At 38.5% G+C, this 72,089-nt stretch overlaps 3 protein-coding genes, 1 long non-coding RNA gene and 1 pseudogene across 6 annotated transcripts; 3 read left to right on the forward strand and 2 right to left on the reverse strand.

The window, feature by feature from the left end:
- Positions 1-25,950: 25,950 nt before the first annotated feature.
- LOC138895481 (uncharacterized) lies at positions 25,951-26,742 on the reverse strand. The gene is made up of 2 exons (XM_070180170.1): positions 26,642-26,742; positions 25,951-26,443 (listed from the first exon to the last, which is right to left on the reverse strand). Exons 1-2 carry the CDS (start codon positions 26,740-26,742, stop codon positions 25,951-25,953), a joined length of 594 nt encoding a protein of 197 aa, XP_070036271.1.
- A 529-nt stretch (positions 26,743-27,271) lies between these two features.
- On the forward strand, positions 27,272-28,996 carry LOC117275701 (uncharacterized). Its single transcript, XR_004505902.2, has 3 exons — positions 27,272-27,453; positions 27,707-27,814; positions 28,403-28,996. It is a non-coding gene; the product is annotated as an uncharacterized lncRNA (long non-coding RNA).
- A 1,314-nt stretch (positions 28,997-30,310) lies between these two features.
- LOC104091930 (bidirectional sugar transporter SWEET2-like) lies at positions 30,311-48,898 on the forward strand (annotated as a pseudogene).
- A 13,625-nt stretch (positions 48,899-62,523) lies between these two features.
- On the forward strand, positions 62,524-65,429 carry LOC104120074 (bidirectional sugar transporter SWEET2-like). 3 transcript variants are annotated; one of them, XM_009631757.4, is made up of 7 exons: positions 62,524-62,681; positions 63,660-63,696; positions 63,773-63,989; positions 64,102-64,260; positions 64,362-64,481; positions 64,657-64,828; positions 64,988-65,429. In XM_009631757.4, exons 1-6 carry the CDS (start codon positions 62,621-62,623, stop codon positions 64,768-64,770), a joined length of 708 nt encoding a protein of 235 aa, XP_009630052.1. In that variant the 5' UTR covers positions 62,524-62,620; the 3' UTR covers positions 64,771-64,828; positions 64,988-65,429. The 3 variants fall into 3 exon arrangements, with proteins under 3 accessions (XP_009630052.1, XP_070037552.1, XP_070037551.1); XM_070181451.1 differs by having other exon boundaries at positions 64,376-64,481; XM_070181450.1 differs by having other exon boundaries at positions 63,785-63,989.
- Positions 65,430-65,638: 209 nt separating this feature from the next.
- Positions 65,639-66,085, reverse strand: LOC138895482 (uncharacterized). The gene has a single exon (XM_070180171.1). The coding sequence runs from the start codon at positions 66,083-66,085 to the stop codon at positions 65,639-65,641; it is 447 nt and encodes a 148-aa protein (XP_070036272.1).
- Between the last annotated feature and the right edge of the window lie 6,004 nt (positions 66,086-72,089).

Below are 72,089 nucleotides of genomic sequence, written 5' to 3' on the forward strand. Positions count from 1 at the left end.
GCCTAGATATGATTTCTACCATGGATCACATCTCAATTACTCTAGCATATAGAGATTTCATGGATACAAATAACGTAGGTGACTACACAGTACCAGAGAAATAACCGAGTCACAGTTCACACGGTGCACGCCCACACGCCCGTCACCTAGCATGTGCATCACCTCAACACCAAATACATATCACGTATATTCGGGGTTCATATCCTCAGCACCAAGTTTAGAAGTGTTACTTACCTCGAACAAGCCAAATCCAACACCGAGCAAGCCAAACGATGCTCTAAAAATGCCATCACGCGTGTACCGACCTCCAAACGGCTCGAAACTAGCCAAAACCAACTCAAATTCGTCAAATAAAGCCTAAGGAAACAATTCCAATTGATAAAGGTCGAATCTTTACTCAAAAGCCCAAAATCAACCAAAAAGTCCAACCCGGGCCCGCGTCTCGAAACTCGACGAAACTTATAAAATCTGATAACCCATTCTATTACGAGTCCAACCATACTAGTTTCACTCAAATCCGACTCCAAATCGATGATCAAAACTCAAAAATTCACTTTATAAAATTTTAGACAAAACCCCCCCAAATTTCACTTTTGAAATCATCAACCAATTGCCAAAAACAAAGATAAATTCATGAAATATAATAAAAAAAAATGAGTAGAGAACACTTACCCTAATCCATGTGGTGAAAATTACTTCAAAAACCGTCCAAATCCGAGCTCCCCAACTCAAAATATGACCAAATGAACAAACCCTTGATTTATATGCTTCCACCCAGCTGTTCTGCCTCGTTTATCATGCCAAACGATCCTGAAACTCACTTTTGATGCCTCCAATGGATTCCTTGTAAAATTACAGCCAAGTTAAGCTTTTAAATCGCTCCATTTGACCTTATAATGAAGGATATATGTTGGTTTCAATATTTGCAAATAGTGTAGAGTTTTAAATACGAATTCGATGGCAATTTCGTAATTAATCTGAAAAATCTGGCAACCTAATTCTTAGTAATATGACCATAAATTCATCATACGATGTCGAAACTTGATGATTCCAATTTTTATACTTCCAAAATTACGATACGGATCTAATGATTCAATCAAAACAAAAATTGGAACTTATTTGCTTAATGTGGTACCATTTATTCTTGAAGAAACGACATCGAAACATTAAAAAAACAAACGCAACACAACCCAAACCTATCTGAAACTCACCCAAGCCCCTCGGGACCCCGTCCGAACATACCAACAAGTCCCATAATATAACATGGACTTACTCGAGGCCTCAAATCACACATAACAAAATCAAAACGATGAATCGCGACTCAATTCGAACTTAACTGAACTTTGGACTTTTAACTTTCAAAACTCGCACCGAAACATATCAAATCAATCCGGAATGAACCCAAATTTAGCATACAAGTCCCATATGACATAACGAAGCTATTCCAATTCCCGGAATCACAATTCGAATCCGATATCATCAAAGTCAACTCTCGATCAAACCTATAAACTTTCCAAACCTTCAAATTTCCAACTTTCGCCAATTTGCGCCAAAACCTTCTAGAAATATGCAAATGCAAATCCGTCCATATGCCCGAGTCCAAAATCATCATCCGGATCTAACTGGACCATCAAAACTCCAATCCATGGTCAAATACTAAAAAAGTCAAACTTGATTAACTCTTCTAACCTAAAGCTTCAATCATGAAATTCATTCTTCCAAATCGATTCCGAATAACCTGAAAACCAAAACCGACGATTCACACAAGTCATAATACATCATACAGAGCTACTCATGCCCTCAAACTACCGAGCGAAGTGCAAATGCTCAAAACGACTGGTCGGGTCGTTACATCCTCCCCCACTTAAATTTACGTTCGTCCTCGAACGTGCCCAGAGTTGTTCCAAAGCCCTCAAATTGCCGTGTAACCTTACCATGCACATACGCAAGGGTGATTCCACGTCACCCTATTCCATATAGGCCCGACAACACAACATGACTGAAGATCATTACTTCAACCTCAGCCCGTAAACAATAAAATCCAATTTCCAGCACCTGGAATTTCTTACAAGACCTGAATCTCGCTTCCACACACTGTATGAGTCTGAACAAGCTGTATCAAGCCATAACCATAACCTAAGATGTAATCCCATGACATAACACATGACTCGCATACTCGTAGCAACATTTCCGATCACAGTAGTTGCTCAAAACAACCCAATACCGGTAATAAACCTCGTATCAAACAAAACCTCGCTTTAAATCCTTCGTACACTAACCGATGATGAACGAAACTCACAGAAATTCCTAACCACTCATCAGATCAACAAGCCATGGAGCTCCCTCTTCTTCGACAAGAACTATAGCCAATTTCTAAGCCGATCAGCGACATTGTCCTTTCAAATATACCGCAATCAAATTCGATAGCACCCATTCTAGGTCCGAGACCTCCTCTTATCAAATACAAGCTACTCTACTTACACGCCACACCAATACTACATAGATCCATAAACCTTGCAATCCGTGCACCAATACGCAACAATTCAAATATACTCAATTATGGAAAATGACTCAAATGAGAGAACCGTCCCGCAAGTTCAACAAACACCACCACAACCGCAATGCCATGAGTCCATCATACATAGTAGAACCACGACACACGAATTTGACACAAAGGATCATGTCTCAACATAACTCTATTGCAATGCATGACCCCGTCCAAACACTGTCCATATGGAATACCTCAAGCCACCATGCCCAAAATTAACATCCACGCGCAATATGACCTCAAGTACCCAAGGTGCGTGATCATAACCACAGAGGAACCAATAACACAATACCACAGTCCGGAAAGAACATAACCAAATGTGAAATCAATCATTCAACACCCTAATATCCATATCGCTCAAATTTTGCTATAAGGCCCAAATAGGACCGCACTATGTGTGCCTATAACCAACGGATCCCAACCCCTCGTAGCATAGAAGGGTAACTCGTAGAACATCTCAGAACATGAATAAGCTCAAATCTAACCGAATGGCACATCCCTCAACAATAGCAGTACGGAGTCAACCAATCCGACCCGTTGTAGAATACACATCCTCATTGGGCCTACAAATGGACCCCAAATCCACTCTGGTCACCCACAAATAGATACATAACCCTCCGAAAGTCCACAACGATTGAACCATAACACATACTATCACCTGGATAGCTTTGCCCACATCTTCACATTCCACAACCACGAAATGATCTATTTCTGAGAACTTCTGGTCTCCAAGTCCATAGAACATATGAATCACCATATCCGATCCTAACCCCACCGCCCGAATGTCTACACATCTCTCATACACGATCTATAATTCTTCTGTGCCACATAGCAAAATCTGAATATCAGCAGTCGATCAACCAGGCGAGTACCATAATACCAATAAAGCATCCACAAGTCTAAACACAGTGCACCTTCTAAAATGCGCACCCTTCCCAGGAATTACCAAATAGTTATAGCATTCATCTAAACTTCGAAAACCGTCCATACTGTCTAAGAATTTATGATCTAACATCTAAACTTCGAAAACCGTCCATATTGTCTAAGAATTTATGAACTTCCCTTCAAAACGGACTCGTGACCTTGCACATGCAAATCTCAATCCCACATAACATGCCATCATAGGAAATGTACGAAAATCTCATAATCAACTCTGAGTCGCAAGCAAACTACATACTCAATTGGCCAGGAACTTTTCATTTGATCTAATCCAGGAGAAAATCATAATACGCAACATGTTCCTCACGACGGTAGGAAATATACACCTCTAACCATGCTAGAAATCCTCGAGAGTATTTTGAAATCCATTTGCACACAATCAAGCTGTCAGAACTGAATATCTCTAACGCAACCAAGCCATGCGAGTTGCCAAACCTAAAAGTAGTGCTACAAAACACCTTTAGAGACTCACCACATCATGTGAACCAAAATAATCGAGCATACCATTACCCTATTGATCCAACCTACTACAAGACTGCCCTATTTCTCCGAGTTCCTTCCGAATTACCCTCAAGTTGACACTCCTCCTTGCCATAATACCATGATCCTCAACCAAGAATCACCCCAAAAGATCCTAGAATAAAATTACACTGCCCTAAAGCCCATACGCCGCTATATTCTCTCTTAAACACCCCAAAAGTACCACAATCGAGACGCCCACTCTGAAGAGACCTTCTGTGAATCATACACGTTTTCCTTCACCTTCCTGATGTTGAAATGTAGAATCCATAATGATATAGAATTGCCACAAATCTCGACACCATCCAATGAAAAATCTCATATCCTAGCCATATACAAATCCGAAAAAATTCACAATTGCTACATAAAAATCTTGAATCCATTAGAACTTTATCGAGATTCATCCACTCTGCTCAAATCTCAATTGCACCTCCCCAAACGGGTCGAACGAATTGTGCCCCATTAGCACGACAACACCCACGGAAGTAACCCCGCCTTAACGCAACCGAGGAAAGTCCTACTCCATGCATACTACATCCTTCACGAATAACACCTCAATCATTCCATGATTTCCATATACCCATAAACTGTAACATAATCCGTATCCAGAAATTCCTTTACTCGAGCCATCCTCGATCTCAATCTCTGCAAGTCAAAACCGATTCACAAGTATGCCTAAAACAGAAAACAGTATAACACACAACCACGCAATCAAATCTTTGATAGCAGACTCCCCCACTTGGCTCAAAGCCATAGGATAAAACACTCGATAACTTATAATACCCTTCCATAATCCCGCACCGAAATTCAACTCAATCCCTCATAAGCTCATGTAACACAAGCCCTCTAATACCTCAAATCATCTGCAACCTCGCATTCATTCTCGTGACTATCAGGTCAGCTATTACCACCGATCCAAACTCAAATCGCACAATTATAACCCACTTGGTAGAAAAGAAATCCTCCACACAACATCATAAAAATCACACATTCGTAGATTACCTCGCAGGTTATAACCCACATACTTAGCCTCAAACTGACATCTCTTTATAACCTTTCACAGCCACGGCTACTATGCAATCACTTAATCTTCCTGGGTCTGAACTCAACAATAAGGAATGAGAACCCAATTCGTTCCTCCGTTAAACAACATGAAAGATCCTCCAATACTCTCATAACTCGAGACTATACGTCACATCAAGACAGAAATCAAGCACCCAATAGTCCTTTTTACATCTCAAGCAAACTCTTCTCGTCACATTCAATCCATATAAACACATCCTGCAATCACATTATACTCATCATATAGCCATCCAACCATTCATCGAGCCACAAATTCCACTATAAGTCCAAAAGCACGTGCTCACACAGGCGAAATCCCCGTGCTCAAGCTACAGTCAAAATTCGACCTCAAGTCCTCCAGACTGGCCTATCATCAGCACGCCAAAATCACATCTCGCACCTCATTTATGGAATCACAAGCCATCGATGCACAACCGATACCGAGCGCTCACATGCGTATACGAATGCGTGGAAGGAATTCAAAGAGTTATATTTCAAGATGAATCAATTTTGCACGATAAGGAAAGAAAGATGAGAAATTATCCTAGACGCCTTGTAGCCTCTCGAAGATAGGTATGAACATCATCATACCGATCCGCAAGACTCTACTAGACACTTGCTCATGACTCGTAGAACCTATAAACCTAGAGCTCTGATACCAATTTGTCACGACTCAAAATCCAACTAGTCGTGATGGAACCTAACCCAACCCGCTAGGTAAGCCAATTAACAATAAACCAATTCCACTGAAATTTAATGAGACAAATAAATAAAAGAAAATATCTGAATCTTATACATTTCCCAAGGACTGGTAATACAAATCATGAGCTTCTAAGATTTAGAGTTTACAAAGCTAGTGTAAAATAAATACATCATCTGTCCGAATTATACATAAACAGATTTTTCATAAGTCTAGAGCTACCATGAATAAGAGGCATCTATTACCGGAATGCATGTACGTCTTCAATGCTAACTCTCGTCATACATAGCAACGTCAGCATCCAATTCTGCATGCAAGGTGCAGAAGTGTAGTATGAGTACAACCAACCTCATGTACTTAATAAGTAACAAACCTAACCTTAGGTTGAAAGTAGTGACGAGCTGGGATAAGGGTCAGAGTCCAACTCTAATAATCAGCAACAGTGCATAAAAATATAATAAAAAAAATGGTACACGAAGTAACTCAGAGATATGATGCTCGGCTTATTCACAGTCAAGAAAAAATAGGCATGTTTTTCAAGTGTAACAGTAAATCCCAAATCTTTCACCAAAAACACCAAAAGTATGAGTAAGTTTGAAAACTGTAATTTTTTCCAAAGCTTTCAACATGTAAATGTTTCATTTTCAAATGGCATGAGGAAAATACATCTCTATGCCTACATGTTAATATGTATGAGAAGTCATGAATGACGTGATACCGTACAACATGAGAAAAATGCATTTTTATGCATGTATATCAAGTGTGCATGTCGAATACGATGCAACTCAGTGATAAAACCATATGCATACTTTCAGATTATCAATTCACGCAGTCCTCCTAGTCACTCATTCCTCACAGTCACCCAGTCCTCACAGCCACTTAGTCCTCGCAGTCACTTAATCCTCCCAATCACTCGGCACTTGCACTCAGTAGGTACCTGAGCTCACTGGGGGTGTGTACAGACTCCGGAGGGGCTCCTTCAGCCCAAGCGCTATAATAAGCCAATCATGGCGTAAATTGAAATAACATATTGCGGTGTGTAGCCCGCTCCCATAAATATCACTCACAAACAGGCCATCGGCCTTACTTAGTCATCAATTTCTCCAGTCTCTTGGGCTCACAATGTCATAAAAGATCAGCCCAAAAATAATGATGTGTTACTTACCTAGTACAAGTTTAGAAGTGTTACTTACCTCGAACAAGCCAAATCCAATACCGAGCAAGCCAAACGATGCTCCACAAATTCCATCCCGCGCGTACCGACCTCCAAATGGCTCGAAACTAGCCAAAAGCAACTCAAATACGTCAAATAAAGCATAAGGAAACAATTCCAATTGATAAAGGTCGAATCTTTACTCAAAAACTAAAATTCAACCAAAAGGTCCAACCCGGGCTCGCACCTCGGAACTCGACGAAACTTATAAAATCTGATAACCCATTCTATTACGAGTCCAATCATACTAGTTTCACTCAAATCTGACTCCAAATCGATATTCAAAACTCAAAAATTCACTTTATGAAATTTTAGACAACCTCTCCCCCCCCCCCCCCCCCCCCCCCAAAAAAAATTTCACTTTTGAAATCATCAATCAATTATCAAAAATGAAGATAAATTCATGAAATATAATCAAAAATGAGTATAGAACACTTACCCTAATCCATGTGGTGAAAATCACTTAAAAATCTGAGCTCTCCAACTCAAAATATGACCAAATGAACAAATCCTTGATTTATATGTTTCTGTCCAGTTGTTCTGCCTCATTTATCATGTCAAAAGATCCCGAAACTCACTTTTGATGCTTCCAATGGATTCCTTGTGAAATTTCAGTAAAGTTAGGCTTTTGAATCACTCTATTTGACCTTACAATGAAGGAGATATGTCAGTTTTAATATTTGCAAATAGTGCAGATTTTTAAATACGAATTCAGTGGCAATGCCATAATTAATCTGAAAGATCTGGCAACTCAATTCTTAGCAAAATGACCATAAATTCCTCATACGATATCGAAACTTGATGATTCCAGTTGCTATACTTCCAAAATTACGATACGGATCTAATGCTTCAATCAAAACAAAAATTGGAGCTTATTTTCTTAATGTGGTACCATTTATGCTTGAAGAAACGACGTCGAAACATAAAATAAATAAGCGCAATATAACCCAAACCTATCCGAAACTCACCCGAGCCCCTAGGGACCCCATTCGAATATACCAACAAGTCCCATAATATAACATAGACTTACTCGAGATCTCAAATCACACATAACAACATCGAAACAATGAATCACACCTCAATTCGTACTTAACTGAACTTTGAACTTTCAACTTCCAAAACTCGCGCCGAAACATATCAAATCAATCCGGAATGAACCCAAATTTTGCATACAAGTCCCAAATAACATAAAGAAACTATTCCAATTCCCGAAACCACAATTCGAATCTGATATCATCAAAGTCAACTCTCGATCAAACTTATGAACTTTCCAAATCTTCAAATTTCTAACTTTCGCCAATTTGCGCCGAAACCTTCTAGAAATATCCAAATGCAAATTTGGGCATACGCCCGAGTCCAAAATTACCATCCGGTCCTAACTAAAATGTCAAAACTCCAATTCAAGGTCAAATACTAAAAAAGTCAAACTTTGTCAACTCTTCTAACTTAAAGCTTCAATCATGAAATTCATTCTTCCAAATCGATTCTGAATAATCTGAAAACCCAAACCGAAGATTCACACAAGTCATAATACATCATGCGAAGCTACTCATGCCCTCAAACTACTGAGCGAAGTGCAAATGCTCAAAACGACCGGTCGGGTCGTTTCATAAAAGTTAGTGTCTTGTGAGAACCTTCAGCAGCTACCTTGAGGACCTAGTTCTTAGCACACTTCAAAAGCCACCTTGAGGACCTGGTTCTTAGCACACTTTCACTGGACATGCTTTGTTAATCATCAAAACCCCAATTCTCAACATACTGCTCAAAACGACCGGTCGGGTAGTTAAATAAAAGTTAGTGTCTTATAAGAACCTTCAGCAGCTACCTTGAGGACCTAGTTCTTAGCACACTTCAACAGCCACCTTAAGGACCTGGTTTTTAGCACACTTTCACTGGACATGCTTTGTTAATCATCAAAACCCCAATTCTCAACATACTGGTTAATATGTATACATATTTATACATCGTTCGAACCCGTAGTTAATAATCTAGCTCCACCTTTGAATACATGACATATATTTAAATATACACTTCTTTCACTTAACCACGCATGAATAAGTTTTTACCCTTTGCCTCCCTACGTCCTATTAACTATGTGAAAATAGTTTACGTGCTTGATGTCGGATGTTCTCTTGGCTAAGGATTTGCGCCGCTATCATGGGGACAGCCGGACAAGGTGATATTGATGAGAAGAATTAACCTAAAGGCCATCCACTCAATTGCTTAAACTAAATATACCGTCCAATGAACATATATGATGGAATATGATTTTCATATTTAATATTTCAAGCAACATTATAAGATTTTTTCACTTTTGAATAACACATGCAAATTCTGTTAATCCAGTAAGACTTGTAAATAATTTAATAAGATAGAAAAATGAACATTGCACCAAAATTACGACCCGCAATCATAAATCGTGAATAATTGAGCACACATACAAGTTCTGCTAATCCAACAAAACAAGTGATAGACTTGATTGTTGAAAAAGGAAATAAAGCGACCCTCCGCCAGTTATCACAAGGGTTGCCATTGAAAATTTGAAATACATGTCACAATCTGGCCCCTCTGACATTGAAAATGACAATATGACCAAAAAATGACTAATCTTACCTATTTCCATTTCCCTCAATTTGATTACCTCTATAATAGTACAAGAATTATTTATGGGTGCCTAAGGGAAAGAAAGACAGACAAAGAGTAAAAGAAAAACGTGGAGATATTAATGAATAACGCCATTCTCTTCTGTCCTAACTAGGAACCTCAATTGTCCTTCACTAAAATGAATATCGTACATATACCATTAGGGGAGGTAATAAAATAGACGAGATTTCATTTATTCTTAACCAGAACTTGAATATGAACTCTCAAAATATCAAAAATTCCGATAAGAAGTATTTTCCTTTTAAATGAGCTATTTATGCAATGTAAATTTGAGTTATTATATTAGTGAGTTCTAAATATTAAATAGGTAAATTATAACAAAAGAATATCTTACATGTAAGCTTAACTTGAAATGTGTAAAGACTTTATTAAATAGGAAAAGGGAGAACATAACCAATATATTGGGAATTGTATTATTTAAACCTCTTTGATAAAAGAAAAAAAAGAAGAAAATATTTTTATGGAAATTCAATTTTCAAAGGCTCTTTTTCTTGTCTTAAAAGAGAAGGTCATTGCTTGAAGATGAATAACCATTGGATGAGCTATTCATGTTCTTAACGATATTCTCGGCTCTTATTACGCATCTACTATTACAAAATATTACTCCTATTACTTTGTTTGCGAAAATAGAGTTGCAGATTAATGCATGTAAATTAGTATATATATATATATATATATATATATATATATATATATATATATATATATATATATATATATATATATTATAAATCAGGGAATGGCAAAAATAATGTGGCATGTCTCTAATGCAATTTTCTCCTTATTATTTATATACAACTCAATTCAATTTAAGTTTAAAAAATCAGAAGTTACAATCTAATTGTTCCCGTTACCAAAAGTCACATATTTAAAAACCATACCCATTAATTAGGAACACCAAAAGCCCCATCAATTTTGTAACGGTGCATACAAACATCAGCTTTACTTTAGAGATTGATCCAATCAGGGGCGAATTTATAGGCAACATTATGTGAAGAAAAGCAATTCTTAGCTCATGGCTCACAATCTCCGTGAGCCCTAAACACATGCAGAACGAGAGGCGATAGTTTCAGAGAAAGAAAATGAAACAATGAGTTGTGCACTAAGTTTTAAAAAATTAACTAATTGATTATCTTTGTATCTGTACATGGTTTTATACACTTGCTATAGTCAAAATAATTAACCGACTTTCTTAACCACTTCCTAATTATAGTTATAACTAAACAACTAACTTTGTTAATACTTCTAACTAAATTTACAATGCCTTAGTCACTTACCTTACCCAATCCCACTCTCAATACTCCTCCTCAAGTTGGTAGGTGCAAACATATTGTGCACTCCAGCTTGGACATCAAGTACTCATGTTGTGGTCTTCCTAGAGCTTTTGTGAGGATATCTGCTAGTTGATTCTTTATAACTGACATAAACTGTCTTCAACATCCCTTGTTGAATCTTCTCTCGAATAAAGTGGTAATTTATCTCGATATGCTTTGTCATTTCATGATACACTCGATTTGCAGCTATCTGTAGAGCTGCCTTGCTATCACAGTGCAATTCAACATGCATTTCAATTTAAGCTCCAAGTTCTTTGAATAATCCAATCACCCAAACTAATTCTGATACAGTAGAAGCCATGCTTCTATACTCGGACTCTGCTGAGCTTTTTGACACAATGTTTTGTTTCTTTAATTTCCAAGAAATGAGTGAATCATCATGCTTTACTATGAATCACATGACTGATTTTTCTGGTGTTTGGACATGATGCCCAGTCTGCATCACAATATGCAGCAACTTTGTTGCATTTCCTACTAATCATCAGAATTCCCATTCTTGGCTCCCTTTTATGCATCTTACAATTCTTAGTGTTGCCTCCCAATGAGATCTTTTAGGTTGCTACATAAACTGGCTGAGTGTTTGCACATCAAAAGCAATATCAAGTCTGATAAGTGTCAAATATAGCAGTTTACCAATCAGTCTTTGGTACTGCTCTCTATCTCCAAACAGCTCATCAGTGTTCTCTCCTACAATATCATCTCATTGTTTGTTGGTGAACTTTGGATTGATGTCAAGAGGTGTGTTGACTGCTTTGGAAGCACTCAATCCTACATATGAGATGAGTTCTAAAGATTATTTTCTTTGATTCATCAAAATTCCTCCTTGTGATCTACAGAATTCAATCCCCAAGAAATATTTTAATTCACCTAGGTCCTTTATTTCGAAGGCTTCTTGTAAGTCACTTTTTGTGGCCTAAATTAGCCCCAGATTGTTTCATATTAATAACATGTCATCTACATACACTAGAATAATCACTATGTTGCTTCCTTGTTTTCTAGTGAACATAGAATAGTCTAAATTACTCTACACAAATCCTTGCTTTATTAATGTTTCTGTTAACTTCACATTCCATTATCTACTAGCTTGCTTGAGCCTATATAAGGATTTGACAAGCCTGCGCACTGCTTCTTTATTCTCCCATGGCTTGCAAAGCCTTCTTGAAGCTACATGTAAACCTCTTCATAGAGGTCACCTTGTAAAAAGGTATTGTAGACATCCATTTGGTGGAGATGCCATCCTTCAGCAGCTGGCATGGAAATCACTGCTCTAACAGTCACTATTGTCACGACCCCAATTTTCCTCCGTAGGATGTAGTGATGACACCTAGTCTCTAAGACTAGGTAAGCCTAATAATTTGCGGAATAACTAAATAATAAACTGAACTCCAAATTCAACACATGATACATATAAATACAAACTGCGATTTAATAATTACAACTCCCAAAATCCGGTAGAAATAAGTCACAAGCTTCTAATAGAAAGTACTAAGTGTCTCTATACATCAAAGTCTAAAGAGAATAAGGCAAATAACATAATAAGGATAGAGGGGGACTCAGAGGTCTGCGGACGCTGGTAGATATACCTTGAAGTCTCCATGCATGGTCCAGCTCACTGATATCTGGGCTGGTAATAAGAACTTGGATCTGCATAAAAAGATGTGCAGAAGTGTAATATGAGTACACCACAACGGAACCCAGTAAGTGTCAAGCCTAACCTCGGTAGAGTAGTTACGAGGTCAAGTCAGGGCCCTACTGGTTTAAAAGGAAAGTAAGGCAGAAGATATAATAACATTTTGAAATGACTCAGAATTTAAAAAATACGAAGTTTCAGAAAATATCAGCACAGTAAATAGAGGTAATCAACAGGGGCACTCCCGAGGTACCGCCTCGTAATCCCGAGGAATCGCCTCGTAGTCCCAAAGTAAATATGCAACAGATAACCGAAGGAACAACGAGTTTACAACAAGAATCTTACAGTTAAAGATTTAATTCAAATCAAGGGAAGCAGAAAATTCAATTAAGCATGCTGCATAAATTGCAAGTAAGAGTTGAGGCACGTAGACATACGATACTAGGCTAAACATGATTACTACATATGCTAAGGCAACTCAGTTAAGGAATCTAAAAGAAGACAACTCAGTAAGAACCGAAATTTCAAAAATTATCCTGTGTACGCACTTGTCACCTCGCATACACGGTGCTCACGTATCACATATTGTTACAACAGCATCAAATCCAAAGAGGATTTCTCCCACACAAGGTTAGACAAGTTACTTACCTCAAATCTCGCTCAATCAATCGATAAGGATGTCTTTCTCTCGATTTTCCGACTCCGAATGGCCCAAATCTAGCCAAAAGCAATTACATAATATGAATACAACTACAAGAAACTAATTTAAATCATAAATCTACGACTTTAGCAAAGAATCGCAAAATCGCCCCAAAAGTCGACCCGGACCCACGTCTCGGAATCGGGTATATGTCACAAAATACAAACACCCATTCGATATCGAGTTCACCCATACCAAAATTACCAAAATTCGACACCAAGTCGCCACTCAAATCCCTAAATTTAGCTCTCCAAATCCCTAGAATCAAACTCCCAAAATCCACCTTAAATACACACTAACTAGGTGGAAAAATAAATGGAGAAACAAGGTTATTGATCAAAAATAAGTACAAGAGACTTACCTCAAGAAACCCCTCGAAAATGCTCTCAAGAATCGCCAAAACACGAGCCCAAAATGTTGAAATTAGGCTAAATCACGAACCCTTACATTAATAGAGTCCGCCCAGCACTTCTGCTTATGCGAAAACTTAACCGCATTTGCGGTCTCACAGATGTGAGGTCCTCCCCGCTTCTACAGCTTATAACTCTTATACGGATAGGAGGTCCATTTTTGCGGCCTCGCTTCTGCGGTCGCTTCTTCGCTTCTGCGACCCTGGCTGCCCCTCCTTCACTCCGCATCTGCGGAGCCTTGTTCGCACCTGCGGTCTAGCAGATGTGGAAGCCTTCACGAACCTGCGACACAGCCCCAGCACAAGCCCCAAATCCACTTCTGCGCCTCGCCAACCGCACCTGTGGTTACGCACCTGCGGTTACGCACCTGCGAGGATAGTTCCGCAGGTGCGATTACACCAGAAGGCAGAAAATCCCAGCTTTTTTCTTAAGTCCAAATTTGATATGTTAACCATTTGGAATCCACCTGAGGCCCCAGGGACCTGAATTAAACATACCAACAAGTCCTAAAACATCACACGAACTTAGTTGAGCCTTTAAATTACATCAAACAACGCTAAAACATGAATTGCACATCGATTCAAGCCTAATGAACTTTAAAACTTTAAACTTCTACATTCGGCGCTAAACCTATCAAATCAAGTCCGATTGACCTCAAATTTTGCACACAAGTAATAATTGACATTACGGACCTGCTCCAACTTTCGGAATCTGAATCTGACCCCGATATCAAAAAGTCCACTCCCGGTCAAACTTCCAAAAATCATCAAATTTCCAACTTTCACCAGTTGACGTTAAAATGACCTATGGCCCTCCAATTCAACATCCGAACACGCTCCTAAGACCAAAATCACCCTACAGAGCTATAGGAACCGTCAAAACTCCATTCCGGAGTTGTCTTCACACAATTCAAACTATGATCGATTCCTATGACTTAAACTTCTATTTCTGGGACTATGTGTCCTATTTCACTCAGAAACCAAAAATAAATCCTCACGGTAAGTTACATAACCACAAAATAAAGTAGAGGAAGCAATAAATAGAGGTTCGGGGTTACTACTCTCAAAACGACCGGCCGGGTTGTTACATCCTCCCCCTCTTAAAACAAATATTCGTCCCCATACGAGTATAGAGACATACCTGAAGTGGTGAAAAGATGAGGGTAACTGCTGCGCATATCATGCTCGGTCTCCCAAGTCGCCTCCTCGACCGGATGACCCCTCCACTAAACCTTTATAGAAGCGATGTTCTTTGACCTCAACTTTTGAACCTGCCTATCTAAAATGTCCACTAGCTCCTCAACATAAGATAGATCCTTGTCCAACTGAACTGAGCAGAAGTCTAACACATGAGACGGATCGTCGTGACACTTCCGGAGCATGGAAACATGGAATACAAGATGAACTGCAGAGAGACTAGGTGGTAGTGGAAGTCTGTAAGCCACCTCTCCAACCCTCTCAAGAATCTCAAAAGGCTCGATATACCTAGAGCTTAACTTTTCCTTCTTTTCGAACCTCATAACACCCTTCATGGGCGAATCTCGGAGTAAGACCCGCTCCCCAACCATGAATGCAACATCACGAACCTTCCGATCCGCATAACCCTTATGTCTAGATTGGGTTGTATGAAGTCGATCCTGAATAAATTTAACCTTTTCCAGAGCATCATGAACCAAGTCTGTACCCAATAGCCTAGCCTCACCCGACTCGAACCAACCCACTGGAGACCGGTACCTTCTACCATACAAAGCCTTACGGGGCCATATGAATGCTCGCTTGATAATTGTTGTTGTAGGCAAACTCCGCAAGTGGCAACAACTGATCCCAAGCACCACCCCCCCCCCCAAAAAAAAAAATTAATAACACACGCACGAAGCATATCATATCTGAATAGTGCGCTCGGACTGTTCGTCCGTCTGAGGGTGAAATGTTGTACTCAACTCCACACAAGTATCCAACTCACATTGTACGGCTCTCCAGAATCGTGATATAAACTGCGTAACCCGGTCATAGATGATAGATACCGGTACTCCATAAAGCCTGACAATCTCGCAGATATAAACCTGAGCCAGCTGCTCTGAAGAATAAGTAGTAACCACAGGAATGAAATGAGTTGACTTGGTCAATATATCCCAATTACCCAAACTACATCGAACTTATTCTGAAACTGTGGGAGCCCAACAACGAAATCCATAGTGATCCGCTCCCACTTCCACTATGGAATCTCCAACTTCTGAAATAATCCGGCAGGTCATTGATGCTCATACTTCACCTGTTGACAATTTACGCACCGAGCCACATATTCCACAATGTTTTTCTTCATCCGCCTCCACCAATAGTGCTGCCACAAATCCTGATACATCCTCACGGCACCTGGGTGAATGGAATACCGCGAACTGTAAGCCTCCTAGAGAATCAACTCATGCAAACCATCTATATTAGGCACACATAGCCTGCCCTGCATCCGTAATACACCCTCATCTCCAATAGTGACTTCCTTGGCATCACCGTGCTGAACCGTGTCCTTAAGGACAAGCAGATAGGGGTCATCATACCGATGCTCCCTGATACGATCATAAAGAGAAGACTGAGAAACCACACAAGCCAAAACTCAGATCGGCTCGAAAACATCCAATCTAACAAATTGGTTGGCCAAGGCCTGAACATCCAAGGATAAATGCCTCTCTTCTACTAGTAGATATGCTAAACTGTCCAAACTCTCTGCCTTGCGACTCAAGGCATCAGCCACCACATTGACCTTCCCGAGAAGATAAAGAATGGCGATGTCATAATCCTTAAGACCCTTCAACCATCTCTGTTGCTGCAAGTTAAGATCCTTCTGTTTAAACAGGTGCTGTAGACTCTGGTGATCAGTGAAAACCTCACAAGGAACACCATACAAATAATGCCGCCAGATCTTCAAGGCATGAACAATAGTTGCAAACTCGAGGTCTTGGACAGGATAATTCTTCTCATGCACATTCAGTTGTCTAGACGCGCAGGCAATAACCCTACCGCCCGGCATCAACATCACGCTGAGACCAATAGGTGACACATCACAATACACCGTATAGGACCCCGAACCGATAGGCAATACGAACACTGGGGTTGTAGTCAGAGCAGTCTTGAGCTTCTGAAAGCTCTCCTCACAATCCTCGGTCCACCTAGATGGAGCACCCTTCTGGGTCAATATGGTCATAGGTGATGAAATAGACGAGAAATACTCTACAAATCGACGGTAATACCCCGCCAAGAAAGAAAACTTTGGATCTCCGTAGCTGAGGATGGTCTGGGCCAACTCTGCAGTGCTTGAATCTTCTTCGGATCTACCTTAATCCCCTCACTCAATACTACATGACCCAAAAATGCCATTGAATCTATCCAGAATTCACACTTAGAAAATTTTGCATACAACTTCTTCTCTCTTAAGGTCTGAACACATTCCTCAGGTGCTGCTCATGATCCTCCCAACTCCGGGAGTACACCGGAATGTCGTCAATAAAAACAATGACGAAGGAGTCAAGATAGGGATGAAACACACTGTTCATCAAGTGCATGAATGATATTGGGGCGTTGGTCAGCCCAAAAGACATCACAAGGAAATCGTAATGACCATACCAAGTCCTGAAAGCAGTCTTCGGGATATCTGGCTCCCAAATCTTCAACTGATGATAGCCTGAACGCAAGTCAATCTTAGAGAACACTCTAGCAAACTGAAGCTGATCAAATAGGTCATCAATACGTGGCAATGGATACATATTTTTCATTGTAACCTTGTTCAACTGACGATAATCAATACACATTTGCATAGAACCATCCTTCTTCTTCACAAACAAGACTGAAGCACCCCAAGGCGACACACTGGGCTGAATGAAGCCCTTATCGAACAACTCTTGCAACTATTCCTTTAATTCTTTTAACTCTGTTGGGTCCATATGATAAGGTGGAATAAAATGGGCTAATTGCCCGATAATAAATCAACGCCAAAGTCAATATCTCTGTCGGGCGGCATGCCCAGAAGATCCGCCAGGAATAGATCTGAATAGTCCCTCACTACCGGAACAGACTCGATGGTAGGAGTATCAACATCAACATCTCTCACATAGGCCAGATATGCATCACACCCCTTCTCAACCATACGATGAGCTTTAAGAAATGAGACAACCCTGCTAGAAACACGATATAAGGTACCTCTCCACTCAAGTCGCAGTATACCTGGCATAGCCAACATCACCATCTTAGAATGACAGTCAAGGATAGCGTGATAGGGCGACAACCAGTCTATGCCCAAGATAACATCAAAATCCACTATACTGAGTAATAATAAATCGGTTTGGGTCTCAAAACCACTAAGAACAATCAAACACAACCGATACACACGGTCAACAACAATAAAATCACCTACGGGGGTAGATAAATAAACAGGTGAACTTAGAGAATCACGGAATACACCCAAATATGGGGCAAAATAAGATGACACATAGGAATAAGTGGATCCTGGATCAAATAAGACTGATGCATCTCTATGACAGACCAGAACAATACCTGTGATAACAGAATCTGATGCAACTGCCTCTGTCCTAGCAGGAAGGGCATAATATCTGGCGTAGCCTCCCCCTCTAGGGTGACCTCTACCTACCGACCTCCACCTCTAGCTGGCAGTGCAGGTGGGGTGGTAGCTGGGGCTGTAACCATAGCCTGAGGACCTGGTGGAGCACGCGGTACCTGAGAAATTTGTGGAGGTGCACCCCTCATAAATCTGGGGCAATGCTTCACCAAATGGCGAGTGTCGCAACACTCAAAACAAGCTCTCGGAGGATGTGGCTGTTGCGACTGGCTCGGGCCTAATCGACTGGACCGACCATTGGAAGCACCTCGTACATGAGGCACACTAGACACTGGCGGTGCATAATAAGGATCCTGCGATTGAGTAGTGGCCGTAGCACCGCTAGCGACTAGAAATGCTGAATGAACAGGGCGACCATATAACCCCTACCCTGACGAGCTCCCGCTGGGGAACGAGTACCACTGTAAGTGCCAGACTCTCAAGACTCTGGGAACATACTCCATCAAGAACATATCAGATAACTGAGTCCAAGTGAGTGAAGCTGCCTCAGCCGGACTATCCAACTCGTATGCGTGCCATCACTGATAGGTCGCTCCTCTAAGCTGGAACGTAGTGAAAAAAACCCCACTAGTCTCTATAACACCCTTAGTATGGAGGATATGGTGGCACTCCTCAAGAAAACCCTGGGCATCCTCTAACGCCAAGCCACTGAAAGCAGGAGGGTGGTACTTCTTGTACCTCTCAAGCCTGAGCTACCCCGCCTCAGAAACTGATGCCCTAACCTTGGGCTGAACTAGAGCTACCGGCTGTATCGATGAGATCTCTGGAAGCTGGTCGACCTGAACCCGCTTCTCTGGGGTACCGGCGAAGGAAGTCTGTGCTCCTCCCCCAGCCTGAGATGTGGCAGGAGCAAGCGGTATCAATCTTGCATGAGCCAAGGTGCTGAACATGCTCAGAAACTGGGCTAGAGTCTCCTAGAGAGCTGGTGCAGTAACAGGCATTTCAGGAGCCTGCCCTCCAACTAGAGCTACTGGTGGCTCCTATGTAGTAGCACGTGCGGGTGCTCTGGCTGCACCACGTGGACGTCTTCAGCTTCTACCCCGGCCTCAGCCTCTCACGGCTCTAGTAGGGGCGCGGGTGTCTGGTCATCTGATCCAACTATGCGTGTCCTCACCATATGTGAGAGAATAGAAAGACAGAATTTTAGAATCCAAAACCAAAATCTCACACGATAAGGAATCAAAGAAGTAAAGCTTTTCCTAATAGTTCCATAATAATTACAACTCCCAAAACCCTGTAGAAATAAGTCACAAGCTTCTAATAGAAAGTACTAAGTGTCTCTATACATCAAATTCTAAAGAGAATAAGGGACACAACATAATAAGGATAGAGGGGGACTCCGAGGTCTGTGGATGCTGGCAGATATACCTTGAAATCTCCATGCATGGTCCAGCTCACTGATATCTGGGCTGGTAGGAAGAACCTGGATCTGCACAAAATGATGTGCAGAAGTGTAGTATGAGTACACCACAACGTTACCCAGTAAGTGCCAAGCCTAACTTCGGTAGAGTAGTGACGAGGTCAAGTCAGGGCCCTAGTGGTTTTAAAGGGAAGTAAGGCAGAAGATATAATAATATTTTGAAATGACTGAGAATTTAAACAATAAGAAGTTTCAGAAAATATCATCAAAGTAAATAGAGGTAAACAATAGGGGCACTCCCGAGGTACCGCCTTGTAGTCCCAAATATAAATATGCACGACATGGGGGATCTCCCGAGGTACCGCCTCGTAGTCCCAAAGTAAATATGCAAGACAGGAGGATCTTCCGAGTAAATGCCTCGTAGTCCCAAAGTAAATATGCAATATAGGAGGATCTCCCGAGGAACCGCCTCGTAGTCCCAAAGAAAATATGTAGTACAGGGGGATCTCCTGAGGAACTTCCTTGTAGTCCCAAAGTAAATATGCAGTACAGGGGGATCTACCGAGGAACCGCCTTGTAGTCCCAAAGTAAATATGCAGCAGATAACCGAAGGAACAACGAGTTTACAGCAAGAATCTTACAGTTAAAGATTTAATTCAAATCAAGGAAAGCAGGAAATTCAACTAAGTATGGTGCACAAATTGCAAGTAAGAGTTAAGGCATGTAGACATGCGATACTAGGATAAACATGATCATTACATATGTTAAGGCAACTCAGTTAAGGAATTTAAAAGAAGACAACTCAGTAAGAAATGAAATTTTAACAATTAGCCCGTGTACGCACTCGTCACCTCGCGTACACGGCACTCACGTATCACATATTGTTACAATACTGCCAAATCCTAACCCCCCCCCCCCCCCCCCACAAGGTTAGACAAGTCACTTACCTCAAATCTCGCTCAATCAATCGATAAGGATGTCTTTCCCTCAATTTTTTGACTCTGAATGGCCCAAACCTAGACAAACGAAATTACATAACATGAATACAACTATAAGAAACTAATTTAAATCATAAATCTACGACATTAGCAAAGAATCGTAAAATCGCCCCAAAAGTTGACCCGAGCCCACATATCGAAATCAGGTAAAAGTCATAAAATACGAACACCCATTCGATATCGAGTTCACCAATACCAAAATTACCAAATTCCGACACCAAGTCGCCACTCAAATCCCCAAATTTAGCTCTCCAAATCCCTAGCCTCAAACTCCCAAATTTTACCTTAAATACACACTAACTAGGTGGAAAAATCAATGGGAAAATAAGGTTATTGATCAAAAATAAGTACAACAGACTTACCTTAGGAAACCCCTCAAAAATGCTCTCAAGAGTCGCCAAAACCCGAGCTCAAAATGTTGAAATGAAGCAAAATCACGAACCTTTACATTAATAGAGTCTACCCAGCACTTCCGCTTCTACGGAAACTTAACCGCATCTGCGGTCTCGCAGATTCGAGGTCCTCCTAGCTTCTGCAACTTATAACGCTTCTACGGACAAGAGGCCCGCTTTTGCGGCCTTGCTTCTACGGTCGCTTCTTCGCTTCTGCGGCCCCGGCTGCCCCTCCTTCACTTTGCATCTGTGGAGCCTTGCTCGCACCTGCGGGCTCGCAGATGAGGAAGCCTTCACGCACCTGCGACATAGCCCCAGGACAATCCCCAAATCTACTTTTACGCCTTGCCAACCGCACCTGCGGTTGCACACCTGCGAGGATAGTTCTGCAGGTGCGATTGCACCAGAAGGCAGAAAATCCCAACTTTTTCCTTAAGTCCAAATTTGATTTGTTAACCATCCGGAATCCACCCGAGGCCCCTAGCACCTCAACCAAACATACCAACAAGTCCTAAAATATCACACGAACTTAGTCGAGCCTTTAAATCACATCAAACAGTGCTAAAAACATGAATTGCACATCGATTCAAGCCTAATAAACTTTAAAACTTTAAACTTCTACATTCAACGCCGAAATCTATCAAATCAAGTCCGATTGACCTCATATTTTGCACACAAGGCATAATTGACATTACAAACCTACAAAAACTTCAGTAATCGGAATCCTACCCCGATATCAAAAAGTCCACTCCCGGTCAAACTTCCCAAAAATCATCAAATTTCCAACTTTCGCCAATTGACGTTAAAATGACCTACGGACCTCCAATTTAACATTCGAACATGCTTCTAAGACCAAAATTACCCTACGGAGCTATAGGAACCGTCAAAACTCTATTCCGGAGTCGTCTTCACATAATTCAAACTATGGTCAATTCTTACGACTTAAACTTCCATTTCAGGGACTTTGTGTCCCATTTCACTCTGAAACCAAAAACAAATCTTTCCGACAAGTTACATAACCACAAAATGAAGTAGAGGGAGAAATAAATAGGGGTTCGGGACTACTACTCTCAAAACGACCGGTCGGGTCGTTATAACTATTTTCACCACTGGTGAGAAGGTTTCTTGACAATCAAGTCCCTCCTACTGATTGTATCCTTTGGCCACTAAACTGGTTTTGAACCTTTCTACATCACCATTAGCCTAATATTTAAATTTGAAAACCCACTTTCACCATATAGGATATTTCCCCAGTGGAATCTGGACAATTTCTCATGTTTTGTTCTTTTCAAAAGCCTGAATTTCTGCTTTCATAGCTTGATAAGTGTGGATTTTAACCACTTATTAGTACCTTGTTGCTTTAGTTTTAAGTCCAAAAGTAGTGATTTTAGTTTCCGAATCTAATGAAGTTGTGTGAATTGCAGGCATGTTGGAGGATTCGAGCTTAATTGAGAAATCTAACTCAAAAAAGAGTGTTCTAGCTCCACAAGGCAAACAGGAGCAAATGCAAAAGAAAGTGCAGTCCGCAGAACCTATTTTGCGGCTGTAGATAAAGATGCGGGCCACAGAAATGCAAGTGCGGCCGCAGACTTACCCTTGAAGCCTTAGAGGAGTTCAGTAGAAGCGTGATCTGCACACCAGATTATACGGACGCAAAAGTAATTCGCACTAACAAGCTTGGGAAGTTCAGAGAAGCTGTAAAAGATCAAGTGTGAAGCCTATTTAAAATGCGGTTCGCAACTAAATTATTATACAGACGCAAAATCCCTCCCATTGCAAGAGTAAAAGAAGAAAGTGTGGTCTGCAAACCAAAATGTGCAGCCGCAGAACCTCCCGAAGAGCATTTTTTCAGTGAATTTCTGGACAATACAAAATAGACAAGAAACACTTTTTAGGGCAACTTTTCATATTGTAGTAGTTGTACCGGTTAGAGTTTACTATTTTGGAAAAGTTGTGATCAAAACTAGAGAAGACCCACTACTTTTATCTTTTAATTTTAGTTTTATGTCTTCAATTACTTCTACTCTTTCATTTTCTATGTCTTCAAGCATAAGTAGTTAGATTTTACCTAGGGTTGTGACCCAACCTTAGTGTGTATAACTTATAGATTGTTAATATTAATATTTTTCTATGATTGGATGTTTGTTATTTAGCCTTATTTATACTTTATATCTAGATTTTATGGTTGCAAACATTGATTCATGCCTATTTGACTTAGTTCTTACTTGAGTAAGAGGAACATAGTCTAGGAAAACGTGGCTAAAAAGAAATTAAGCTAGTTAAGGTTTTCACTTGTTTGATTAAAGGATTTGAAGTAGAGATAGGGATAATTTCACTTGGACTCATATTAATTGCTTAGATTGCTACCCATTTGGTTTTGAGAAAGCCAATTTGGGTATAATTACTCTTTGACTGAGAGGTATTGAGCGGGTACTTGAGAATTGAGAGTCATAACACATCCCGATCTACCAAGCAAGCATTAACTTACTATACCCATTTGGTTTAAACTTAGGTGAAGGTTACATCCCTAGACTCTTTCCTTAATTAATTAAAACACCAAAAACATTTTATTCTCTAATTATTACTATTTAGTTTAATTCCTTAGCTGTCAACTTAGATAATAATTACCCACTGTTGTTTGAAAGTCTAATTTTGCTATTTCATGTTCTCTTCTTGAGTATTTACCTTAGCATCGATCTAAACTCCTTGTGGAATTTGACCCCGACTCGCGTTGGATTTTATAATTGCAATGACTATTCCATACTCGTTATTTGGGTGTGAATTAGACTTGATCATAGCTTTCACCCAGTGTGGGTCCTATGAAGTTTCTGAGAAGGTCTTTGGTTCTGTGATTGATGTGAATGCTGCTAAGTAAAGTTGATAGTATGGCTTCAACTTAGCATAGCTGAGATAATTTTGTATGGAAAATGGAATGTGAGAATCAAGTGTTGTTGTAGCTGTGATATAATCACCCATCCATGCAAGGTTTTTCATGCCTCTATCTGATCTCCTCAGAGGTTCCATAGCTGGAATGGCAGGTTGTGCTGAAGAAGGCAATATGGCCTCTTGAGGTACTTGGGATACACTATCTAGCATGTTCTCATATGCATTGTCCTACACATTTGAAATGGTTGGTTGTTCAGCTATTAGAACATCCTCAGGGTGAGAAGGTGGTTCATCTATTCCTTCTGCAACAGGAGCATCCACACCAAAAAGTATATCACCAGGAATTTCTGGTTCTAGGAACATATGGCATTGTGATTGCTTCTTGTTTTTGAAAGGAAAGACTGTTTCCCTGAAAAAAATATCGCTATTCACAAAACACTTATGGTTAGTTAGATCAAATAACATATAGCATTTGATCACTTCTGAATATCCCATCAGAACAGATGTTATTGTCCTTGTATCAAACTTTTCATGGTTGTTCATCTTCATTGCATAACAAAGACAACCAAATGTCCTTAAGTGTTGTAAGTTGGCTTTGTGTTTATGAAACAATTAATAGGGGCTCTTACCATTCAAGACTACTGATGGCAATCTGTTAATGATGTAGACTGCAGTGAGAACACAGTGCCCCCAATACCTCAAAGAAATTCCACCTTGAAATCTTAAAGCTCTTGCTACTTCCAATATGTGACTATGCTTCCTCTCAGCTATTCCATTCTGGTGAGGAGTATAGACACAAGTTCTCTGATGCACAATTTCATGATTCTATAAAAGATCACTGCATTTATTGTTTAAGAAGTCTCCTCTATTGTGAGACCTGATTGCCTTGATTGTTCAATCAAACTGATTTTGTATCAACTTAATGAAGCTTCTTAGAACAACTACCACATCACTTTTTAGCTTTAATAAGTATAGCCAAGTCATTCTAGAATGATCATCTACTATAGTAAGAAAGAGTTTATTACCATCAAAGGTTTGTACAATGTGAGGGGCCCATACATCAATATATAACAAGCTAAAAGTTTCATTAGTTTTGCTAGTACTGTTAAGGAATGGTAATCTAGTATGCCTGGCTAAAGGACATACAACCCATTTTTCCAACCGACTTCTATAGTAATTTTGAGAAAAATAAAAATTTTGACTTAATGACTTTATTGAAGCATGGCCTAATCTATTATGCCAAAGTTCAATATCCTGTTTATCCTTTCTTACAATAAAGCTAATCATCTCAGTTGTACTGTCTTTAGCATAGGCTTGAGTAAGCAGATAAATCAATCCCCCTCACATTCCCACTGCAAAGATCCAGGAACACACAAAATTCAGGAAAGAACAAGGCTGAGCATCTTAATTCTCTTGTGAGCTTTGACACTCATAGCAAATTGTACTTAAAATCTGGGATGTATAACACATTATTCACTACTTCTTTATTTGTCAATTTACAAGATCATGTATGGGTTATATGTGTGAAAGATCCATTAGGTAGATTAACCTTTTTTTTCTTTTGGATCATCTAATTTTACTGTGTTTTCCAACAGGCTCAAATTCGAAGTCATGTGATTTGTCGCTCCAGTATCTATAATCCAGTCTTTGTTGTCAGATTCTACCAAAACAGTAGTAATAGCATCATTACATGATTGATTGAATTGATTAAACTGCCAGCTATATTCTCCTTACCAAGCAACTTCAAAATTTGATCATACTGTTCTGGTGTGAAGTAGGGTCCTCTGGTTCCTTCAGAATTCACAATCATTTTTGTTGTATTGGCGTAACTGCTACCATGTACATCATGTTTCCTGTTATCATTCATAACAACATTGTTAGCTGTATTTTCTCCGTATCCCTTCTTAGGTTTGAAATCAGTGGGATATCCAATTATTTTATAATATTCAGCCTGAGTATGTCCCTTCATCTAGCAGAAATCACATTGAAGATTGTAGTTCCTTTTGACTTGCTGCATATTTCTTCCTTTAGTGATCATCAATGCATTCATCTCAACATTATCCATTATTCCCAAGGTGTTCATCATGCTCCGCTGACATTCTCTTTCAGTTAACATAGAGTAGGCTTTGTTCACATTTGGTATATGAATCATCATTAAGATTTGACTATGAGCATACTCATTGGATTCATTCAATCCTATCAGAAATTGCAACAACTTTTGCCTCTTCATGAATTCAACATAATCATGAGATCTAGGGAAATCATATGGAGATGGAGTTAGGGCATCAAACTCATCCCACAGCTGACGCAATTTTGAAAAATAGGTAGCAATACTGCTCGCTCCCTGAGTCACGATCGCGATTTGTTTTTGCATCTGAAAAATGCGAGATCTATCGATTTTATCGAATCTCTCTTTCAAATCACTCCAATATGCACTAGAACTCGATGAATACACTATTCCACTAAATAATTGACTCGATACACAGTTAATTATCCATGACAATATAATCGCATTGCATCTCTCTCAAAGATCAGTCAAATTCGAACCAAACTTCTCATTTTTGCATGTCCTGTCGATGAACCATAGTTTATTACGACCTAGGATTGCAATACTCATCGCACGGCTCCACACTGAGTAGTTCTCCGATCCTGTCAGTTACAGAGAGATCAACACAGTCCCCAAATTATCGGTAGAATTTAGGAAAAGAGGATGATTATTGCTCAATTTCTCTGGTACTTCATTATCTACCTCTGTCGCCATGTTTCTCACAAATCTCGTGTGTAATCAAGCTTCAATTGAAGAATTCATCCATATTAATGGACGTTAGGGCTCTGATACCATGTGAAGAAGAGCAATTCTTAGCTCATGGCTCACAATCTCTGTGATCCCTAAACACACGCTGAACAAGAGGCGATAGTCTCAGAGAAAGAAAATGAAACACTGAGTTGTGCACTGATTTTTGAAAAATTGACTAGCTGATTATCTCTGTATCTGTACATGGTTTTATACAAGTGCTACAGTCAAAATAACTAACCGAAGTTTTTAAACACTTCCTAATTACGGTTAAAACTAACTAGCTAACGTTGTTAATACTTCTAGCTACAGTTTATAGCATCTTAGTCACTTAACAATCCCACTCTCAATACATTATGGGACATGTGAACCCATGGACTTTTCGCAAAATTAAATGTTTTATGTACATATTCTTTAAAATTGATATAATATTAACTGTTGGCACACATGCTTCAAAAAGGTTGAATGGTGCACCTGGTTGAAGGTTGAGTTATTTACCAAGGGGAATAGGGATCAATTCCCATCAAATATAATTTTTTTCTCCTTTTTTTTTAGTAGTGCAATCCATGTATTAGAAATCCTAGATCCACCTCTGGATCTAATCACAGAAGCACTTCCAAGAAAACAAAACAGATGCTATTTGCACAAGAAAAAAAAGCGTATGCTATTTATATTATGGTAGCGGTTTCTTCTCTTTCTCTATTAATCTTTTTGTTTGAATTTTATATTGTCTCCCTCAGAATATGCCTACAATTTTCATGGTACTCAGGATATGCTTCATTTTCTTCATAGAATTGAGTGATTTACATTCCTTGAAAAAAGATCAGAAAACGAAAATGCTTCTGCAATGTAATTTTGTGTTCATTAAAATAAGTTTGCATGTTCTTGAGTATTGACACTACAATCACATTCACTTTTCCATTTTATATAGATTTTCAGGATTTATGATTTTGATAAGAGTGCAACCATGAGTCTGAAGGTGAAGAAGATCTCTTGCGGATTCTCTCTATATTCTCATTCATCCATTAGCTTTCCGTTGGTATGAAAGTTTATATAGTTAGAATCGAGTTTTTCCTTTTTGTGTTATATGTTTAATTACACACATTCTCTCAAGCGAGTGAAAAAAGATTCAGGTATAGCAAATGGTGTTGCTGGCATGTTGGTGTCTCTTTTCACGACATGTCTTTGTTCCAATTGACATAGTATGCCCTTTATGTCCTCATTCTCTTTTTGTAATAGTGATATAATAGTGGACACGTGAAATTAGAATCAGACATAATTTATAAAATTTTACTTATAGCTAGATTAAATCATAAGATGTTTTCTTAAACTATGGTCGCTCTTTATTCTTTTTTGGTCATTTACTCAAATTTGCATAATTGCATGGGAATACTAACTATATTTGGATGAATTGAGCATAGCAAAATGACTTAGAAAATTCAAATAAGTTACTCCATGTTTTAGAGGTTTATGTTCTTTTCTTTTTTTATTGTTGTTGCATGCTTTCCACTTCAGCCGGTCACATTTTTGTAGATGAGTTTTTGCAAGTCTAGAAATTAATTTCCATTCAAAAGTTTAGTTCATGAGACAGATGCATATAACTCTTATTTTCTCTTTTGTTTTTCAGGACGAGGATGAAGTAAGAAGCTACTATGTCAATTATCAACTTCTATGAGATAAGAATATTGAAAGAAGCAACTAATTTTGTCAAACTGATGCAATCAAGTTTGACAAAGCAATTATTTAGCTGATTCCCACTTCGGGCGAGAATAGAAGCAGAGGCAAAGCAATTTCTTGATCAATTATTTAGCTGATTAAGATTATGGTATTTAAGCCTTATAATTAAGATTAAGATTGCTGCATATATATCAAAATCACTAAACTTGTATATATATTAAAATCCCTAAACTTGTATTTCAGAAACACTATTTTTTTAATCCTCCCTTTCCTTTGATTCCCCTTTGATCCCCTTTGTTGGAGCTATTGCTTCTTTGGTGACTCGAACCCACGATCCTCAGGTTGTATGTGGGGTGGTGTTGACTATCTGAGCAGCTCCCTCTTGTACATCATGTAAAGAGTTCAAAACACCACATGTGTTCCGTTTTAGGGATTAGTGATGATCAACAACCAACAATAATGATTTTTATTTTTACAATTTGAATAAAATAAATTCATGAATTGATGTCATAGAGAATTATGGAGTTAATCGAGTAAATATACCTATTTGTACACATATACACAAAATTGTTATCTCTTATACCTCAATCAAATTTATGATAATTGCATATCTTAAATTTGCTATCTTCTTTTATGTCCGCGCGAAGCGCGGACAAATTGACTAGTATAACAATAGGAACAAGGGAGATAAGCACCTAACTTTCAGAATTATAACTTTCCGAGAAATTCCAAAGAAGCTAGCAATTACTGCAATGGGATTTTGATTTTCAGTAATGCAAGGATAAGAGTAGAATCAAGAGATATGTTCTCAAAACCAAAACAAAAACTCGCCAAGCAATGCTAGATTTAGAAATTATATCCAAAAATAAATTTTCTATTAATTTTTGATTGATAAAGAAAGGTATTACTAAATCAACAACCCAGCAAACTACAATCAATTTTCTTTCCACAATTTAAGTAAACAAACACAAATTTTCATATCGAGAAAGATTAAAAGCAATTTACATGTCTGTATACGGTCAAAACCGAGTTTGCCCTTCTTATGACTAATCGAGATTGGGACATGATGGTCCAAGGTTCATTATTGTAATATCGAGCCATGATGCGAAGTTAGATTGTCGAGCTCGAGCCCCAGAGACCGATCAAGATCAAGATCGAGTCAAGATCGAGATCGAGACCAAGAGACCGATCAATACCGAGACCGGCCAAGATCGAGATCGAGTCAAGATCGAGGTCGAGACCCAAAGACCGGCCAAGATTAAGATCGAGCTAAGAAACAAAAAAGTCGTTATAGCCATAACTGTGGAGAGAATCTCGGCGGAAATCACAGCTTGAATCAAGAAAAAGCTAATTAATTAATCTATCATGAAATCCCTACTATATATTTTTAATTATATCCAAAATAGGATTCTCCCACTATATGAAGAGTTGTCATCATTTGTAACAGGTATTCATTCACACATTCACTCTGGATATATAGCAAAGAGAGCAAATACTATCCCTTTTTGGGTTTTTGATATTTAGTCATATTGTTTCTTCTACCAATCGTTCTTTACTTAATTTGGAGGTGATAAAACTTGAAGGCCTAGGCCAACTAGTTCATTTGGTTTGTGTTCATTTCTTTTATAACTAATTTCGATATTCATTTACATATCTTTTCCGATTTTTTATCAATTTATATCACGTATCCTTAGAACTACGTATAAATTCAACTCCACCCGTTGTTTGGGTAAACAGTTTGGCACCCACCGTGGGGCTAAGGATAATAGTGGTTATTTAGTACGAATCTCTGTAAAACGCACTATTTTACACTTGATCTTGGAAGTATCTTTGATTTCAGGTTAAAAACTCTCAATTAATGGCCCTACTTATCGACAATGAAGTTGGCCTTCAAGATGAGAATAACAACCTGACGCCCGAGGAGGAAAGGCCACTCGTTGACCCCGTTGGAACTCGGGTCGTAGATCCAATTGACGTTAATTCACATATGGACATTGAGGCGAACCAATATTCCGACACCGAAAATAGCATTCATGGTGGAACTCGATCTGCAGTTCGAAATACCCAAAATGTTGGAGAAGACGGGATCAACCTGCGTATGATTTTTGAAATATTGCAAGCTCAACAGGTAGCGATAGCTCAGTTGCAGAGCCAAACTCAGGCACCAAGCAGGCCCGAGTCCAGTTCACCCCAAGAAGTCACCCACAGAATGGGGCCAGCTGTAGTAAGGTCAAATGAACAAGAATCGAGGACTAACCCCAAAATTATAAAGATGCTCGAGGAACTGACAAAACGGATGGAGTCAGGAGAAAAGAGGATTGAAACAAACGACAAAAAAGTAGAAACTTATAACTCCGGGGTTGATCAGATCCCCGGGGCACCACTAGTATTGAAGGGTTTGAATTCCAAAAAGTTCGTACAAAAGCCCTTCCCCCGAGTGCAGCTCCCAAATCGATCCCCAAGAAGTTCCGCATGCCCGAAATTCCTAAATATAATGGAACAACCGACCCCAACAAACATGTCACCAATTACACATGTGCCATTAAAGGGAACGATCTAGAGGACGACAAGATTGAATCCGTATTATTAAAGAAATTCGAGGAAACCCTGTCAAAGGGAGCAATGATATGGTATCATACTTTACCGCCTAACTCTATCGATTCTTTTGCCATGCTTGCAGATTCTTTTGTAAAAGCACACGCCGGAGGCATAAAGGTCAAGACCAGGAAGTCGGACCTTTTTAAGGTAAGGCAAAAAGATAACGAGATGCTAAGAGAGTTCGTATCTCATTTCCAAATGGAACGAATGGATCTACCACCGGTCACGGACGATTGGGCCGTTCAAGCTTTCACCCAAGGACTAAACGAATGAAGCTCAATGGCTTCACGATAGTTGAAGCAGAACTTGATTGAGTACTTGCCTCTTACCTGGGCCAATGTACACAATCGATATCAATCGAAGATTAGAGTCGAAGAAGACCAGTTGGGTTCTGGTTCATTGTTAAAAGGGACATTGACCGAGAACCGAGGTCGAACAGGGACTGATACCGACCATATAATGGGGATCGTAGGGGTAGAGAACCAGGACGTAACTCTGTACAAGCAAAAGGAGAAGTGATCGAGGCTAAGGGTCTCGAGGGATGATAAACAAGAATTGTTTCGACAGGCATACCGGGCCTAAGGAAGCACCGCGGTTATCAGAGTATAACTTCAACATTGATGCATCCGCCATCATGTCGGCTATAGGACGTATCAAAGATACTAAATGGCCTCGACCTCTGCAATTTGATCCAGCCCAGAGAAATCCCAGTTAAATGTGCAAGTATCACGGCACCTATGGCCACGGAATGGAAGATTGCAGGCAGTTTAGAGAGGAGGTAGCCCAGTTATTCAATGAAGGGCACCTTCGAGAGTTTTTAAGTGACCGGGCCAAGAGCCATTTCAAAAAAAGAGAGTTCAATAGACAAAACTAAAAAGAATAGCCACAACACATTATCCACATGATCATCGGAGGGATTGATGTCCCCTAGGAACCAGTGCTTAAATGCACTAAGATGTTGATTATAAGAGAGAAGCGATCTCGAACTCAGGATTACATACCTAAAGGAACCTTGTCCTTTAATAACAAAGACGCAGAAGGAGTCATGTAGCCCCATAACGATGCACTGGCAACATCTGTACTTATGAATAAAACTCAAGTTAAGCGTGTGTTAATTGATCCAGGTAGTTCGGCCAACATCATTCGATCGAGGGTCGTAGAGCAACTCGGTCTACAGGACCAGGTCGTGCCCGCAACCCTGGTACTAAATGGATTCAATATGGCATGTGAAAGTACTAAGGGCGAGATAATTCTGCCAGTAAACGTGGTCGGGACCACCCAAGAAATGAAGTTCCACGTGATCAAGGGTGACATGAGGTATAACGCCCTGTTCGGGAGGCCGTGGATCCACAACATGAGAGCAGTACCCTCGACCCTTCACTAGGTTCTAAAATTCCCAACACCAGAGGGAATCAAAACAATCTACAAGGAGCAACCAGACGCAAAGGAAATGTTTGCCGTCGATGAAGTGATTCCGATATCGTCACTCTCATCGGTAAAGGGATCAAATTCGAAGGAAAAACGGGATACCAATTAGCAATCACAAGAGTCAGCCTCGACCCAACTGGAGAAGCAGAAGACTGACGAAGATGATGATTATGGGATCCCTCGATCATTCGTGGTCCCCGATGATTCCAATGCTACCAAATCAACAGTCGAAGAACTAGAGGAAATCACACTAATCGAACATCTACCTGAGCGAAAGGTATACCTGGGCACGGGGTTAAATCCTGAGCTCGGGAAAAAGCTTATTCAATTTCTTATAGATAACACGGACTGTTTCGCTTGGTCCCATCTTGACATGACAGGAATCCCACCGGAAATCACCACTCATAGACTAAGCTTGGATCCGAAATTCAATCTGGTGCAGCAAAAAAGAAGGCCCCAGTACGAAGTCAAACATGCCTTCATCAAGGACGAGGTAATCAAACTTTTCAAAATAGGATCCATTCGACAAGTAAAGTACCTCGAATGGTTAGCGAACGTGGTGGTAGTCCCTAAGAAGGGAAACAAACTTAGAATATGTATAGATTTTAAAGACCTAAATAAAGCATGCCCCAAAGACTCTTTCCCTTTGCCTAATATCGATCGTACGATCGATGCCATGGCCGGCCACGAGACTCTCAGTTTTCTTGATGCCTACTCCGGGTACAACCAGATACAGATGAACCCGGAAGATCAGGAAAAGACCTCGTTTATCACTAAGTATGGAACTTACTGTTATAACGTAATGCCATTCGGTCTAAAAAATGCTGGTGCAACTTATCAACGCCTAGTAAACCGAATGTTCGAAGAACAAATAGGAAAATCAATGGAAGTTTATATTGATGACATGTTAGTTAAGTCCTTGCAAGTAGAGGACCATTTAAAGCATTTACAGGAAACTTTCGATATACTGAGGGAGTACAATATGAAGCTCAACCCCGAAAAGTGTGTATTTGGGGTTGGCTCGGGCAAGTTTTTTGGTTTCATGGTATCCATCGGGGAATCGAGATCAACCCCGATAAAATCAAAGCTATCGAGGATATCACGGTAGTGGATAATGTAAAGGTCGTGCAGAGGCTATGGGACGAATAGCCGCCCTAGGACAATTCATTTTGAGATCCTCATATAGGAGCCACCGATTTTTCTCACTACTTAAGTAGAAGAGAAACTTTGCGTGGACTCCAAAATGCCAGCAGGCCTTGGAGGAACTAAAGCGGTATTTATCGAGCCCGCCGCTACTTCATACCCCGAAAGTGGACGAACAACTTTACCTATACTTAGCTGTCTCGGAGATAGCAGTAATTAGAGTCCTGGTTCGAGAAGAACAAGGTACACAATTCCCTATTTATTATGTCAGTCGGACCTTACGCGAGGCCGAAACTAGATATCCATACTTAAAAAAATTAGCGCTTTCTTTAATAAGCGCCTCTAGGAAACTAAAGTCATATTTCCAATGTCATCTGATATATGTTGTAATAATTTATGCTCTTCGAAATATTTTACACAAACCCAAGATTTCGGGTTGATTGGCCAAATGGGCCATAGAAATCAGTGGGTACGATATTGAGTATCGACCCCGAACCGTCATCAAATCTCAAATCTTGGCGGACTTCGTGGCTGACTTTATGCCGGCCTTTGTACCCGAGATTGAAAAAGAACTACCGATAAAATAGGGTACATCTTCGGGACTTTGGACCCTCTTTACGGACGGTGCTTCGAACGCGAAGGGGTCCAGACTAGGCATCGCACTAAAATCACCCACAGGTAATGTAGTTAGATAGTCTATCAGAACTACAAAATTGACTAACAATGAGGCTGAGTATGAGGCCATTATTGCAGGTCCCGAACTAGCTAGAAGCTTGGGAGCGGAAGTCGTAGAGGCTAAGTGTGATTCCCTCCTCGTGGTAAACCAAGTTAACAGGACTTTTGAAGTCCGAGAAGATCGAATGCAAAGGTACTTGGATAAACTATAGGTTACTCTACATAGATTTAAGGGATGAACCTTGCAACATGTACCCCGAGAACAGAACAACGAGGCCGACGCTCTTGCAAACTTAGGTTCATCAGTCGAAGACGGCGAACTCAACTCGGGGACTGTCATACAACTCATGAGATCGGTAATCGAAGAAGGTCACGCCGAGATTATCTCCACAAGTTTAACCTGGTATTGGAGAAACAAATACATAGAGTACTTAAAGAATAGGAAGCTTCCATCATATCCAAAGGAGTCGAGAGCTCTGCGCACAAAGACAACACGGTTCACCTTGTCTGAAGACGGAACGCTGTTTAGAAGGATGTTAGATAGACCATTGGCAATATGTTTGGGACCGGGAGATACCGACTACATCCTACGGGAAATTCACGAGAGCACTTATGGAAATCATTCCGGTGCCGATTCGCTAGTCCACAAAGTAATCAGAGTAGGGTATTATTGGGCCGATATGGTCAAGGATTCAAGGGAGTTCTTTCGAAAATGCGACAAATGCCAAAGGCATGCTCCCATGATTCATCAACCCGGGGAACTACTCCACTCGGTCCTATCCCCATGACCCTTCATGAAATGGGGAATGGACATCGTTGGGCCCCTCCCATCGGCCCCAGGTAAGGATCAATTTATTTTATTTATGACTGGTTATTTCTCTAAATGAGCTGAAGCACAGGCTTTTGAGAAAGTCAAAGAAAAGAAAGTCATAGACTTCATTTGGGACCACATCATATGTCGATTCGGGATGCCATCCGAGATTGTATGTGATAATGAAAAATAATTCATCGGCAATAAAGTAACTAAATTTCTCGAGGATCACAAGATCAAAAGGATCCTATCAACACCTTATCATCCCAGCGGGAACGGACAAGCCGAATCGACCAACAAAACCATCATCCAAAATCCTAAGAAGAGATTGACCGACGCCAAAGGAAAATGGAGAGAAATATTACCCGAGGTCCTATGGGCATACCGCACAACATCGAAATCCAGTACCGGAGCAATACCATTATCGTTGGTTTACGGCGTCGAAGCTCTGATCTCGGTCGAGATCGAAGAGCCTAGCATCAGGTTTCGATATGCAACAGAGGAGTCGAATAGCAAAACCATGAACACGAGCCTAGAATTGTTGGACGAAACATGAGAATCTACTCTCGTACGATTGGTCGCCCAAAATCAGCGGATCGGAAGGTACTACAATCGAAGAACCAATCTTCGATATTTTAACATCGGGGAATTGGTGCTAAGAAAAGTCACCCTCAACACTCAAAATCTGAATGAAGGAAAATTGGGTCCGAACTGGGAAGGACAGTATCAGGTTCTCGAAATCATCGGAAAAGGATCCTACAAGCTCGGCATGATAAACAACAAACAACTACAAAGCAATTGGAACGTGTCGCACCTAAAGCGATACTACTGCTAAGGTACGAACCCTTCCATTTTTATTTATATTTCAAAACTAACCCTTGCAGGTGTTCGGCCAGAAGCAGCGATGGATTCTTCAATACGAAGCCTTTAGGTCTGAAAGCACGCGTTGTAGTCTTTTTTCCTTAGACCGGTTTTGTCCCAAATAGGTTTTCCGGCGAGGTTTTTAATGAGGCAACCATTGATCTTGCTAACTTAGAACAATTCAAAAGTATCAGAGACCTCTATACAATCAACCTCGAATACTGGAGGGCATTACCCTCGAATATCAAGTTTGATGCGAGAAAGTTACGTCATGGCAGCAGGGTCTCCATAGGAAATATTTGTAAGGGCCAAACAGTCAAACGAACCATGCCCGCATAGTTTGCTCGAGCCCTGGCACAAAACATGTACGCATGTATAATGATTTATAAAGAGATGTATTTCTTCTTTACCGATATCTCGTACCTTAGAAAAACTTTTCTACTTCATATTCTCGATCTATTATGTAAACAGGCCTAAGGGCCAACCATGACCGGAGTTCGGATGATTACCCCAAATAATCACGGACTACCGTCCGAAAAATCAACGAGGTCGAATTATATAAACTCTGAAGATCATAAGACCTCTTAGGCAACCCTCGATTTTATAGGCTACAGCCACCCCACTCGGGGATTGACACTTCGGGCAAGCTCGAAGTAAAATGGGAAAATAAGCCCAAGAGGCAAATCCCGAACTAAAGAGGGATTTTTTATAGGCCACAGCCACCCCACTCGGGGACTGACACTTCGGGCAAGCTCGAAGTAAAATGAAAAATTAAGCACAAGAGGCAAATCCCGAACTAAAGAGGCTACGGTCGAATTAACACGGATTGGCGACGTCCGAATTTTGTAACAAAACAGGCCTTCGAATCTTTCATAAACAGGTTAAAAAGGCTACCCTCGGCAAAATCATAAATGGCTTCGATAATATCAAAGGCTCAAAAACTCTAATGAGTACAAAATTGTTCGAGCTCTCGAACAATTCCTTATTTCATGCCAAGGTATTACAAGTTTCACAAATACAAATGATAAGAAATTCTTTCAAGCCGAAAAGAGGACAAAGCCATAAACAATCTTTTTTACAAAATCCTAAGGGTTGTTTTCTATCTTGTGTTCGAGAGACCGTCCTCGCTCAAATAAAAAACCTAAGGGTTACTTTACTTCGAGTTCGAGCAAGCACTCACTCGACCATAAAAGCCTAAGGGCTGTTTTTTTGCTTTGGGTTCGAAAGATCATCCTCGCTCAACTAAAAATCCTAAGAGTTACCTTACTTCGAGTTCGAGCAAGCACTCACTCAATCGTAAGACCTAAGGGCTACACTAGTTCGGTTTCAATCAAATTACCCGAACCCTCGAACACAATTTTATGCTAAGGAATTTTTGACCTTTGTAAAGTACAGAAAAGCAAAGGAAAAACACAAAAACCAAAAAGGCAAGAAAAACCTTATGTTTATATTCAAAGGTTTTTTACAAGAAGCCAAATCGGCCCAGAATAAATACAAAAGAAAAACAAAGAACTTAATGTCCTAACTGGTTTGGTCTTCATCGGGGGCCACGTCCTCGGGATTTTCCCCGTCTTCAGATTCGCTCGAGCTATCGAAGTCCTCCTCAGGGAAGTCCACCTTCGAGCCCTGGCTTCCTCAGCCTTGGCATTTTTAATTTTGGCCTCAATATCGAAGCCCTGAGCACTGACCTCCTCGAGAGCTTCCCTCCGAGCCTGCTATTTAGCATGTTCGACCATGCTCTTGGATTTGGCCTGGTTGACCTCAACATCGATCCTGAACTGGGCCACTTTAGCATTAACTCTTTTATTAGCCTCGGTCACCTCGGATCTGGCCACTTCAAGTTCATTAGCCAAGCTTGCTTTATCGGAAGTGGCCAAATCTAACCGATGTTGAAGCTCCTTAATCCTTTCGATCTGCACTGAGGCATTTTCTTATGCAGCCCGAAGCTGGGCCTCGGCTAACTCCAATTGATCTTGAACGGATTCCTTTTTCGAGGTGAGGATATCCATATTCTTTTTGAATTTTTCCTCCTCGACCATTAGCTCATCTACCTGCGAATTGAGTCGTCCGATCTGTTCAAGCCTTTGCCGAACCTGCAGAATCGGATTGTTAGTGGATATCTCCAATTTATCTTCACTATTGTGGAGAATTTGGAATACTTGCTCAGCCATCTCCTCGTGCTCTTCCCAAGCCGCTGCCAAATCTGCTCGAAGTTTCTCACTAAGAAGTTTGTAGGAGTCACTCTTTTCAATGAGGTTCCGAACCTCTGCCTCATGCTCCTCTCGGATTCGGAGAAAGGCCTTGTGATGCAACACCGAAGCTTACAAACATGGGGAAAATGTTAGAATTATCTACAACTCTAAGTGTAAAAGAAGCATCAGAGATGCCATCGAAGTTACCCGATTCAGAGCATGTTGGGCCTCATTGAATAGGCAGGCGGGTCCTACCGTATTTATCACGGTTTGATCCTCTTCGGTCACCAAGGACCAAAGGTAACTAGCAATCCCCATGGGGGGAGAGAAAACTCGGGCATCCTCTGGGACGGAGAGTACTATTTTCCGCCTACGGTCGGGATCAACACTCTAGGCCGGGAATCAGTCCACCAATTTTGGACCCGATAAAGATTCGACACCTGACCATGATGTTTTCTTCGGTACCGGTAATCCATTGAACCCGGTAATATCCTCCGATGCAGCGGACTCGAGCCCATCCAAAAAATCGTGGATATCGGTCGACTCCTGAATGCCCTCGTAAGATCGACCTTCCAACATGCTGGCCTCGCGGATCATAGCATCCGAAAACTGAGGGGACCCAGTAATATCAACTATCCCGAGCTCATCCCTCGAAATATCTTCTGCTGCTCAAGAAGTCCTGCCCTCGGTCTCTATTTCAACCATCTCAGCTCGAGACAGAATAATCTCGATTTTTACTTTTTCAGGAATTATGGTCAAAGCTCCCTTATCTACCTCTGCCGATTCGGAGGATTGTTGTATCACAAAATTTTCCCGTACACACGCTAATTCCTCTTCTCCTTCTTCGGGCCCGTCCCTTAATCGGCAGATCGAGTCCAAAGGCATGACACCGAAGCCCCCCTTGGGCTTGCGAGTTCTCTTTGCCGGTTTTTTGTTTTCCGAGACCGGGGAACGCGGTACATCTTTTATCTTCTTCTCTTTAACCCAGGGACCTCTTCATCACCAGATGGGGGCCTCATGAAAATATCCTTCCCAAGTCCTACAAAGGAAAAAAGGTGGGTAAACAAGTGAAGAAGATCGAACGACAAACAAACTAAGAAAGGGACTTACCATGACTACGGGCCTCTCATCGACCCTTTGATAGTTCCATCAAAGCGCGCTCGGAGTACGGTCTCTGCAGCACCAGATCTTCAACCCATTGTTTAAGGTCCAGAATCGGTTCTGGCATTCGAGCCATAGCTATAACAGGAAAGAAAAAGTGGATCAAGAACATGAAATGCAGTCATAAATAAAAACGCTCGAAGGGAAATAAGTACTCACGGTTCATATTCCATTTCTCATGAAACGGCATGTCATCGGCATGGATCAGGTCCGAGGTTTTGACTCGAACAAATCAGCCTATCCAACCTCGATCACGAGTCTCGTCTATACTTGAGAATGGCGCCTTGGTGGCTCGATGAGCAAGCTTGATTAACCCTCTTCGATAGAGTCAGGGATTATAAAGATGCATAAGGTGATCGAGGGTGAAAGAACACCCCTCAATTTTGCTTGAGAAGAATCGGAGGAGAATCACTATTCTCCAAAAAAGAGGGGTGGATCTGGACAAGGGTCACGTGATACCTTTTGCAAAAGGCGATGATGACGGGATCTAACGGGCCCAACGTGAAAGGATAAGTATAAATGCTTAAGAACCCTTCCACGTGGGTAGTAATTTATTCCTTAGGCGATGGGACTACCACGTGCTTATCGCCCTAGTTGCATTCCTGTTTTACTTTGTCGAGAATTTTCTCGGTGATTGAACATTGGTACCTCGAGATCGGCTAACATCGGCATGGTACCGAAGAAGGTTTTTCAACCTTAAAAATTGATGACAGTTGAGCACCCTACCGGAACAAACTCCTCGGGGTGGGGCTCCGCCGCATCCTCGCCGCCGGCAGGTCGTGATGAAGAAGCAGCCTCTTTTTGTGGCACCATTTTGAAGGTTTTCCTCATTGATGAATAAAGAAAAAGAGAATTAGGGTTGTATACGATGTAAAGTGTACGAAACAGAGGGATTTTCTGAAAATGATGCAAGAATAGAGAAGAAGATTTTGAGTGAAAAGTTTGGATGAGGATGAGAGTTTGAATATTTATAGCCTGGTAATGACGGTTCAGAATCAGTAGTGGCCGACCAATGACTGACAGACATTTAATGCCTTGGTAACTAGACCGACGGGACATTTTATAACATACGTCATAATCGGGCTCGTCGCTGACATCATCATCCACCAAGTCAAAGTTCGGAAATTGATATCGTTTCTTATCATCTTCTTTCCGAGAAACGAGGGGACTATCTGTATAAGGTCAAAACTGAGTTTGCCCTTCTTATGACTAATCTAGATTGGGACATGATGATCCAAGGTTCATCATTGTAATATCGAGCCATGATGCGAAGTTAGGTTGTCGAGCTCGAGCCCTAGAAACCGATCAAGATCGAGACCGATCAAGATCGAGTCAAGATCGAGCTCGAGACCAAGAGACCGATCAATACCGAAACCCGCCAAGATCGAGATCGAGTCAAGATCGAGCTCGAGACCCAGAGATCGGCCAAGAGTAAGATCGATCCAAGAAACAGAAAAGTCATTATAGCCGCAATTGGGGAGAGAATCTTGGCGGAAATCACAGCTTGAATCAAGGAAAAGTAAATTAATTAATCTATTATGGAATCCCCACTATGTATTTTTAATTAGAACCAAAATAGGATTCCCCCACTATATGAAGAGTTGTTATCATATGTAATAGCCATTCATTCACATATTCACTCTAGGATTTATAGCAAAGAGAGCAAATACTATCCTTTTTTGGGTTTTTGATATTTAGTCATTTTATTTCTTCTACCAATCGTTCTTCACTCAATTTGGAGGTGATAAAACTTGAAGGCTTAGGCCAACTAGTTCATTTGATTTGTATTCATTTCTTTTATAACTAATTTCGATATTCATTTACATATCTTTCCCGAGTTGTATCAATTTATATCACATATCCTTAGACTACGTATAAATTCAACTCCACCCATTTTTCGGGTAAACAGTATCACCAGATGGGGGCCTCATGGCAACATGCTTCCCAAGTCCTACAAAGGAAAATATTAGGGTAAGCAAGTGAAGAAGATCGAACGACAAACAAACTAAGAAAGGGACTTACCATGACTACGGGCCTCTCATCGACCCTTTGATAGTTCCACCCAAGCGCGCTCGGAGTACGGACTCTGCAGCACCAGACCTTCAACCCATTGTTTAAGGTCCGCAATCGGTTTCGGCATCCGAGCCACAGCTATAACATGAAAGAAAAGGTGGATCAAGAAAATGAAAGGCAGTCACAAATTAAAACACTCGAATGGAAATAAGTACTCACGGTTCATATTCCATCTCTCAGGAAACGGCATGTCATCGGCAGGGATCATGTCTGAGGTTTTGACTCGAACAAATCGGCCCATCCAACCTCGATCACGAGTCTCGTCTATACTCGAAAATGGCGCCTTGGTGGATCGGCGAGCAAGCTTGATTAACCCTCCTCGATAGAGCCGGGGACTATAAAGGCGCATAAGGTGATCGAGGGTGAAATAACACCCCTCGATTTTTTTTTAGAAGAATCGTAGGAGAATCACTATTCTCCAAAAAGAATGGTGCATCTGGCCAAGGGTCACGTCATACCTTTTACAAAAGGCGACGATGATGGGATCTAATGAGCCCAACATGAAAGGATAAGTATAAACGTTTAAGAATCTTTTCACATGGGTAGTTATTGATTCCTCAGTCGATGGGACTACCACGTACTTATCGCCCCAGTTGCATTCCTGTTTTACTTTGTCGAGAATTTTCTCGGTGATTGAACACGGGTACCTCAAGATCGGCTCACATCGGCCTAGTACCGAAGAAGGTTTTTCAACCTTAAAATCGATGACAGTTGAGTACCCTACCGAAACAAACTCCTCGGGGTGGTGCTCCGCCGCATCCTCGCCGCCGGCAGGTCGTGATGAAGAAGCGGCCTCTTTTTACGGCACCGTTTTGGAGGTTTTCGCCATTGATGAATAAAGGATAAGAGAATTAGGGTTGTATGTGATGTAAAATGTACGAAGCAGAGGAGTTTTCTGAAAAAGATGCAAGAATAGAGAAGAAGCTTTTGAGTGAAAAGTTTGGATGAGGATGAGAGTTTGAATATTTATAGTCTGGTAATGACGGTTCAGAACCGGTAGTGGCCGACCAATGACTGACAGATATTTAATACCTTGGTAACTGGACCGACGGGACGTTTTGTAACATACATCATAATCGGCCTCGTCGTTGACATCATCATCCACCAAGTTGAAATTCGGAAATTCATATCGTTTCTCGTCATCTTCTTTTCGAGAAACGAGGGGACTATCTATATACGGTCAAAACCGAGTCTGCTCTTCTTATGACTAATCGAGATTGGGACATGATGGTTCAAGGTTCATCATTATAATATCGAGCCATGATGCGAAGTTAGGTTGTCGAGTTCGAGCCCCAGAGACCGATCAAGATCGAGATCGAGTCAAGATCGAGCTCGAGACCAAAAGACCGATCAATATCGAGACCGGCCAAGATCGAGATCGAGCTTGAGACCCAAAAACTGGCCAAGATTAAGATCGAGCCAAGAAACAAAAAAGGCGTTATAGCCGTAATTGGGGAGAGAATCTCGGCGAAAATCACGGCTTGAATCGAGGAAAAGCTAATTAATTAATCTATCATGGAATTTCCACTATGTATTTTTAATTATATTCAAAATAGGATTCCCCCACTATATGAAGAGTTGTTATCATTTGTAACAGGCATTCATTCGCACATTCACTTTGGGATATATAGCAAAGAGAGCAAATACTATCCTTTTTTTGGGTTTTTGATATTTAGTCATATTGTTTCTTATACCAATCGTTCTTCACTCAATTTGGAGGTGATAAAACTTGAAGGCTTAGGCCAACTAGTTCATTTGGTTTGTATTCAGTCTTTTATAACTAATTTCGATATTTATTTACATATCTTCCCCGATTTGTATCAATTTATTTCACGTATCCTTAGAACTACGTATAAATTTAACTTCACCCGTTTTTCGGGTAAACAATGTCCATCATATTTTATTTCACTTCAGCGTCACTACTCATCCATACTTTTCTTTCTACAAACTATAAGAGCCAAATCTTTACATACTTATCCTACCCTCTTTAACGGGTTTATCTTTAGATGATCATTTTCATCAGATTTTTTCAAATCTTATTATAAAATCACTTTCATTTTTCTTCTCTCTTTCTCCATATACCATTTGTAGTTTATCCCAGTAGGCCAATAAAGAGCACTAAAAAGGGAAAAAATACATCGAAGAAACAGCAAGACTAAGTATTTTATGAGGTTAATTACAAAAGAGAAATAGAATACAATAGAAACGATAAAGAAATACAAAATAAATTTTATTAATATTAATTCAGTGGTCAAAAAGTAGAGAGTATGACCAATTAATCTTCGTTACCTAGCAGTGTACCTGAAGAAGAACCAGAACTTGGAGCAGAGCAACAACTTGATACAATAAATAATAAATTAAATTTATTATAAACTGACAATTGGGACAATGTTACACCAAAAATAATGTAAATCAATTACTCCATTCGTTTCAATTTATGTGAACCTATTTGATTGGGCATGAAATTTAAGAAAAAATAGAAGACTTTTGAACTTGTGGTGTAAAATGAGACACATAGAGTTTGTGTGACTATAAAATGATAAATCGTTGCATAAAGACAAATTATTTCCAAATATGAAAAAGGATCATTCTTTTTCGCACGAACTAAAAAAAATAAATGCACATAAATTGAAACGAATGGAGTAATTGGTAATAATATCTTATTAATTTTTCATGAATGACAATAAGATAAGAATGAAGATTATACCAAAGTTATAGACCCACAATCATAATTAATGAATAATTGAACACATATTCAAGTTCTACTAATCCGACAAGTGATAGACTTGAGTAGCGGTGTAAAAATAGTTAAAAGAAAATACTTAATCACTCATATTATCTACTAAAAAATAGGTTGGATAATGAATTTTTTAAAAACGGGTCAAATATGGATAAAACTCATATTATCCATTTAGAAAATGAATAACTAATGGGTTTAACTTTTACATTTGTAAAGCCTTAAATTGGGGGTTCCTCAAATTTGGGAGAATAGAAATTTTATCAAAAGTGATCATAGTCAAGAAGCTATGGATAATATAGTTACACATATTAAACATACGACCCACCGATTAATTTTTTTTTATCCGTATTAAATATGAGTCGGATCGAATAATTTATCCATTTTTTTATTATCCATTTTCGACTCGTCCCATATCCGACTGACCCGTCCATTTGCCACCGTAGACTTTAGTGTGAAAAGGAAATAAAGGAGCGATCTGCCAATTATCACAAGCGTTGCCCATTAAAAGACATGTCACAATCTGGTCCCTCTAGCCTTGAAAATGACAATAGGACCTAAAAATGACCAATCTTTCCCTTAAATTTCATTTCCCTCTATTAGATTACTGAAAAGGCCAAAAATCTGCCTTTGTAACCCTTAGCATAAAATGGCATTAAAGAATGTCATCGGTCGAGCTTATTCAAGACATAATGAGATTAATGATCGAGGTATCGATATGAGTCGTGGTCGAGACATCAATAAAGATCGCGGTCAAGATGTCAATAAGGGTCGAGGTCGAGATCGACTACTAGTGATAAGACTTGTAACGGCTAATTTGTCAGAACATGGTATTAAAAGGGGAATATTCTAATGAATATTCCTAATGTTTGTACTATTAGAGTTTCCTAAGATAAAGGCCTCATATATATAGAAAGAAGAGACAATGATAAGGGCATGTAATATTATTGCTGATAAGAACACTTCTAAGAAGAAAACTCTCTCTCTGGCACAAATACAAAGATTATCTTTTTACAAAGATTCTTGTTCATATTATTCCCTACTTTTCCATCAGATCCTATGATTGTTCATACGAATCTTGGATCTATCCGTCATACACCGTTGTCAGGCAGAATATTCGTTATATCCATTCGTTATTGGGTGAATCATTCTCTTTATTTACATAAAGGCCATTTATAGACATTTATTGCTAGATATATCTCACTTAATGTTCTTGTTGTAAGAGTATTTTACATTTATTGTCATCAACCATATACGAAATCCGTCTCATCTATTATGCCTCCTTGTGCTTAATATCTTGAGTTATTATCATTAACTAGATTTAGCCCTTCATCATATAAATTTAATAGTTTAACCGAAAATTATATTTTTTGGTCAAACAATTACCTCTAATCCACTATAATTGTACAGACATTATTTATTTATGGGTGCTTAAAGGAAAGAAAAACCTAGACAATAGTATAAAAGAAAAACGTGCAGACGTCAATGAATAACACTAATTTCTCTTATATCTCTCCCTAAGCTAGCGTTTGGCCATAGATTCTCAAATTTGTTTTGAAAAATTAGGGTGAAGTTTGGTTTGAAGATGAAAATGTGTTTAGACATCAGTTTTCAAAAATATATTTTCCAAATTTATTTTGGAAAAACATGAAACATGACTTATACCCACAAGTTTTAAAAACTATCACAAATACTCAACAGTACCATTATCAATAACATTCATTATATATATTGTCGCAAACCATAGTCCTGAACATAAATAAATTTGATATAAAATTATTATTTTTATAATGAACTACATGATACACTATCAAATGACCAAGAAGACGAAGCAACATTGTTACAAAATAATAAATGGTGGACTCTTTTATAAAATACAAAAGTTTGGGGTAATTTTTAAAAAATATAATAGTGATATTTTGGCCCAGAACTAGCTATTGAGCTGATTTTGAGATTTAAAATTTTGCCAAAATGTAGGCAAAATCTATGGCCAAATATGTGTTTGTCAAATTAAACCCAAATTTATTTTGACAAAATTTATGATCAAACGGGTACTAAGTAGGAACCACAAATGTCCTCCTTCACGGGAATGAATGTCGTTATATCGTACATGTACCACCGAGGTACAAAAATGGATGATATTTTTTTAACTTTTAATTAAAGATCTTCATTTGTATTCTGAAAATAAAAATATTTCAGGTAAGAAGTGCATTTACCTCAGTAAAAAATTTCAGATATTAAATAATTAAATGATAAGTAAAAAAATATCATATGTGTAATTTTCTACTAGCTATAATGTATGGTTAGTGGGTGCGTGCAATTAATTGACCTGCAAGAGCCATTCATAGCCAAGATTTTTTTTAGTTTAAAACTTATGTACGAATAAAATATTTATAATAATTAGTAACTTGATATAAATAATAGGAGTAGTAATTAATTAGTTATAATAAATTAAACAACACTAATAGTGTAAACGTTTTTACGCTATTAATCCCTAATTACATTTTCCCTGTTCATCTTTTTCATGTAAAGAGACTTTTATATTTACTGTTTGCAAATAATTTTAAGATTGTTTTAGTCAGTTTAATGAAAATATCTAAGCTCTACAGTACCGCGTTACAGAAAAACAAGCTGAGGTACTAAACGTGGAAGTATATAGTCTTCTTTGACAAGATTTTCCGTTTGCTATGGTGTAGCAACAGTACGGTAAAGACAGTGAGTTGGTCTGAAATGCTGTCCTAGAGCAATTTTATAAGTTCAAGTTGAGCTAAAACTTTTTTTTTTAAAAAAAGATTAAACGCTTAATGAAGTGTTTTTCATGTTACGAGCAGTTTTTGCTCAAACGCATTAGAGTTCTATGCAGTCCCTTAAAATGAAATAATACCTTTATTTCTTTAGCTCACTGGTTTGTTGCAAAAAATTCCCTTTTTCTCTAAAGGAGGCTAACAAAGTTATTCTTGAGCTTTACAGTGACTGGGGAGAAAGGATTAACAATCTTGGTTGCTTGTTTCAGGGAATATATTTGTTTTTGGATTGTTTCTGTCTCCAATGTGAGTTTTAAGCTTTGCATCCTTCGATTTGCTTTACGACACTTCTACAATGTAGAAAACAACGTTTACCACGTAGCCATTATTCTTTTATGTTTATTTTCAGACCTACATTCAGGAGAGTAATCAGAAATCAATCAACCGAACAGTTCTCAGGGTTCCCATACTATAGTAACATATATGGGCTATTGAACTACTTGATCTGTGCCTGGTATGGCACACCTCTCATATCTGCTGACAATTTGTTGGTTACAACGGTCAATTCTTTTCAACTTACATATATTAATTGTACTTTTTGTGATGTCTATAGAGAAAGAGAAAAAGGTTAAGAATCCTCTTTTGTATTTTGATTGAAAGCAGTTTTCAATTTTAATTTATATGGCGATTGGTGTTGTTTGTAGTTTAGGATGCTGGAATGGATACTCACAGTCTTTGGCCTATTTGCAATTATTGTAATTGGAAGCTTGCTTATACTTGACCTTCAACTCCGACGCATCATCATTGGCTCCCTGAGTTGTGCTTCCCTAGCTCATATCAATGTTTGCTTCCCCACTGTTTATTATTGTATGTATTATCGTCGACGTTCAGATTCTCTCTATGAATATTAATATCAAGTTCTTATCCTCTTTTGTTTCTTTCCACTGATTCATTGACTAACTCGTCTTCCAGAATCTGGTGATCAGGACCAGGAGCGTCGAATTCATGCCACTTTACCTGTCCCTCTCTACCTTCCTAATGAGTGCCTCTTTCTTTTTGTATGGAACTTTCAGTTTCGATCCTTTTATATATGGAGTAGGAACACTTCTAGGAGTTACGTTGTACAATTGTTTTTATTTGCATATTACAGAAATTCTTCAAGAGGAGACTTTACTGAAGGCTTTATAGTGTCTTATTAGTGAACTTCTCAGAAAAAAAATAAAAAGAAAATAGTGTCTTATCCGTGAAAGAACACCTTGGGGGAAAGGTAAATGCTCGATACCTTTAGCGTCTGTTTCATCCAAAGAATCTAATGCTAATAATCTCTAAATGTGCATTCTGTTAAATAAGGAGTATAGTTTCTGATTTGTATGTTTCCCTTTATTCTGTCCTAGGTGAGAATAGCGCGCACTAGATCGCGTGGAGAATGATGGAAATGCCAAGCTCAAGGTGATGGCAGTTTCCTAGTCATTGAACGCCTTAAACTGTATGTAATATGGCCATTATTTTGTCAAATGGAGTCCATCTCACGTAAGTATAAGTATCTTTATAAAGTGTAGACTTGGGACCCAAAAATATTGCATTATGTGTTGGACATCATTTGCACAAGTTGTATCTCTTCTTTTACACCTAAGAGGTCAAGACATTTTTGCCTATAAAAGGGAAGGCCATTAGTTCATTTTATATACACCAACAAGACTTGAGTCTTCATTTCTTGTTTCTTCCTTTCTTCCTTTATTAAGAGTGTTTTGTATAAGAGTTAAGTGTTGGGAAGCACTTGTGTGAACCCTTTCTTTGAAGTTATCTTGTGAGGTTATTCTCTTAGGGTATTTGGGATTAATTAGAGTGTTTACTCTAATTTTGTACTCTCTTTTGTACTCTTATTGTTATAGTAAATTGCTCCTCTCCGCTTGTGGACGTAGGTCACTTTGACCGAACCACGTTAAATTTGTGTCTTCTTTATCTACTTTAATTGTCGTTGTTATCAACTTCCATTGTCTTTGTTATTGTCATTATACCGTTGTTTGGCTATATTCTGCACTATTCGGGTTCCCGATCCTAACACTATACCTGGTTCCGGAATAGTACAGTATCTGTTTCTGCATATATTGTTTTCTGCATATATTCTGCAAAGTTGAAATAGGAGAACTTTGTGGATCCGCTATGCATGTTTTTATATTGTTCCTGTTTTCCTTTTTTAAACCCATTCTAGTGATATGGATGGAATGAACTCAGAATTACTTCAGAAACAAAGTAATTGAAGGTAGCACATATAATTGTGATTAAATTTGGCACATTCCTTGTTCTACATTAGAAATAATGCTAAAGAACCTGGTATCAGTTAGTAAGTGTAAATTTCACAAATGTTCGTATAACTATGACTTTTTTTACCAAAGTCGTATAACTATGTTTTTCCATGCAAAAATCATAAAACTTCTACTAACTCACACAAAAATCATAATGTACAAAAAATATAACTTTTTAGTAGTATTTTCTTATTCCATGGTTTTTTATTTTTTATTTTCAGTCTAGTAAATAATAATTCAATTAAAATAGGAATGACTCAACCCGACCTAACCCACCCGAACCAATAGTCATATATATAAATTAAAATAATACTAAAAGTGAATCCTTCAAAATACTATACTTCTATCTTTTATTTTTCTTTTCAAGATATTCATCTTTGTTTTAAGTTCTCTCTAATTATACATTTTATTTCTTCTTCTTCTTCTTCTTCTTTTAGTGAGAGTCTCATGCATTTCAAACTAAGTTTTTTCGTGAGGGAAAAATTCAATTTTAGTATTATTTTAATTTATGTAAATGGGTATTGTGTCATGTTGGGTTGGACCATTCCTATTTTAAGGAAAAATATAAAATTGAGCGGTCAGCCGAAACACTCTCTCTCTCTCTCTCTCTCTCTCTCTCTCTCTCTCTCTCTCTATATATATATATATATATATATATATATATATATATATATATATAATTGAATTATTATTTATTAGAGTAAAAATAAAAAATAAAAGAACCTAGAATAAGAAAATACTACCGGAAAAATGTGTTTTTCGGTCACTATGATTTTTGTATGAGTTAGTGAAAGTTTTATGATTTTTGTGTGAGAAATTAAAGTAATATGTCTTTGGTGAAAAAGAATCACAATTATATGTGTGTGTGTGTGTCTATATATATATATATATATATATATATCCTATTTAATTGGGTTATTATTTATTAGAGTGAAAATAAAAATAAAAGAACCTGGAATAAGAAAATACTACCGAAAAAATGTGTTTTTCGGACACTATGATTTTTGTGTGAGTTAGTGAAGTCTTATGATTTTTGTGTGAGAAAACAAAGTAATATGTCTTTGGTGAAAATGAGTCACAATTATATGACCATCTGTGTTGGTCCATTTATGCATAACATGGTTCTAAAGAAAAGGAATAAGCTAGCTTGAGCATACTATGTTAGAAAATTAATGGGATAAAATAATCTGGCTTCGATAGTGTAATCAATCTCCTTGAGGAATTTAAACTTCCTACTTTGCTATTGCATGGATAATAACAGAATTCCTCCAAGATTTTACAAAGCCACTGAAATTTGAGTTTCAGCAATCAACTCGAATTTTTCACAAGAACGGAATATTTGTGAGTTGTAGAAAATAAGTAGAAGAAAAAGAAATGAAAATCTGATGTTTTATTTCATTTTGGAGATAATATGGGTATTTATAATACCTCTAGGAGTCTGTTGGAATTAACAGACTCATCTGCCTATTTTGAATTTATAAAAAATTGTTAAAAAAGGTTCTTCTGAAATTAATTTTAAAACGTTTTTAATTAACTAATAAAATAATAGGTGACTAAAATAAAAATTCTAGGCTACTTAATTAGCTCGAGTGCTCAATCTTGACTTTAATAATATAGTCAAATTTTAATTTTCCTCCAAAATATCCTTAAAAATATTCAAACTATATAAGACAAAAAAGTGATTTTAAACACTTTTTCCTTTCTTTTTTTTCCTATGAGGGACAAAACAACCTCTTCTCAAATACTCCAATCAAACACTAACTAATCTATTTTACTATGAATTCAAGTTTGAAGATGCAACTTTTAGTACTAGTTATTCTGTAATCACGTAGCAACTGCATTGAAAAACACGAATAATACGTAATTTAGTCAGTTTTAATGCATAATAATGACATTCCACTAAATATATCATCATATCATGTGTATTTATCCCGAGTTCATACATGTTGGCACAAAAGAAAGTTAAATTTTTAATCCATTGATTCTCCAAAAGAAAGTTCATACATGTTGGCACTAAATATATCATCATATCATGTGTATTGCGCGCGTGCTTCTTAAATTGTTTCATAAAATCACCATGCAATAAAATAACATCTTTATTTATTAATTAAAAATATTAAAGATTTAAGAAACGTCATAAAATCTAGGAAAGTAAAAGTGGTGAACTCATAGTTCACGGTATTAGCACATTCAAAATTTAAAAATTAATTGTAATATAGTATAGATATATAGATAATATTAATTATGGCTTCAAATCAGTGCCTATGTCTTCTTTTTCCTAAACTTTATTTAATTGATTAAAACATTTTGTAATACCAAAGTACCAACACCACATTAGATACGTTAATTTGTGATTTGGATACCTTCCGGTAATGAAATAAAATCATCACGTAACCGAGCTTGAAAACATATCTTCTTGACAAGTAGCGATAGCTAATGTTTAGCTTTAAACAATTTCTAATATTTAGTACCATTAGCTATAGTTATATTACATAGTTTTAAAAGGGAAATAAATTATATAAGGTAGAATATTAATTAATTTTAAAGTCTTAAATATTAATTCAAATAAGGAAAACTTTTGTAACCTATATTTTAGGTGATTTCAAAGTCCTAAATTTTAGGAAATAATTGAATTATAATTTTGTCTAGTGTAAAATCTATTTTTAAAGGGTAAAAAAGACGAAATATTTTACTAAGTGCATTCGTGCTTTTAATATATTACTAGTCTTAGGGTACGCATTTTGCGCGTGTACTAATATTAATAAGTATTATAATTTTAAAAAATTATGTAAATATATTAAGCTATATTTTTGAGTTATATAAAATTATAAGACAATAAAAATTAAAGAAATTTCTTAAAATGATGAATATTGTTCCCATTTCTCAACAAATGAAGGTTTTTCCATCCGAAGACTTTATTATGAGGAGTTATGTTGGAACAATAAAAATTCATGTTATATTTGTAACTTACTACTGAAAATAAACACAAAAATACTTTTAGCACAAAAATGCTATTTCATCCTTATTACTTTAAATTTTTATTTTTATCAGTTTAACTCTTAATACTATATTTTAATCAAATTTACTTTATATTCGTCTTAAAAAAACAAAATTATATACCTTAAACTACCAATAATAATTTCAATTTCTTTCTAACCAATAAAAAAACGTAGCGATAGTTGAAACAAATCAAATGCAAAGGCACCAATGTATTGCTAGGCAAACTGAGAATCTTTAAACAAAACGTTTTTATAATGGACATTAATTTGTCGATTAGAATCTATTTACTTAATATTAAAGAATGCCAGTATTCATGAAAATTTTGCTATAATTGCACTTCCGAAACTATTAGAATCCTTATTATACACTATAAATGATGATTTAGTCCAACCTTTTATGTCACGACCCCAATTACCCTCCGTGGGATATTGTGACGGCACCTAGTCTCTAAAACTAGGTAAGTCTAAACAATACGCAGAAATATAAAATAAGAGATTAAAACTTGAACATCCCAACAATTTCATAAAAGGAATCTACCAAAACCTGGTGAGATATAAGTCACAAGCTTGAAGTATAGTACCGAATAATCCTATACTTCACCGTCTATCAAAGTATAAAGAATTAAGAGAAGAACGGAATAGAAGGGGACTCTGAGGCCTGCGGTCGCGGGCAGCCGGGCAGGTGTACCTTGAACTCTCCAAGTAGTAATACAAAAGTGTACTAATATCGGGGCTGGTAAGATGCACTTGGATCTGCACAAAGACATGTGCAGAAGCGTAGTATGAGTACAACATAACGGTACCCAGTAAGTGTCAAGCCTAACCTCAGTAGAGTAGTGACGAGGTCAGGTCGGGGCCCTACTGGAAACAAGGCAGAAGATATAATAATATAATAAAATGACTCTGAAGTAAACAATGAGAAAGTACAGCAAGATAATAACACGGCAAATAGAGGTAAACAACAGGGGCGCTCCCGAGGTACCGCCTCATAATCCCAAAAGTAAATATGCAACAAGGGCGCTCCCGAGGTACCACCTTGTAGTCCCAAAAGTAAATATGCAACAGGGGCACTCCCAAGGTACTGCATCGTTGTCTCAAAAGTAAATACACAACAGGGGAACTCCCGAGGTAACGTCACGTAGTCCCAAAAGTAAATACACAACAGGGGCACTCCCAAGGTACCGCCTCGTAGTCCCAAAATAAATATGTAATTGATAACCGATGGGACCATGAAATTACAGCAAGGAATCCTACAGTTAAAGACTGAATACAAATCAAGGAAAGCAGGTAATCCAACTAAGCAAGTTGCATAAATTGCAAGTAAGAGATAAGACACGTAGACATGCGGCATTAGCCTAAACATGATGACTACACATGCTAGAGTAACTCAGTTAAGGAATTAAAAAGGAAACTACTTAGCAATAATCGTATTTTCAACATTTAACTCGAGTGCACACTCGTTACCTCGCGTACCCGACCTTCACGTATTGCAAATACCATAACAGTACCAAAACTAAAGGGGAGTTTCCCCCACATAAGGTTAGACAAGTCACTTACCTCAAATCTCGATCAATCAATCAATAAGAATGCATTTCCCTCGACTTTCCAACTCCGATCGGCTCAAATCTAGCCAGAATAATTACATACTATAAATATAACTATAAGAAACTAATTTAAATAATAAAACTGCGACTTTAGCAAAGAATTAACAAAATCGCTCCAAAAAGTCGACTCGGGCCCACGTCTTGGAATCCGACCAAAATTATAAAATTCGAACACCCATTCGATAACGAGTCCAATCATACAAGAATTACTCAAATCCAACCTCATTTGGCCTTTCAAAACCCAAAACATCGGTTTAAGAACTTTCACCATTTTCTCCTAAATTTCTCAACCCAAATCCTTAATTAAATGAAGAAATTAAAGATAGATTAGCGGATACTAATCAAAAATGAGTGTAGAATCCTTACCCAAATATTTTCTCTGAAAATCTATCGAAAGATAGCCACAAACCGAGCTCTATATGCCCAAAAATAAATAATGAAATCAAGCCCTCGAAAATCCCCCTTTTCTGCCCAGTCAAACCGCCTCTGTGGACAAGGAATCGCTTCTGCGATGCCGCACATGCGGAAAAACCATCGCAGGTGCGGAATCACCCAAGTCTAGGCCTTCCACTTCTTCGGATAAAGCCCTGCATCTACGGGACCGCTTCTGCAAGAACGCGCCCGCACCTGCCACCACTGGCATTTCTGCGCTCCAAGCCATCGTAGAAGCGAAGGCGCTTCTGCGGAAAATGTCCCGCTTCTGCGACCACTGTCGGGCAAACCCAGCTCCGTATCTGAGACTCAAAGATTGCTTATGCGAGCCTGCACCTACGACCAACCACACCACAGGTGCGATGACACCAGAACCAACCCAACACCAGCAATCCTCTAAGTAAAAAAATGGTCTGATGACAATCCGAATCACACTCGAGGCCTCCGGGACCTCAACCAAATATAATAACCAGTCCCAAAACATCATACGAACTTATTCGAGCCTTTAAATCAAATTAAACAATGCTAAAAATACGAATTGCACATCGATTCAAGCCTAATGAACTTTAGAACATCTAACTTTTACATCTGATGCCGAAACCTATCAAATCAAGTCTCATTGACCTCAAATTTTGCACACAAGTCATAATTGATATTACGGACCTACTCTAACTTTCGGAATCGGAATTCAACCCAGATATCAATAAGTCCACTCCCGGTCAAACTTTCCAAAAATTATTTAATTTTTTAACTTTCGCCAATTAATGCCGAAAAGACCTACGGACCTCCAAATCAATATCCGAACATGCTCTTAATACCAAAATCACCCTACGGAGCTATTGGAATCATCAAAACTCCATTCCGGAGTCGTATTCATACAATTCAAGCTACGGTAAAATTCCTAGAACTTAAACTTCCAATTTAGGGACTATGTGTCCCATTTCACTCCGAAATCAAAAACCAAACCTCCCGACAAGTCACGTAACCACAAAATGAAATGGAGGAAGCAATAAATAGGGGTTCGAGGCTAATACTCTCAAAATGACCGGCCGGGTCATTACATCCTCCCCCTCTTAAAACATACGTTCGTTCTCGAACGAGTATAGAGACATACCTGAAGTAGTTAAAAGATGAGGATAAATGCTACGCATATCATGCTCGGTCTCCCAAGTCACCTCCTCGACCGGATGACCCCTCCACTGAACCTTCACTGAAGCGATGTTCTTTGACTTCAATTTTCGAACATGCCTGTCCAAAATGGCCACCGACACCTCGACATAAGATAGATCCTTCTCCAACTAGACTGAGGTGAACTCTAGCACATGAGACGGATCGTCATGATACTTCCGGAGCATAGAAATATGGAATACTGGATGATCTACAGAGAGACTAGGTGGTAGTGCAAGTCTGTAAGCCACCTCTCCAACCCTCTCAAGAATCTCAAAAGGCCTGATATACCTAGGGCTCAACTTACCCTTCCTCCTGAACCTCATAACACCCTTCATGGGCTATACCCGGGAGCAAGACCCGCTCCCCAACCATAAATGTAACGTCACGAACTTTCCGATCCGCATAACTTTTCTACCTGAATTGGGTTGTACGAAGTTGATCCTAAATCAATTTAACCTTTTCCAAGCATCCTAGACCAAGTATGTACTCAATAACCTAGCCTCGCCCGGCTCGAACCAACCCACTGGAGACCGGCACCGTCTACCATACAAAGACTCATACGGGGCCATCTGAATGCTCTCCTGATAACTGTTGTTATAGGCAAACTCCGCAAGTGAAAAGAACTGATCCCAAGAACCCCCAAAATCCATCACACACGCACGAAGCATATCCTCCAATATCTGAATAGCGCGCTCGAACTGTCCGTCTGTCTGAGGGTGAAATGTTATACTCAACTCCACCCGAGTACCCAACTCATGTTGTACGACTCTCCAGAATCGCGATGTAAACTGCGTACCCCGGTCAAAGATGATAAATACTGGCACGCCATGGAGCCTGACAATCTCGCGAATATAAACCTAAGCCAGCTGCTCCGAAGAGTAAGTAGTAACCACAGGAATGAAATGAGATGACTTGATCAATCTATCCACAATCACCAAAACTGCATCGAACTTCCTCTGAGTCCGTGGAAGCCCAACAACGAAATCCATAGTAATCCGCTCTCATTTCCACTCTGGAATCTCTAGCTTCTGAAGCAGTCCACCTGGTTGTTGATGCTCATACTTCACATGCACAATTACATACTATAAATATAATAATAAGAAACTAATTTAAATAATGAAACTGTGACTTTAGCAAAGAATTGAAAAATCACCCCAAAAAGTCGATCCGGGCCCACGTCTCGGAACCCAACTAAAATTATAAAATCCGAACACCCATTCGATAACGAATCTAACCATACAAGAATTACTCAAATCCGACCTCATTTGTCCTTTCAAAATCCAAAACTTCGGTCTAAGAACTTTCACCATTTTCCCCCAAATTTCTCAACCTAAATCCTTAATTAAATGAAGAAATTAATAATAGATTAGTGGATACTAATAAAATATGAGTGTAGAATCCTTACGCAAATGTTTCCTCTCAAAATCTCTCGAAAAATCGCCACAACCGAGCTCTCTAGGTCCAAAAATAGATAATGAAATCAAACCCTCAAAAATTCCTTTTTTTCTGCCCAGCCAAACCGCATTTGCGGACAAGGAATTGCTTCTACGATGTCGCACCTGCGGAAAAACCATCGCAGGTGCGGAAATCACCCAAGTCTAGGGCTTCCGCTTCTGTGGATAAAGCCCTGCATCTGTGGGAACGCGCCCGCACCTGCGACCACTGGCGCTTCTGCGCTCCAAGCCATCGCAGAAGCGAAGGCGCTTCTGCGGAAAATGTCCCGCTTCTACGACCACTGCTGGGCAAGCCCAGCTCCGCATCTGCGGCCAACCCCACCGCAGGTGCGGTGACACCAGAACCAGCCCAGCACCAGCAATCCTCTAAGTCCAAAAATGGTCCGATGTCAATCCGAATCACACCCCAGGCCCCCGAGACCTCAACCAAATATACCAATCAATCCTAAAACATCATACGAACTTAGTCAAACCTTTAAATCACATCAAACAACGCTAAAAATATGAAATGCAGGTCGATTCAAGCCTAATGAACTTTAAAACTTCTAACTTCTACATCCCATGCCGGAATCTATCAAATCAAGTCCGATTGACCTCAAATTTTGCACACAAGTCATAATTGACATTATGAACCTACTCCAACTTTCGGAATCAGAATTCGACCCCCGATATCAATAAGTCCACTCCCGGTTAAACTTTTCAAAAATCATTCAATTTTCCAACTTTCGCCAATTAACGCCGAAAAGACCTACGGACCTCCAAATTAACATCCGGATACGCTCCCAAGACCAAAATTACCCTACGGAGCTATTGAAACTATCAAAACTCCAGAGTCGTCTTCACACAATTCAAGTTACAATAAATTTCTAGAACTTAAACTTCCAATTTAGGGACTATGTATCCCATTTCACTCTGAACCCAAAAAACAAACCTCTCGGCAAGTCACGTAACCACAAAATGAAATGGAGGAAGTAATAAATAGGAGTTTGGGGCTAATACTCTCAAAACGACCGAGCGGGTCGTTACACTTTATTGTATTACGTGCATATGAATTTGCATTAAGCATCTAAACCTAAAAAATTTGATTTTCCTATATTTTCCTTTTATACATAGTTCAAATAAGTAAAAATTTGATGTAGGAAATTCAGCTGATTTTGAAGTCTTAAATATTAGGAAATAATTAAAGTCCTAATATTAGAAGAATAATGAAATGACTATTTTGTCTAATGTGAAGTCAATTTATAAAGGATAAAAAAAGGCGAACAACATTTCGCTAAGGGATTTCGTGCTTTTAATATAACTAATTTTTTCACGATGCGTGTGTAACCCATATGAATGAGTACAAAATTTAAAAATATATATTATTAAAACTGTATGAGTCATTAAATTAAAAGTAAAAGTTTAAATTTAAAAAATATATAAATATGATCTTGTTTAGCTCACTCAATAACAAAAGAATAATTGAAAAGAAAATTTATAAAATTAAATGGGTAAAAAGTAATTTTTGTATTCGGCTTCCAATCGAGAGTGAGGAAGTGTGTTAGATTCCTTAAGTCCAAGGACCAAAATGCCCAATTTTCAGGAGGCGCACTGTGATTTTGGTAAATTAAAAATGAAAAGATAAATAATTTTAAATATTTTACTGGTATTTAAAAATAAAAAAGATAAGGGCAGTTCAGTTCATCTTACTTTAAAATGATCCTCGCAATTCATTGAGATAATTTCAGTATTATATCTTGAAAAAATTAGTGAACCAATCAATGTAAATAGATACCTTGCTATGCACGGCAAGAATTGGATTTGCATTCTAAAACATGCAATTCATTTTTACTTTTCACATAATAGTATGGATTGCTCACAAAAAATCAAATCTTTTACAATTTATTTAGAGAAATATATTTGGTGTTTAACGTTTCTGCATGCGATTGCAGCTAAATGCTTTGGCTCGTTTTTTACTCAAAGCTTTGTAGAAGTAGGGAAACAAAATCAGGACAAAGTATCACATAATTTCAAATTAAAGATTGAAAATATAAATAAGAGGAAGAGAATAAAAGAGAATAGTAACAGAGTAAGTTGTTGAATGAAATTAGGCAAACAAAATATTCAAAGCGACTCCTCAAATTCTCCAAATATTTTACAACAATGAAGAGAACATTGGTTAATGTAATTAAGTTTGCTAATACTAAACCGGTTATGAAATTATAAAAGCTAGCTCTTAACTGGTGATACATGAATGGAAGGTTATAAGAAGTTAATTTTTAAAAAAATAAAAGCGAACCAATAAATCACAAATAAAAAATACAAGGGAATTGACGCTTAAACTTTAATATTTACAACAAATTAACGTGTAGTTATAATTCATCATTTAATATGATTCCCAATTAACCACATTCATGTAAGTGAAGAATTATTTAATATTTAAATAGGATGTTACTTTTTAATGATGAAAATCAAAAGGTCGCCAACTTTATCTTTATTTCAATTAAATATTTTCTTTTTAATTAATTTTCTTACAATGTATATTTACATATTTGTACAAAATCATATTTGAAATAATAATATGTTGAAGGGCATTATAGTCACTCAACTTTATAAGGTTATTTTTTTCTTTTAAGTTTTAGCTTAGGTTTTCATACTTATAATATAGTATGATATAGATATAGATAGATAGATATTGTTCTCGATAAGTGTAGGGCTGTGCATAATTTGGTAAATATCGAATTACCGTATCGAAACAAAAAAATTTTGGTATTCGGTATGGTATTTGGTTTAAGTTTTAAAAAAAAAAATAGTATCAGGTATGGTATTTGGTATTTTAAAATGAAATACCGATATCGTACCGAAATGTATATTATATTACACAATACACATTTTATTAATTATAAAATAAATATAAGAAATCTAAAATTCTACTTTTCTTTATTCTCCAAGTTCATCAATTAACTCTAAGCAAGTAACAAGATATTTCTCTAAGTTTTCTCTCTCTATGTTGGTATCTGCTGGTTTTGGACAAAACTTTTGTCAACAAACGTTTTTAGTTTTATATTTTTGAGTACTTTAATTAAGAATATTACCGTCTATGACTCTATGCACTAGTTAGTATTCAAATCGAATAAATCGAAGTTACCGAACCGAATAAACTAAAACTGAAAGGAGAAAAACCGAACCATACAGAATTTAATTAGGTATGGTATTGGTATAGCATTTTACGAAACCGAATACCGAACCGTACCGTATCGACCGACGAACACCCCTAGATAAGTGGCATCATAATCGTTCATTAAAAGGAAAAAAATTGATTTTTTTTTGTTTGTTTGGGTAATTTTAGCAACAAAAAAAACCCAAATAAATACAGTTCGTAAATCATAAAAAAATTCAAACAAACACCACCTAGGCACCTAATAAGTGTTAAAGTAAATAAAAAAGATACTCAATTGAAAGAAATAAAGTTCATTGAAAAATATAAAATAAATAATATTCAAACAGGTTCCACGTGAAAAGGCAATAAAGGGACCGGTCTGCCAATTATCACAAACGTTGCCTATTAAAAGACTGTCACAATCTGGTCCCTCTGGCTTTGAAAATGACAATAAGACATAAAATTGACTAGTGTTTCCCTTTTATTTCATTTCCGTCAATTAAATTACCATTTACCACTATAGTTGGAATGGTGCTTAAGGAAATACCAAGACAAATGACAAAAGAAAAAACGTGCAATTATCAATGACACAAACCAATTTCTCTTCTATGTCTAATAATAACAAGGAACCACAAAATTCCCTCCTTTTGTGGAAATGAATATCGAACAATAAATGTAATTTTCTGCAAGCTAATTAATGTATGGCTGGTGGGTATTAGCCGAGGTCACAGGACACAAAAAGATTGAGAGATATTTTTTATAATGATCATTTAACTTTTATTTTGTTGCATCAAAGTTATTAAAATATTGTGTAATAAAAAATCATTTAATTTTACTTAAGTATAATAAAAAGTCACTAGTTATTTTTTGTACCAAAACAATTCCTCAACTTTTATTACTAAAAAGTCATTAAACATTTTACTCAACAAAAAGCCATTAAATATTTTTTTGTTACTAAAAAATTATTCATCTTTATCTAAGTATCACATAAAATATCTCTTTTTATTTTCTCCTATTACCTTTATATGAAATTTAGACAAAGTTGAGCAAATTTTTTGAAGTAACGTTTTTGATACTTAGTTAAATGTATAGGGTAAAAATGTTCATATTAAATGCTCGCATGATAAAGCGACACGTGTAGCCGAAAACAGAAGGCAATTAGATCTGATGGCAACGATCGCGTTTGTTCCCGAATGGTGTTCATAAAGGCGAAATAAATGTCTGTCACCCAATAGCATTTAATGGAGAATATTTTATAGCATTAAGTACATAGTCCGTTACAGAAAATATGACATTCACTGCCTACTGTTACACACTCTTCAATAGCCCTCATAATTGCCATTTAAGAGGGGTTTGATCCTATAACCTTGTTCCGTGGGTGTAATTATAAATAGTGAGCTCAACAACCATTGTAAGAGACATGAATTTTCTGACAAGCTGATATTATACTTTGTTCAAAAGCTCAATAATATTTCATCTTCTTGCTTATTAATATTGTTATTACTGCCTCCGGAAGCCCAGCTCCCGGAATCAAGATTTATATTGTCTTATCTCGATTTCAACGCTAAGTCTTACATTCTTGGTTAATTTATTCATCATTTTAGGATCAAATCGATTCACTTGTCTATAAACCACGTATAAATTCAACTTGACCGTTTTATGGGTAAGCAATAAAGTTGAATAATTTTTTGGTTAATGTAAATATTAATGAATTTTGTGCAATAAAATATAATTTGAGTACTCATGCATATAATTAATTCAATGATTGAGTTGCAAGAATCATAGCTTGGCATATTTTCTTTTTCTCTTTTGAATTTGTGTTTTATTCAGTAATAATCGATAAATATTTATAAAATAATTATAATTAAATATTTATGGTAAATTTTATTTATTTACTTGATATAAATGATAATTGATGATAAGTCAAGTTTATAGTTATAGTGTAAAAAGATTTGCGCGATGGATCGCTAGTATCTCTATTACATTTCTACTATTAGTCTTTTCTCATGTAAAGAAAATATGAAAATTATATTTTCTTTAAATTATTTTAGGATTAGTTGAGCCATTCTAATGAAAAGGGTGTTTATTAATAATTTTATATTGAATACATCAATTCCTTGTTATTTATTTCAAACACTTAAAAAATATTTTTAGCATTTATAAGCCTGTTTGGCCTAACTTCTTTTAGGCCAAGAGTAATTTTTTTATAGCAAAAAGTTTTTTTATTTTTTTAAAGTTAAGGTGCTTGATCAAGCTTTTAGAAAGAAAAAAATATTTTTGCATAGTAGCATAAGTAGTTTTTGAAAAGTAAAAAAACAGTTTTTTCCGAAAAATACTTTTTGAAAAGCGTTTTTGAAAAAAATACATTTAGAAGCACTATTTAAAAGTTTAGCGAAATATTAATTATTGTTCAAAATTATTTTTTTAGATTAAATAGCTAAGCACGAACTGCCTTTTAACAAAAATATTTTTTTAAAAAGTTTATTTTTGAAGCTTGACATTAGTGTTTGTCAAAAAATATTAATACAAGGGGGTTCTTTAACATCTAAGCTTTAAAGTACAGGGTTACAGAAGAAAACAAGCTTTGGGTTTTTCTTTTTGGAGTTTAAAGATTAAACTTTTGGGGTGTCAAAAAAATTTGATGGTTCCTTTGACTTCGTCTCAAACTCTGGAAATTTGTAAAGATGCAGCTGGAATCGCCGGTATACCTCATTTTCTCTCTGTATCTTCCTTTTCATAAAGATTTGGGCTTGTATTTTAGTGGTTTCTGCAAACATCTTCGTCTCCGTTTCTTGCAATTTTCCCTGTTTGCATCAGCTAGCTGAGTCAATCAGAAGACAATTTTTGAATTTTATATAGAATTCATTTAACAAAATGATCTTACTTTCTGGAAGATAAATTAAGCTAGCTAAGTGAACAACTGTTTTTAACTCTGCTAATGAAGGGCATATAGTTACTTTCTGAATTTTATATATTTACTTTCTGAATTCTATATAGTTACTTTCTGGAAGTTGTAGTTTAAAATATTTCAAAAAGGATGATCATCAATCTGCTAGTGAAGGGCACGAGTAATATGTATGCAGTTAGTTTCCATTATTGTTTGCTAGTACTGTGTATTGTTTGGCCCTAAACTTCTAAATTGTTTCGCGTTATCCGAAGTTAAACTTGTAAATTTAGGCCGCATTTGCTGCTAGCTTTTGCAAAAGTACTTCTATGTTGGATCTTCTTAAAATTGTTTGTAAAACAAATATATACATATAACTTTTTCCCTAAGGGTGTGTTTGGTAGAATAAATTGTAAAGTATTTTTACGGTGTAATTCAGAAAGCAAACGTCTTATAGAACTAGCACAACTGAATTTGATAGTGGGCAAACAGTTGTAGACCTGAAATGGTGTCTCACTTTTAGAAGCTCCATTTGAGCTAAAATTTGTTCAGATTAAACTCGTGATGAAGTGTTTTACAAGTTAAAAACAAAATTGCTCAAACACATTGGAGTCTTATGCCTGGCCTTAAAATGAAATAGGTTCTAACGGACTAGTGAGATAATACCCTTTATTTCTTTAGATCATTCTTTTGTTGCAAAAAATTTCCCTTTTTTGCTAAATGAGATTAGCAAAATTATTCTTGAGCTTTGTAGTGACTCAAGAGAAACATTAACCATCTTGGCTGCTCGTTGCAGGGAACATCTTTGCTTTTGGGTTGTTTCTGTCTCCAATGTGAGTTTTAAGCTTTGCGTACTTCGTTTGCTTTACTTCTTTTCCGTAATCTGTTGCATTTTATCTTTACTCTCAGACCTACATTCAGGAGAATAATGAGAAATCAATCAACCGAACAGTTCTCAGGATTGCCATACATATATGGGCTCTTGAACTGCTTGATCTGTGCTTGGTACGGCACACCTCTTGTATCTCCTGACAATTTGTTGGTAACAACAGTCAATTCAGTTGGAGCTGTTTTTCAAATTGCCTACATTGTACTTTTTGTAATGTATACAGAGAAAGAGAAAAAGGTTAATAATCCTCTTTTGTATTTTGATTTAAAGCAGTTCCCCAAATTTTCAGATGTTGCACTTGTTCATATAGTAACCTTTTAAATTGTATGCCCATCAATGTTGTTTGTAGTTCAGGATTCTGGGATGGATACTCACAGTCTTTGGCCTATTTGCAATTATTGTAATTGGAAGCTTGCTTATACTTGAACTTCAACTCCGGCGTATCATCATTGGCTCCCTGAGTTGTGCTTCCCTCATATCAATGTTTGCCTCCCCGCTGTTTATTATTGTATGTCTGATCGTTGATATTCAGAGTCTCTATGAATATTTCTATCAAGTTCTTATTCTCTAATGTTTTTCCGCTGATTCACTGACTAACTCGTCTTCTAGAATCTGGTGATCAGGACCAGGAGCGTCGAATTCATGCCATTTTACCTGTCCCTCTCCACCTTCCTAATGAGTGCCTCTTTCTTTTTGTATGGAACTTTCAGTTTTGATCTGTTTATATATGTGAGTTTCTTTCTCCACACTTACGTTATACCGCGGGTTAAAGAAAAAGAGGGATGCCAACCTGCTTCCCCTAGTATATAAGGGCAAGATAGATTCAGTTATTTTTATAAAAAATGCAAATGTCTTACCCTATTTCTCTCGCCTGTCTCATGAACTGTCTCTACTTGAATTTCAGGTGCCAAATGGCATTGGAACACTTTTAGGAGTTGTACAATTGCTTTTATTTGCATATTACAAAAGTTCTTTAACGAGAGACTCTACTGAACGCTTAGTAGCGTCTTATTCGTGATTGGTGAACTACAGATTAAAAAGAAAGTGGTGTCTTATTCGTTCACCTACGCAGAAAGGTAAATGCTCGATCCCTTTAGCATCTGTTTCATCCAGAAGATTTTAATACTAATCATCTCCAAATGTGCATTTTGTGAACATATATCTCTCTTTCTCAAGCTGTTAAATAAGGAGTATACTTTTAATTTGTGCAAATCCCTTTATTTTGTCTGTCCTAGGTGAGAATAAGTGCTCGCTGGATTGTATGGAGAATGGTGGGAAGCCAAGCGCAAGCTGACTGCAGTTTCCTAGTCATTGAACGCCTTCAACTACACCTGGTTCCTAAATAGTATCTGTTTTCTGCATATATTCTGCAAGGTTGAAATAGGAGAACTTTGTGTGGATCCACAATGCACGCCTTTTTATCTTGTTCCTGTTTTCCTTTCAAATTCATTCTTCTGATATGGATGGATTGAAGAGGCAGAATTACTTCAAAACAAAGTAATTCATGGTAGCACATATAATTGCAATTGAATGCGTACATTGTTCTACACGAGACATAATCTAAAGAAGCTGGTATATTATCTATTTTACTAACTCTCACTAATAATAGACTAGACTCGGTGTATTACTCAGTGCTAAAGAAGCTGTTGAATGAAAATCCCCAGATTGCTAAGTGTATTACTCAGTGTGTATGTGTTTGCATTTGTTTTAAGCCTCTTGTTAAAGTTCCTGGCTCCGCCACTACTTATATTATATGTATGCTTTCAAAGCTAGCAATGGAAACTGAACTATAAAGAGAAAATACAAATGCTTCAGGATCCCTAGTAGTTGTTCTCTGATGTGTTGCCTTTAATGATTTTATGTTTACCTGATGATAGTTGAATCCGTTACCGGCCTGGCGAAGTGGCCCGGCCTCTCTCATCATAGAGAATAAGTCCACTGAACTTTGGCAGCTCACACTTTTCACCCATAAGTATAGGCCTTTTCCACACTGGTGAATCAGAACTGTGACTCTGCTGCATCCCAAATTCAGCTTCAAGCTGACCCGGATTAACGAGCAATGGGGGAAGCTTCTCTTTCTGGCTCCACCGTACAGTACTCGTTAGCGCCTCCTCTACCGAACTCAACTCTGCACATTGTTCCGAACAATCTATGTTTGTCGAGTCATCCACACGCCGTTCTTCATCCTCTGATCTCTTTCTTGCAATATTTCTCCTGAAAGCAGCAATAATGCAGGTTCCAATAACTAAGGAACAGGTGCAGATTACCAATACTGCAACAGCTCCTTGGGTAGATATTCTCCATTTATCTTCTAGATTCCAATCTGCTTCCATGTTTTTTCCAGTAGGTGTCAGAAAATGTATGAAAGTCACAACACTTAATAGCATGGAATAAGAGAACGAGTCTGCATATATTTGGAAGGCAAAACTAGACGTTGGTTTGGACTATTGCTAGCTCTAGGCGTCTAGTGAGGTTCACCGACAGTTTGGTGCTTGAAAAATTATATTACGTGTGGGTCGTCCATTGAATAATTTGCCATTAGCCGTTAGCATAACTCATCGTTTTGGATGGACTATTAGCCTTTCCCAGGACTGCAGATTGTTATATTTGTTTCTGACTATTGCCCATAGATAACGGGTGTACAAAAGATACCGATAAATCGCACCCGGAGTCAAACCAGGAAAAAAATCAGACTATGGTTTGATTTGATTTGCTTTGGTGTTGGAAAAATAATAACCCGACCATAATTGGTTTGGTTTGGTTTTAACTAAAAAAAGTCAAACCAAAAATCAACCCGACATTAAATGTATACAAGCTTTAAAATACTTTATACATATATATATATATATATATATATATATATATATATATATATATATATATAAAATGTAATTTATAAATATTTTAAAAAAAAATTCATAGTTCTCTCTTTTAACGTATTATCTCATGCTCGGACTTCGAATTTTTGAATGGTCCAATATGTTTTATAGTCCATAAGTATTAGTAACTCAAATAAAACCCAAAGCAAAACTAAGTCAATACTAATACTAACAAAAGAAATTTCATTTAATACTAGGAATGATAATAGTGTTGGATACCTATTTTTTTTAGTTTTGTATTGGTTTAGACAGTAAAATTGCATAACTTTTTTTTTTAATCGTTTAGTTATGTAATTAATATTTAGAACGTATTAGTCGTACTTATTTTAGCATGACTTACTACTTTTAGATTATTTTTATTTTTATTATGGCTTATTAATTAGCAAAATTTATTTTATACGATTTCATGTACCACTGGAGTGAGCTCCACAGTGGTCTTCGTGTACTTCTTCAAGGACGCGCCGCGTCTGATTTAGGCCTAAGCATTTCTCCAGAGGGCCGCCATATGTCCTTTTGTACATGTCATTGTGAACAATGTTGTATCTGTCCGCTTGCATTCACAGCTTCTTGGCCTCTTTTTTATTGTTGGGGAGTATGCCGCCCTGCAAATATGTAATAATACGTTTGCGCCAGTCCCAAGTCAGGTTTATGGTTCTTACCTCGATTTGGTCTATCGACGAGTTGAGGAGGTGGATCACATTTTGGTCTCCGGTTGAAATATTTTTGGTAGCTGCTGCCAATTTGGCGAGGCCATCCGCCTCGATATTTTGTGCTCAGGGAATCTGGTCGAGCTGACATTCGTCGAACTCGGGTAGTAGTTTGCAGATTTCGGTCTGGTATTTTTGTAATCTTTGCTCCTTGATTTGAAAAGTCCCTGTGACTTGCTTGACCACGAGCTGAGAATCGTAGCGCAACCTTAGCCGCTTCACCCCGTATTTGAGTACTAGTCTTTGTCCTGCAATTACGGCCTCATACTCGGCCTCATTGTTAGTCATGTCCGGGCACCTTATGGATTGGCGAATTACTTCGCCTGTTGGGACTTCGAGTACGAGTCCCAGCCCGGACCCCGATGCATTAGATGCGCCGTCGGGTGTATAGGACCAAGAGGTCTTGTGTTTGGGAAAAAACGTGGACGGTTTCCCTTTCGACTTCGGGTAGTATATGCGCACTAAATCGGCGAGGACCTGAGACTTTATCGCCGTTCGCGGTCGATATGTAATATCGTGCTCGCTTAGTTCGATGGCCCATTTGGCCAATCTGCCCGATAGTTCGGGTTTTGTGTAAAATGCTTCTTAAGGGAAAAGTCGTGACGACCGAGATGGGATGGCATTGAAAATACGGTCTAAGCTTTCGTGAAGCTACGACTAAGGCCAGAGCCAGCTTTTCAAGATGGGGGTATTTGGTCTCGGCGTCGACTAGTGTCTTGCTAATGTAATAGACGGGAGATTGCGTACCTTTATTTTCTTGGACTAATATTGCGCTCACATCTACTTCGGACATGGCGAGATAGATGAGGAGAGGTTGTCCTGGTTCCAGTTTTGAGAGCAGCGGTGGAGAGGACAAGTATACCTTTAACTCCTTCAGGTTTTGGACACACTTATAGGTCCATTGGAGGCCATTTTCCTTTTTGAGTATACCGAAGAACTTGTGGCAGCTATCGGAGGATCGTGAGATGAACCTCGAAGGAGCAGCGATACGACCGGTTAGCTTCTAGACCTACTTTTTGGTGGTCAAGTGCTCTGGTATCCCGTCGATGGCCTTTATTTGGTCGGGATTGACCTCGATACCCCGCTGCGACACTAGAAAACCCAAGAACTTCTATGTGGTCACGCCGAATGTACATTTTTTGGGGTTCAGTTTCATGTTGTATTGCCTGAGTATGCTGAATGCTTCTCTTAAGTGATCGATGTGATCTTCTTTCCTTTTGGACTTGACCAGCATATCATCGATGTATACCTCTATCATTTTTCTAAGCTGTTCTTTGAACATCTTCGTCACCAACCTTTGGTAAGTTGCCCCCGTATTTTTCAATCCGAAAGGCATGACCCTATAGCAGTACGTCCCCTGGTGGGTGATGAAGGTGGTCTTTTCCTGGTCCTCTTCCTCCGTAAGGATCTGGTTGTAGCCTGAGTAGGCATCCAAGAAACTTAGCAACTCGTACCCGGTTGTCACGTCGATGAGCTGGTCGATATGAGGTAATGGAAACGAATCCTTGGGGCAAGCTTTGTTCAAGTTGGTGAAATCTACATACATCCGCCACTTACCATTCTTCTTTTTCATCATGACCACGTTGGCGACCCATTGGGGGTACTTCGACTCTTTGACGGAGCCATTTTCCAATAATTTTTCCATTTTTTCGCGCACTGCATCATTGATTGCGTAGTTGAACTTACGTCGACCCTGCCTCACTGGGGTAGAGTGGATCGGCATTTAATTTGTGTGCGGTGATCTCCTTTGGGATGCCTGGCATATCTGTGTGGCTAAAAGCGAACAAGTCCGTGTTAGCAGTTAAAAATTCACGAAACTTACCCGGTTCTTGAAGTTTGCAGCCGATGTAAGCTTTCTTGCTGTGGTCGTTTCTGTCTAGTTGAACGGGGTCGATGTCCTATATGGTTGATCCTGTGGCCTCGGCCATATCGGGGTCTCTGATGACGTCCCCGCTGTCATCGCTTACCGACCTGGACCCTGTTGATTGTTATGCCTCTTTCTCTCTCTCTCATTTGTTGGGTGGCCGTGCAATCTAGGGCAATGCGGTAGCACTCTCGGGATGTGCGTCGCTCCCCGCGTCTGAATATGCCCCATGGAGTTGGAAATTTGATGACCTGGTACAAGCTGGAGGGTATAGTTCTCATGATGTGTATCCATAGTCGCCCTATTATGGCATTGTATGTCGTGTCCTGGTCCGTGATGTGGAAAGTGGTCTCTATAGTGACGCCACCCACCAGGACGGGGAGTGTCATCTCGCTAGATGTTCGTTCAACTACATTGTTAAAGCATGTTAGTATGATGTAGCGTGGTACTATCTTGTCCTCGAGTTTCATTTGTGTGAGTACTCGGGGATGGATAATACATGCGTCGCTCCCAACATCTACCATAATTCGTCTTACGTCAGTATCTAAAATTCATAAAGTAATTACGAGAGCGTCATAGTGAGGGAATTCCAAACCGTTGGTATCTGACTTAGGTGATACTTTCTTCGAGTTCGTCATACCATTCGTGGGTGATTGACCGTTTGAGTTTGTGGATTATGGTGAACTTCGCGTTGTTGATGGAAGCGGCATTCCCGCCACCGATTATCATGTGGATGGTGCGGGCTGGCGAGGGCGACTTTGGCGTCCCTTGATGTTGTTCGCGTCCCCTGGCAAAGTTGGTCCTTCCCCAATCGCTTAGTAATCCTTTGAGGTGTCCTTGTCGCAACATGTTTACGACCTCCTGTCTTAGGGCGATGCAATCTTCGGTTTTCTATCCTCGCTCTTGATGGAACTCGCAGAGGGCGCCTGATATTCTGATATTCGGGTCTGGCCTCATCTTTTGTGGCCACTTTACCTTTGGTCCGAGCTTCTCCAAGGCATAGATGATCTCTGTAGGTGACGCGCAAAAATTGTGAGCGGATAGTAAAGCGGGCATGCCTCTCTCATTCCGGTGAGTCCCTGTTCTTGATCGGGGTGGGCCTTCTTCATGGCGAGATGAGGATAAAGCGGTAGTTCTGACATATGGAAGATGTCGTTTGCAGTTTGGCCGTGGGGCCACTGGATCTCTTCAAATATCACTTCTCCGATCTTTTCTGGATTCTGCTCGTACTGAGGTCAGTCGATGAGTCGGCCCATTGAGGTCGTCTTCGTCTGCTCGGACTTCGGCACGGTACGCATTATGTATTTCATCCCAAGTTGTTGGGGGATATTTCATAAGCCGAATTAATAATTTTCTTGTCGCCCTTGAACCATTCCAGTTCAGTTCATTTTGAAAAGCAGTTGTCTCCATTCCTTCTGATACATTGGGAAAAGTCATTCTTACTCAGTTGAAATGGGCAAAGAAGTCCCTCGGTCCTTCTCCCGGGGACTTCTTAATAGCAAAGATGTCATTCACTCTTGCCTCGGCCTTCTTGGCCCCGGCATGGGCCGACACGAACTTATTGGCCATTTCTTCAAAGGTTTCGATGGAACGTACTGGCAGTTGCGAGTACCAGGTTAATGCACCTCCCGTAAGGGGTTCGCCGAATTTCTTTAGCAGAATGGAGGATACTTGTTCTTTGGCGAGGTCATTTCCTTTCACAGCGGTGACGTAATGGGTCACATGATCCTCGGGGTCGGTTATGCCATCGTATATTTTCAGATAAGGCGGCATTTTAAAGATTTTTGGTATGGCGTGCGGAGTAGCGCTATCACTGTACGGCTGCTCGACGAACCGACCAGTGTCTCTCTTAGGCAATAACTTAGGAGGGCTCGGTATTTTGATCGACCCTTTCTTGGTGCTCTCTCATTTGATCCCGAAGTGTCTTGTTCTCATTTTTCATTTCCTCCATCCTTTTCAGGATGGCTGTAAGAGCGTCGTCGCCTGCACTGTTAACAACACTGTGAGTAATACCTGTCGTCATGGGTGGAGGAAGAGGCTGATCATGTTGCTCGTCCATTGGTGTTGCGGCACAGGTTCTCGCCTTTACTGCGGTTGCGTCCTGAACGGGCTTATGAAAGATGCTGGTCAGTATATCAGTTAGCCAAGCCTCAAGGAGCTTCTTTATCGCTAGTGGTGTCTCCTCTCCCGCGGATGTGGAGGCCGTCTTGCCATGGATTTAAAAATCCGACACAATTGGGAATCAACCCAACCTATGTACCTCCCTTACAAGTAATTGGTAACAAAATGTTAATCTGAACTCTGTACTATAACTATCTTAAGACTGATTTTGCATCAACAAAAACTGCAAAAACGGATAGTACTTTCATATATAATTGAGGATCGAGTTGTTTCTTCCGAATCTGAACTGATGACGAGTTAAACTCTAAATACATCATCACTGTTAATTTTTAAAAGATAAACATAATAGTTTTACATGAAAATTTATAAATTCTAGCACATAGATTATGCATTATGTTTAGATATTTGTTTGTTTCCTATGTTTCTTAAGTATTTAAATCTCCTAACTATTACTATGTCCAATTAGCTTTACAATTTAAATCGGTGTTTTCATTTTCAATTCATAATGTTCCTGTTTGACCAAAAAGTATAATTTCCGGTTAAACTATTAAATTTATATAACAAGGGGTTAAATCTAGTTAAGGATAATAACTCTAGACACTAATCTTGAAAACGTATAGTAGATGAGACAGATCCCGTAAATGATTTATGACAATGAATGCAAAATATCCTTCAAGCCTGAATATTAATTGAGGTATAACTAGCAATAAATGACAATAAGTGGCATTTAAGTAAATAAGGAGAAAGATTAACCCAGTAATGAGTG

Source organism: Nicotiana tomentosiformis, chromosome 7 (assembly GCF_000390325.3).
Source record: "Nicotiana tomentosiformis chromosome 7, ASM39032v3, whole genome shotgun sequence".
Taxonomy (NCBI): domain Eukaryota; kingdom Viridiplantae; phylum Streptophyta; class Magnoliopsida; order Solanales; family Solanaceae; genus Nicotiana; species Nicotiana tomentosiformis.

Excerpts from the sequence above, each read along its gene's own strand:
- LOC138895481 (XM_070180170.1), bottom strand. The coding sequence starts at position 26,742 with ATGGCGACAGAGGTAGATAATGAAGTACCAGAGAAATTGAGCAATAAT. Across the intron at positions 26,444-26,641 it reads GGGACTGTGTTGATCTCTCT|TGGAATAGTGTATTCATCGA; the intron begins GTAACTGACAGG and ends TCAATTATTTAG.
- LOC104120074 (XM_009631757.4), top strand. The coding sequence starts at position 62,621 with ATGGTTCCTTTGACTTCGTCTCAAACTCTGGAAATTTGTAAAGATGCA. Across the intron at positions 64,261-64,361 it reads CCTCCCCGCTGTTTATTATT|AATCTGGTGATCAGGACCAG; the intron begins GTATGTCTGATC and ends CTCGTCTTCTAG. Across the intron at positions 64,482-64,656 it reads GTTTTGATCTGTTTATATAT|GTGCCAAATGGCATTGGAAC; the intron begins GTGAGTTTCTTT and ends CTTGAATTTCAG.
- LOC138895482 (XM_070180171.1), bottom strand. The coding sequence starts at position 66,085 with ATGGAAGCAGATTGGAATCTAGAAGATAAATGGAGAATATCTACCCAA.